The following is a 72,089-nucleotide window of genomic DNA, read 5'->3' as shown; positions in this document are numbered from 1 at the left end:
GGTGTATATGGATTTCAGTAAGGCATTTGATAAGGTTCCCCATGGTAGGCTCATTCAGAAGGTCAGGAGGAATGGGATACAGGGGAACTTAGCTGCTTGGATACAGAATTGACTGGCCAACAGAAGACAGCGAGTGGTAGTAGAAGGAAAATATTCTGCCTGGAAGTCAGTGGTGAGTGGGGTTCCACAGGGCTCTGTCCTTGGGCCTCTACTGTTTGTAATTTTTATTAATGACTTGGATGAGGGGATTGAAGGATGGGTCAGCAAGTTTGCAGACGACACAAAGGTCGGAAGTGTCGTTGACAGTATAGAGGGCTGTTGTAGGCTGCAGCGGGACATTGACAGGATGCAGAGATGGGCTGAGAGGTGGCAGATGGAGTTCAACCTGGATAAATGCAAGGTGATGCATTTTGGAAGGTCGAATTTGAAAGCTGAGTACAGGATTAAGGATAGCATTCTTGGCAGTGTGGAGGAACAGAGGGATCTTGGTGTGCAGATACATAGACCCCTTAAAATGGCCACCCAAGTGGACAGGGTTGTTAAGAAAGCATATGGTGTTTTGGCTTTCATTAACAGGGGGATTGAGATTAAGAGTCGTGAGATCTTGTTGCAGCTCTATAAAACTTTGGTTAGACCGCACTTGGAATACTGCGTCCAGTTCTGGTCGCCCTATTATAGGAAAGATGTGGGTGCTTTGGAGAGGGTTCAGAGGAGGTTTACCAGGATGCTGCCTGGACTGGAGGGCTTATCTTATGAAGAGAGGTTGACTGAGCTCGGTCTCTTTTCATTGGAGAAAAGGAGGAGGAGAGGGGACCTAATTGAGGTATACAAAATAATGAGAGGCATAGATAGAGTTGATAGCCAGAGACTATTTCCCAGGGCAGAAATGGCTAGCACGAGGGGTCATAGTTTTAAGCTGGTTGGTGGAAAGTATAGAGGGGATGTCAGAGGTGTGTTCTTTACACAGAGAGTTGTGAGAGCATGGAATGCGTTGCCAGCAGCAGTTGTGGAAGCAAGGTCATTGGGGTCATTTAAGAGACTGCTGGACATGCATATGGTCACAGAAATTTGAGGGTGCATACATGAGGATCAATGGTCGGCACAACATTGTGGGCTGAAGGGTCTGTTCTGTGCTGTACTGTTCTATGTTCTATGTTCTATGTTCTAATTCACTCATGCCCTTTGGGGAAAGAAATCTGCCGCCCTTATCTGGTCTGGCCTACATATGCCTCCAGACTCACAGCAATATGGTTGACTCTTCACTGTCCCCTTGCCAATGAAAGATGGGCACTCAATGCTGGGCTATGCGATTCTTGCTTCCCAAAAACTTCCCGAACACTTAATGGTTCTTTCTAGATGTCAGATGTGTTGAGGCCACATCCATTTGAGATTTGAGCAGCTTGTTTTGATGCCCCAATGACGAAAGAAGATGAAATGACCAAGGGGAGACAGTGGCCTCGTGGTATTATCACTGGACTGCTAATCCAGAGACCCAGATAACATTCTGGAGACTCGGGTTCAAATCCCACCATGACATATGGTGGAGTTTGAATTCAGCAAAACATCTGGAATTAAGAATCTAATGATGACCATGAATCCATTGTCGATTGTCAGGAAAAACCCATCTGGTTCACTAATATCCTTTACGGAAGGAAATCTGCCATCCTTACTGACATGTGACTCCAGACCCGACAGTAATGTGGTTAACTCTGAACTGCCCTCTGGGCAATCAGGGATGGACAATAAATGCTGCCTGGTCAGTGATGCTCTCACCCTGTGAATGAATTAAAAGAAAATCTCTTGCAAGCAACCAACTCTGGCATCACAGATCCTGCAACCATTCTATTGATGACTACAGCCAAGCCATTGCACCTAGATATGGAGGCTAAAGCAATGCACAGGGATTGTGGTAATCCCTTCACACTTACACTCACCTTGTGAGTGAAAGGATGTAATTGGTGACAATTCACAAATCCTTACAGGTAACGTTTCATTCTATTATCAGCTTTTCATTGAAGTCCATGCAAGACTGGGAAATGTGCAATGGCAGGGCCACAAGGCCATTCAGAGGGCATAAGCCTGCTGAGAGAAGCTGGACAAAAGCATTGCCTTTCCCAGGTTATACATTGTCCTACAGGATGCTCAAACAATTCAGGGTAATTTAATAGTCCACATGCACTTTGAAATGTAGAAGGGTCACGTTTGATGGAAATCTTAAAAGGAGGTGCCTTAGAAGTATCATGAGCAACCACACTGCGCAACACTAAAATAAATTATACTTCTAAAGCCTTAAAAGCCAACTAACCTCAGCACCCTACAATGTTAATGCCCTGTTTCAGTGACTGCTGCTTTCTTCTTAATGAAGATGACCTGTAAACTGCAGATACTTTAAGCTGGGGTCAACTGCAGATACCGTGTGTATAATTGTATGGATAAGCAGAAAAAAATTATACATCAACAGAAGAATTCACAGAGCAGAGCTAACTAGATCACACATACACATTGGATTGATTAGGGCCTGCTTGCCATGTAGTTAATAGAAAGTAGCATGATGGGCGAAAATCTAAACCCAGATCACTCATGTTGGAAAAGAGTTTTATCTGGATTCTGTGTAGTTTCTTGTGCTCATTGGTGTATAGCTCTGTCGTGGAGTCTTGAATTTCCCTCTCAGTCAATATCCCGATCCTCATTCTCTGAGGATTCTTCTTGACTGCCTCTGTATCTAGACATATGCCTTTTAACAACTCCAGCTGTGAAGGGCATAATGTGCCACAGCAATCTAGCACATCCTTTCTTGGTTGCACTGCAAGGCCCCATTGGGTGAGTTCAGGCATCAAAAACTCATCATAAGGGAGGCCTATATTCTATTCAGTCATGTTTGGAAAGTGCGCCCTTTGTCTCCAAAGGTCTATATGACCCTGTGACTTCTCTAGAATGTATACATTATGACAGCTCCCAAGATGTCTGGTGCATATTTCTAGAAGCTGGCATCAATTTTATATGTAAGCTGGACATGGGTCAAGTGAAGACTTTTCAGTTGACGATCTTTAGATCATGTAATTTCTCATTCTGATACAGTCACCAGATTTCCATAAAGGCCACAAGGAATACTCTGACCACGGGTTCCAACTCAATTGAGTGAGCCGATAACTGTGGGGCATGTTGGAATTAAACAGCATATGGTAATTGTCCTGTGCAGCATGTTGGTTGATTCTTAACCGTCCTCTGAGTGATTAGGAATGAGCAACAACTGCTGGCCAAGCCACTGACGCCCCCATTTCAGATGAATTAAAAACAATGAAATCATCAAACAGTGAATGGGTCTCCCTACATGAAGCAGTTCTGTTTCTTGATGCTTGACAGTCTCTTTACCGTTATTTTTGTAAGTATGCAGCGAACACCTAGGGTTGATATCGAGATGGATGAAGGGAAAGCATCCGACTTCCAAAGCCTTGCTTCCTGGCCATTCATTTGTCAGTATTGCTTGAAATAACTTACCGGTCACCATGAATAAAGCTAACAGTTTTGTAAGTATCCTTTCTTGGAAGGGCAAGTTACTATTTACTTCACAGTTGGGAGCATTTCAGTGGTGTTGACATGTCATAAAAGACTAGTTTGCTTCCTTTTGTAGATCATAGAATCCCTACAGTGTGGAAACAGGTCCTTTGGCCCAACAAATCCACACTGACCCTCAGAGCAACCCACCCCGACCCATCCCCCTATAAACCTGCCTAATTGACACATTCCTGAACACTACGAACAATTTAGCACGGCCAATCCACATAGCCTGCACTTCTTTGGACTGTGGGAGGAAACCGGAGAATCTGGAGGAAACCCACACAGATGCCAGGAGAATGTGTCAACTCCATACCGACCGTCGCCTGAGGATGGAATTGAACCCGGGCCCCTGGCACTGTGAGGCAGCAGTGCTAAATACTAAACCCAGCTAATCACTCGATTAACCAGGGATGACCACTATTAGAATCACAAATAAATTTATTGTACACAATTGGCAAAGTACCATATATCTACTGCTTTTTTCTCATTGCTCTCACTCCCAAAGATTATTTTGTAAACTAACAATTAATTGCCATTTGATTAATTTTGTTGAACATTCTCTTCTCTCAACATTATAGCGCCTTATCACATCATTCACGATTGCTCCAAAACATCTTGCAATAATTCATTCACTGGACAGTCAGTGTCATGTAGGGAAGTTAGATTATTGAGTTTGAATATAGGACAATGCATGTTTATATTACTGGTTGGTAGCAACGAACTATAGTAAAGGAAGTTGGGCATTTTTCAACAGACGCATGAAGTGCTTTTAAACATAACTCTAGCTCACTACAAAAAAAGGTCCATGATTTTCAGCAAAAGCTTAGCAAATTCCTGTCAATTAACACCAGAGTACGAGGCCTTGAAATACAAGTTTTTTTCTGCAGTTGAATAATTTCTAGTTAGCACAGGGAGTATTTTGAGTTAGCACAAATAATTTTCCAGCACGAAATAATCAAGGTAATGGCAATTTCTCTATAATTAATTTCCATTCAAAGCTGTAATTTTATATCTCCATTCAAAGGGTGATAGAAAACCAGGAATGCTTTTTTGTGCTGCCAATTTCTTTATTTGTACTTTACTGTATGCAGTTTCCCAGATTTTTGCTACAATTCAAGAAGCCAATGGGGAATTCATTAATTAAGATTAAATAGACAGGTCAAGCATTATCATGATTCATCAACTGCATTTCTGTTGAATCCATCTAATCAGATTTTAAACATAATTTGAGACTCATGGGAGCCTACAGCTAGACCAACTTTGTATACACTTAAATACAATCACTTTCTCGGCCATTTCAGAGGCCAGTTAAGAGTCAACCATATTACTGTGGATCTGAAGTCATATGTAGGCCAGATCAGACAAGGATGGCTGGATTCTTTCCTAAAGGGTATTAAATGAACCAGCTGGGACTATTGAATATGTACTTCCAGATTCAAATCTCACTATCTGCCATGATGGGAATTGGATCCATACTCCTGGGTCTCTGGGTTACTAGTCCAGGGATGTTGCCACAACAACACCACAATCTTCATGCAATTTAAATTCAATTTGACAGTTGTACAAAAGGAGGATAAAATGTTTATTTCTATAGCAGGATATCTCATTGCTCTTTACAGCACTTCTTTGACATTTGATTGTGATGCAATGTAAGGAAATACAGCAACAAATTTGTGCATAGCTAGCCCACACCAACAACAATGAGAAAAATGATAATCTGCAGTAATGATGAAGTCTGTGGGATAAATTTTTGCGAAGAACAATTCTACTATTTTATTTGGAGTAGTGCAAAATCTTTTCTGATCAACTCAGGAAGGGAGCAAGACATCATTTTGCTTATCTTTCTAAAGGTGACAACATGATACAAACTCCCTCACCAACGCAGTGGGACTGTCGGCCAGGATAGTGTACTCAAATCTTCAGAATGGGGTTCCAACCTTTTGACTCAGTAGCAAGACTTCTGCCAGAGGGCTAGTCTTGACAATAACTTAAATACATAAAAAAGTAAAAGGATTTTTTTCAGTTCTGAGAATGTTCAGAAAGACAGTTGACATCTACTCATTATTCAGCTGGGGGCTAATGTTCATCCTTGAGGATAATTTCTGTGAGAAATGGAGATTAACATTGCTTGGGAAAGTGCAGACAAGTCATTATCTGGATCATTCTGTGTTACAACAAATCTGGAAATGCTTGATGCTAACAGTCTGCATGAAAAATGAAGTGGTACACCATTATGCAACCATTATCCATTCTGTTTTAAAACATACCCATCTCAGAAAATGAGGTTAGATCTTATTTACAATCATTAAACAAGATAAAATTATTAGGATTTACCAGCTTTGATTAGGCAGTGCTGCAAATTTAATTATCTGTGTACCGTTTTACTGGATTCTTTATTATCCATGGGAATTTACTTTGATGCAATGTTGTGGCTAGTCTCAATAACAATGGTTATGAAGCTATTATAGATTGTCAAAAAAACCCAACTGGTTCACTAATATCTTTTTAAGGAAGAAAATCTGCCGTCCTTAACTGCTCAGGAGTCAGCTCAAGGGCAATTAGGGATGAGCAACAAATGCTGGTTTTGCTGATGGTAGCTATGTCCGGGAAAAGAATAGAAAGATTATTTATCAGAGTCATGTTTGCAAGAGGTCAGTGAAGACGTATCACCTTGACTCAGCTTTTCAGGTCATGATTCTCATTGTAGCCATGTATATGAGCTTACACAACATACACCATAAAGGTGCAACACTTACTGAGACCTTGAAGCTTATTCATAAGACTCAGTTTGTGTTGCTGAGGTGATTTCATGCACATAACTGATTTGCTGATTACACTATTCTGACTGACTCCATTGCTCTGTGAGAGTTACTGAAGATGGGGCAGCTATCTTTTTATTCAAATGTCAGATGTTCTCTAAAAGGTACACTGCCTTGCTGGACTGTAATCTGAACTCAATGCAATGACACAAAATTCCCCTTTTGTTTTTGTTTTAAATAATGGAAACCCTTTTCTAATAACAAGTTTGATTTGATTTATTGTAGTTACATGTAGCTCAGCCCAGTGAAAAGTTTTGTTTTGCGTGGAGTACAATGCAGATCATACCATACAAAGTGCATTAGGGTAACAGAACAGAGCAAAGAACAGCTACAGAGAGAAGTGATAATGGGAACTGCAGATGCTGGAGAATCCAAGGTAACAAAGTGTGGAGCTGGATGAACACAGCAGGCTAAGCAGCATCTCAGGAGCACAAAAGCTGACGTTTCGGGCCTGAAATGTCAGCTTTTGTGCTCCTGAGTTGCTGCTTGGCCTGCTGTGTTCATCCAGCTCCACACTTTGTTATCTTAGCTACAGAGAGAAGTTGTACCAAGAGTAAGATCAAGGCTTAAATTTAAAATTTGAGAGGTCTATTCAGAAGCCTGATAACAGTGGGGAAGAAGCTCTTCTTGAAACTGTTGGTCAGTGTGTGTAAGTTTTTGTACCTTCTGCCCAATGGGACAGGGTGGAAGAAATTATAACCAGGGTGGGAGGCATCGTTGATTTTGTTGGCTGTCTTCCTGAGGCCGTGAAAACTATAGATAGAGTCAATGGATGGGAGGTTGGCTTGTGTGATGGGCTGGGCTGTGTTCACAACTCTCTGCAGTTTCTTACAGTCCTGGGCAGAGCAGTTGCCATATGGAGCCATGGAAAAACGCCAACTGGCACCTAAGATTACAAATAACATCCCGCAGATGTTGGTGATCTAAAATCAAAACAGAAAATGCTGGAGAAACTCAGCTGGACTGGCAGCATCTGTGAAGGGAGAAACAGAGTTAAGATTTCAAGACTGATGTGACTCCTCTTCAGAACTGATTTGATTGCCATAGCTTTGATTCTCACGCCAGCTATTGAGGGATCATTCCACAAGGCATTAGTGGGCTGTGTGGGACCCCTGCCCAGAATGAAGGGGAATACCCTTCTATCCTTACTATCACGGACATGGCTACCCATTCCCAGAGGCTGTTCCCCTGAGAACCGTGTCTTCCAGAACAGTGGTGAGGCAGTTCACCAAATTCCTCACCTTCTCTTGATAGATGAGCCAGCCATATCTCCTCCCAGGTTGGATGTTTTGCTTAGCCTGTTGATGGCTGATATGGGCAAGCGTTCGTAGATATTGAAAGAAATTGTTTCAAACTCGCCTCCTTCCTCTCAAAGTGTGTCCAGTGCACACTCTGTGTCACTCAGAATCCATCCAGCAAAGGGATTGAATGTCCTGAGATGGTGACTGTTTCAGGGTGTGCAATGCATGGCCCTGAGAGCCACCCTCTCACAGACTGTCCTGCGTTATGGCCTCAGACTCCGCAACATCTCCAAATGTACAAACATACTTTACTTACTTGAACCTTATGCCATTTGTCTGGGAACTTCCTATCCTTTAATTCTGGCCTTGAAGACATTCTGCTTTTGTCTCCAATGGCATGTACATTTGTCTCTCCCACCTTGTTCATCTCCATTCTGATCTTTTCCTTCTCATTTTAGATTAAGTAAGTACCAAGGCCCGCCACACTCAATCGTGTATTTTTCTCAGCAATCATATGCCACTTCACCCTATTCCATGCGAATTGATATTCCAATCCTTAGGTTTTCAATCTGTGCGCGGTTATCTTATTTTGCTCAGTTCTGATGAAAGGTCACAGGGCTTGAAACATTTTGTTTGCCACATAGAAGAATGCCAATAGCTTTGGTTCAATTCCTGCGCTGACTGAGGTAACCACGAAGGGCTCTCCTTCTCTACCTTGCCTGAGGAGAGGTGGCCCTCAGGTTAAGCCACCATCCGTTAACCCTCTCTTAAGAGAGAGCAGCCCTTTACTCCTGTAGGACTATGGTGACTTTACCTTTTCCTTTATTGTGACGTTGCATTGGAATAGTTTTGATGACCGGCAAAGATTGCAAACTACTAAATCGGCTAATTATTTTTTATGCGAACTGCCTTCTTTCACTTAGACTCCCAGATAGCATGAGCAGAAGTCTAGTATGGATATTTGGGAGGCATGCAGCAAAACACTGTGATACCTTGGGGTCACTTCTTATTCCTGCCTCGAAGCAGACAATGACTGATAGCTGATCAGCTTGTGTGTTCAAAAATGAAGACAATGCAAAACTTGTGTTGTCAAAAGCACTAAAAGTACTTTACAGAACCATCAGATTGAAATCAGTCAGGTCCCAGTGACAGCTTGAAAAATTCTCCTGCAAGGATGTATTTTTAGTTCCAAAAGATTAAAGATAAATGTCTTGCAACAAAGGTGTTGAAGTGAAGCTTCTATTAAAATATAACCAGTGACAAGCTCATTGTGTGCCTACCGTGAAGTTTAATGTTCTAATCATGTGATCAATCAGTTTCAGTATTTCGTAGAAGAAGAGAATTCTCAGAAGCATCTCATCCTGTGTATTGTGAGGGTGATTGTTGTCGAGATGAGAGCGATTGCGAGAAAGAGACCACTTTCCTTATATCACGATCCTTTAGCATCTGAAATAAATGCATGACATCTTCCACAGTAGGTGTAGGTCGTCAACACAGTGGCTATCAAAATGAAAGTAAAGGCAAATTGTTACATTAATTTACCATCAATATGGTCCCTCAATGTATGGCAACGAGGCTAAATTTTCTGCCTAGTGGGTTGCATTCCTCTGATTTTGAACACTACATTGTTGTTTTCATTAAATATGTTACTTGTTCAGTTGAATAAAACAGTATTGGCAGAATGAAAACCAGCTCTCATTGTAAGCCAGTCCATATTGTTGCTATTTAATAATGCATCAAACTCTGAGGAAGGGTCACCAGACTCGAAACGTTAGCTCTGATTTCTCTTCACAGATGCTGCCAGACCCTGCTAACCTTTTCCAGCAACTTCTATTTTTGTTCCTGTGCTGCTGTTGCCTGATTATACAAGTGTCAACAAACAATAACTTCAAGCTATGACTGAATCAAAGATCATTCAAACTTTTGTAATATGTTCAGAGGTGATAGTACAAATCACTGGAGTAGGTGGGACTTGAAAGTTCAAGTTTTTATTTGTATTTAAATTGGCTCTCTTGTCCTTTCAATCTGGGAGTCATTGGTTAAAGCCCAAAGGTTCTAATCAGTGTTATTTGAATGCTGTTACCCTGTTAAAAAAGTAGAATATCACTGGTTATAAAAGAAAGCAAATCAGAACATCCAGGCGAATGTGTTTAAGAAACTTGGCTTGCTCGGTACTTTAAGAACCTTATATGCTAGTTCTCTCAAAAGTTTTCTCTGAAACCGTGTTTGTTCTCCAAGTCTTTCTTCATAACCTAAAGTCTCAAATTGTGAAATCATCCAAAAATTACTGACTTTGAATGTATTTCAGTGCCTCTCACTGTTCTTTGAATCCACTCCAATATATCAGCACCATTTGATGTTGTCAGAATAATGCACAGTATTCTCAGTTTCTCCTTTGCAATGGGCTGGCTGCAATAAAATGCGTTCAGTTTCCACATACTTGCCCAGCTTTATTAGTAACAGTTTCACATTGATGGCATGAATTATTTTTTGCCGTGTTCGCTTTTTCAACAGCCATTCACAGTTGAGAGTGAATGCAAAAGAAAACCATTCAAAATCCATGGTAGATACTCAAGATAAAATTCAAGAAGGCCATGGACTGGTGGTGGAATGGGATGTGTGGTACATTATCAAACAGCTTGGTCAAAAAGCCAGCGTAATAAATGAAGGAAGGGAGATGATGGAGATGTGCATGGAACACATTTCGCAACACTGGACTTAAGGAGAGGAATAGGCCATTCAACATCTTAAATCTGCTCCACCATTCAATAAGATCATAGTTGAATTCAACTCAACTTTCATGTCCATTCCCTATAACCCTTGACTCCTTCTCTAACAAAATTTATACAGCTCAGCCTTGAATGCATTCAATAAACCAGCATCCACTACGTTCTGGAGAAGAGAACACCATTAACAATTTGTTGAGAGAAAGATAAAGCTCCTCATCTTCATCTGAAGAAGGGAGACAACTTGCTGCTAACTTGTGAATGCCAGACGATGAGACTGAGGAAATGGAGTAGGGCCACCAATAAAGAGTTGAAGAGCAGAAGCAGTCTTCACCAGGCTGGATTTCATCCAAGTGGCAAAAGTCCCACTGATGGAGTTAAAGTGGGAGGTGAATCTACTCTGGTTAGTGACAGACCTCCGGGAAGCATAATCCTACTGGTGACATGTGTCACTGTTCCAGTTAAGAACTCTGATCCTCTCATATAAGGTAATGATTCCTGAAGTGTTAATGCTGGAGTTATATTAGTTCCACCTAATATAATGGTGTTACACAGTCTTTTGGTGGATACAGTTCTGTTCCACACTAGTCTTCATAGGGAGACGTGTATTCTGTACAGCTGTAAGTTGTACTTATTGCTACTATGCAACAAACTGCCTGGTTAAGTTAGAAAAGTGACTCTTCTATAAAGGCCTCCAGCAGTGTATCTGCTACTGCTGATCATTAAAGAGGCTGTACATATAGTGTAAACAAAGGAGGATCAGTGATAACAAACTGACTCAAAAAGCCCTTACCCTGTACCAGACACAGACAGAGGTAGCAGATTCCATGTGGTGTCAGCAACGGACATCAAGGCAAATAGCCTTGGGCTGGACCCAAGGGCTGGTGGCTCATACAGAAAGCCTGTAGGTCAGCAGTTTCTGCAGTGCTACTGCTAGCCATGGTCACTGAGACTGAGAAGGTGAGGATGCCTATTGAAATGGGTCTGAGGATACCATGGCCATGGAAGTAGTCACTAGCAGTTCAAAGGGGAATTTCATGATGCAAATGTTGAGGTGGGGAGGGTGGCAGCCATTGCTGTTGGTGTGTCCAACCACAGACTATGAATTGCTCGAAAAGAGCCACTCACCTCTACCTCTCTCAACCTGACAGTGAGGTCCCCTGGGCATGGCAGAATGCCCACTCAGCTAACCCAATTTGGCTCCTGGTGGGGGACTGATCTGGTAACCTTCCAGATGCTGGCAGAATGACAGAGCACCAGTAGGGCACTGGCCACACCACACAGTGTTTCCCCATGGTATTTTGCCAGTCTTCCCACCTCTCAATCTCTCCCCAGATGCTGGGTAAAATTCCAATGACTGTCTCAGGGGGAAGTGACCTCTTTAGCTGCAAACTCCTGAAAGAGAGGTAACATAAATGACATTATTCTAATTCCATTTATATGTATTCTCTTGAAAAACCAGACTTATTGCTATCCTATTCAGATTTCAATTGTAAAGGCAACTTTCTATCAACTTATATAATTCTTTTCTGATTCTAAGCGCAGGTAGAAGCTATTCAAGTGCCTTATGAAAATCTTGGTAAATTGTTTTCAATTGCTGACCCTTGCCCATGAGCACAGCTCCTTTGTCAAACAATTTCTGTTCAAATGTGAAGCATGATTCATTCCTTCTAGAGCAATGTTGACTATTCCTTGCAGAGTTATCTAAATGAATATGTAGCTCATATAAACAAGTTGCTGCACTTCGAAAGTAATGTGAAATATTTCGTGATATGATAACAAATTTGATAAGATGTTTTACAAAGCCATGTTTCCTTGGCCAACTGAGGTCTAATTCTTAGCTTTCAACTCTTCTCCATGAATAAAATGATAATCTGACTTATTCTGCAGCTCTGAGCCACAGTTGCGATATTTGTGGATCCCCTTAAATATTTCAAATGGTCTTGACGAAGGGTGTGTTCTGAATGTTCTTTGGCTGACCTGAGAAACTTGTGTAATTATGTATGAACTGTAAGTTCGCACCAGTCAGCTTCTATATGTTGTTCTTGGAATAGGGAAAAAATGGAATTTCTATTTTTTTAATTTATCCTGTCATTGTCAAATAGTTTTCAACGGTGACATTGTTCTGAGTGTAATCTATTGCTACTTCAAATATCATATAGCTCAATGAGATCCTCACTCCCCTGAAGGTTGGCTTGCACCTGCCTGAATGAAATGTGAAATAGCATGTGAACATTCACTCCATGAATAGATTTTATTCTTGGCTAGCCATGTCTTCTCTGTTTAATTTTAACCATGTTGGCGCATTTACTCTAATTGAACCAGAAAACATATTCAGCCAGGTGACATTTTATTCTGGAAGGAAGTTACAGGCCTGTAGAGCATTGACTGAGTATGAAGTGATTTTATTACTCAATTTTCAATTCACTGTAAAATGGAAATTAATATGTCAATGATGATGGATATGATGTAATTGTGGCAGATATAGTCACATGCCATCGAGGCTCGGAAGACAGAAACAGGGAGAACTGGATGAAAGAACTGTAATAAATATAATGTCTATTAGAATGGAAATAAAGAGTTTACTGGAGTTCCTAACAGAAACAATAAAACAGAAATTGCTGGATAAAACTCAGTACGCCTGACAGCATCTTCAGGGAGAAAGCTGAATTAATATTTCTGGTGCTGTGGTTGGTTGGCTCGCCGAGCTGTTTCATTAGTTCGCAGACCCTGCTGGGTGACATCATCAGTCCAGCCTCCGATGAAGCGCTGTTGTGTTTCCCCACCTGGTGTTTAAACTCTGGTGTTCTTTGGAGTTGATTACCTCACTTCTGGTTTTTCTTCGCAGTGGTGTATATATAGTGTCTAATTCAGTGTTTTTGTTGATGGCCTTCTTTGTGGAGAACCGGGCCTCTAGGAATTCCTGTGCTTCTCTCTGTTTGTCTTGTCCCAAGATCCTGGTGTTGTCCCAATCGAACAGGTGGTCCTCCTCATCCATGTGAATGGAGGCGAGTGAGTATTGGTTGTGTGTTTTTGTTGCTCGTTGGCGTTCATGTACACTTGTGGCCAATTTTCTTCTTGTCTGTCCAATGAAATGTTTGTCACAGTCCTTGCTTGGAATTTTGTATATTACTTTGGCTCTGTCCATCATGGGTAAGGGGCCTTTGGTTCGAGTGAGCAGTTGGCGTTGGGTTGACGTGTGCTACTCTGATGCCCAATGGTTGAAATAGTCAGTTTGGATATTTTCTGGATGTATGGCAATGTGTTGAGTGTGTCAGGGCATACGGCATCTTTCTGTTGTTGTTCATGTGATAGACATCACCGAATCCAATTGTCTGGGTATCCGTCATCCTTAAATAGTTGGTGGAGGTACTCTTCTTCTTTTTGGCGTAGTTCCAGGCGTTGTTACAGTGTGTTGTCACTCATTTAAATAGTGTTTTTAATATTTAATCAAATCCAGTGGACCCAGAGTTTAAATACCAGGCAGGAAATTACAACTGCTCTTCAGTGGAGGTTACACTGATGACGTTACCCAGCAGGGTAATGAAATGTCTGCGAACTAATGAGCCAGCTCGGTGAGCCAACCAACCACAGCACGAGCTACAAATCTACTCGAAAGGACCCGAATATTTCTGGTCTAGTGACCCTTCTTCAGACCTATTCTGAAGAAAGGTCAACGGACCCAAAGCATTAACTTTGTTTTCTCTCCACAGATGCTGCTGGACCTGTTGAGATTTATCAGCAATTTCTGTTTTTGTATCTGCTTTTCAGCATCCACATTTCTTTTGGCTTTTTCATTCAGAAACGTGGAAACTAGGAGTGGGCATAAGCTGTTTGGCTCTTTTGTGGCTGCTCCACCATTCAGTATACTCATAGCTGATCCTTTGGCTAAACTCCACATTTCCGCTTTCTCTCCACACACCTTGTTGCCTTTAACACCTAAACCTTCTCTTTATTGAATACACTCAGTAACCCAGTCTCCACAGCCTTCTGCGGTAGAGAATTTCACAGATGTGCCACTCTCGGTTTGAAGAAATGTTTCCTCATCTTATTCCTAAATACTTCCACTGAGTATCCTGAGACCATGTTTCCTGGTTCTAGACTCTCCAACCAGGGAAAACATTCTCCCTGTAAGCAATCTGTCCCTGCAACCAGTCTGTCCAACCCTGTTAGAACTATGTACGTTTCAATCAGATCCTCTCTCATCCTTCTAAACACTAGTAAATATAATCCCAATTGAACTAATCTTGACAGGCAGACAATGGTCACTCTTAGATCAGGAATATACAGAGATGCACCAGACTCAGTGCAGAGATATTTATCTAAATGGGTCATTCTCAAGAGCACAGTGCAGAAACCCAGCTCCCAGAGCTCACGGTACGCAGTATATGTGAGGGCAGAATATACAGACTGAACCCACAGATGCAGCGCGGTCCACAGAGATAGATACCGTGAAACCAAACCATGTATTGACAGACTATTACCAGTGTGGATGAAGTCCATTTTCAGCTCTGAATGTGCGTCCTGAGCCCACCTCAGTGGGTAATGGGATCAGGGAGGCTATCTCACCGACAGGTGTCAAATAATTGGCAGTCACATGAACAAATGATGATGATGATGATGCCCCCCACCTCTGTGACCTGCCAGTCCTATCCAGCACCTATTTGCCACCATTTGTTCACTTTCAGCTACATTAACTGCAGCCAGCTTTTCTGAATGTACGTGAGTGCTGAAGCTTCATTTGTACTACAGATAGGGAGGGAGATGAGATTCCACAAGCAATAGCAGTGGCATATCAACAGATTTCCTAACTGTAAGTACCGGCAGAAGGTACAAATATTGAGATCTGGTTGGAAGGAGGCAAGGCTCCTAGCACACGTTTACAGGTGAGGATATGCTCCCCAGGTATTTTTGCCCCCGGACTCTCAGGCTGTTGTAGGATGACACTGCTCGTGGAGCGTCATCTCCTCCCCAGTGGACACGCAGTGCCAGGGACTGATAAAGTCTGTCCCTCATCAGGGTCTGAACTCTCCTTTTCTCTAAGGAGAGAGAGAGAGAGAAGAGATCTGTGACTGTTTGTACTCGTTGGTGTGAAGTGGAGAGAGAGGCACCGTCTGTGGAGGGTGCTCCTCAGGGATGAGTGCGAGACAGTGATGGGAAGGTGTGTGTTGGCTGCTTAAGGAGGGATGTGAGTTGCCTGCAGAGAGAGAGAATGAGAGGAGCTGCTGGATGTTTTCACCTGGCCAGTGCAGTGCAGGAGAATGCTGTTAAGGTCAGACTGTGAGGTATCTAATAGTATCATGCAAAATGCATTCCCACTCTCCCGTGTTCCTGGAACTACCTATTGAATTGCTTCCAGGTTGGAGGCACCAAACTTCTACAGTGTTGGTCATTTCGATCCATTCCTGCTTATTTGGAGGGGTGGTCCTCTTCTTCATCACTTTGAGAGAGCTCACCTCACTGCAGCCTTTCAGATCTCTCAGCAGGGTGATCAGGTAAGAGTCAGACACCTGGGGAATAGCCTTTCCAATTCTTCTGTTTGTTTCTATGCTTGCTGCAGTCTCAGAAATCCAAGTTCGGGGGATCCTGTCTAATGCATTTTGTGGTTGATTTGAGTAAATGCTGATGTAGCAGTCTGTATATGGTTATTGCTGTATCCCATGGGTTATGTGTCTTCCATAGATTTGAGTGCGCATCATTGTCCCTTCTTAGATTCTGTCGGCCATAGTTACATAGAAGCACATAAAATAGGAGCAGGAGGAGGCCATTCAGCCCTACGAGCCTGCTCCACCATTCTTCACAATCATGGCTGATCGTCCAACTCAACAGCCTAATCCTGCTTCCTCCCCATAACCTTTGATCCCATTTGGCCCAAGTGCTATATCCTAGTCACCTCTGGAGTACGTGCAATGTTTTGACATCAACTACTTCCTGTGGTAATGAATTCCACAGACTCACCTCTCTTTTGGTGAAGAAATGTCTCCTCATCTCCGTCCTAAATGGTCTACCCTGAATTGTCATACTGTGACCCCTGGTTCTGGACATACCCACCATCAGGAACATCCTCCCTGCATCTATCCTGTACAGTCCTATTAGAATTTTATAAGTCTCTCTGAGAACACCCCCCCCCAATCTCATTCTTCTGAATTTTAGCGAAAATAACCCCTACCTAGCTAATCTCTCCTCATACGGCAGTCCTGCCATCCTTGGAATCAAACTGGTAAACCTTCATTGCGCTCCCTCGAGAATTTGAGAATTTTCCCCACTACTGATGTTAGGCTCACCGGACTGTAATTCATTGTTTTCTTTCTACCTCCCTTTTTGAATATTGCTGTGACATTAGCCATCCTCCAATTTGCAGGGACTGCTCCAGGCTCTGTAGAATCCTGGACGATGAGCACCAATGCATCCACTATTTGTAGAGCTACTTCTTTAAGTATTCTGGCATATAGATTATCAGGGCCTGCTATTTATTGGCATTCAATTTCAACAATTTTCACAGCACCATTTCTGTACCAGTATTGACCTCCCTCAGCTCTTCCCTCTCAATAAATCTTGCATCCTCCAACAATTCTAGTATCTGATTTATGTCCTTTTTTGTGAAGACAGAACCAATGTATGTGTTCAGCTGCTCAGCCATTTCTTTGTCTCCAATTATACATTTACCCCATTTCTGTTTGTAGGGAACCTACATTTGTCTTTACCAGACAAATTTGTCTCTTCAAGTACCTATAGAAACTCTTAGCATCAGTCTTTATGTTCCCTGCAAGCTTACTTTTGTACTCTATTTTCCCCTTCTTAATCAATCCCTTGATCCTTCCTTGCTGAATTCTAAACTGCCCCCAATCCTCAGATTTTTCTTGGCCAATCTGTATGCTTCTTCCTTGGATCAGATACTATCTCATACTTCTTTTGTAAGGCATGAATTGGCCCTCTTACCCATTTTGTTTCTGCGACTGACAGGAATAAACAGTTGTTGCAGTTTCCCCCATGCGTTCCTTGAATGTTCACCATAGCCAATCCACTGTCATCCCTTCAAGGAACTCTCCCCAATCTATCAAGGCCAGCTTACGCTTCACATCCTTGTAGTTTCCTTTAATAACGTTCAGCACCCGAGGCTTCGAATCAACAACCTCACTCTCCATCTTGATAAAAAAGTTCTATCGTGGTTTCCCTAGGTGTTAGGTGTCTGTACTGTTAACTTGAGTGAGCTCTATCAGGCTATTACTGTTCCTGCTCTGAGTCTGCTGCATCTCTATCTTATCCTTTTCTGAATTCTAATATATATAATATCAATTACAGATCTCAAGTACCGCATTCCTGTTCTTCTCCTCTTTGCATTCTCTTAACATGCGTATGTAATGACAAAGTAGCATTATCATGTACAACATCATTAATATGTTCATTTCCCACTATACTGCAGCAGTCCCTTTGGTTTGAACTCTGACCTTGAACAGAATCAATGCCATCATCTTTTGCACCTAAGCCATGTGGGACACTCTGAAGTGGGAAGCTAATGTTGTGGTTCAGGGAAAAAAATGCCTAGGGAATTCTTCACCATTATTTCCTGATCTGCAAATGTTCATGTCATCTAAGCCTACAAAACTCTGCTACATGGAAAGCTCTTCTATTTGTTTGAAGGCAAATAACACCATAAAATAAAGGTCTAATTTGTGCTCATTAGCCCTACATGGAAAATCGATTTAACAGGAGTGATAAAATGCATACCTCTCTTCCCCTTCTATTGAATTTAATTAGCTTTATTATTGAATGTACTCAAATGAGTACAGTCAAAAGTTTTGTTGACATATTCTCCAGTTGCCTTGCCACATTTTATTGTTTCTGAGTGATCATAGATCTATCTACTTACAGAAATATGTTTTATTTCCAGCATTCATAATTCAGCCACTGCCATTCATAATTTACAGTTGAGAAATTCTCTTGTATGGCAACGTAACGCAAGCCACTCAAATTTAAAAGGAGACAATTGCACAATATTTAGTAACTTTACGAGTTCCAAGATGGGCTCTGCTGATGGAGCAGCCAGTGTCACCCCTGATAACGTGCTGTTGACAAGTATTAGTTGAACCTTGGGTAATGATATAAAGACGCTGAACTACATGCTTGTTGAAGCTTGACTTTCATTGAGAAATAAGAATAGATTTCCATCTTTCTAATTTAACACTGATATTGCTTGCATTCATGTATTTTATTTCCCTATTTTTGGTATTGGCTTCGAGTTATTTTAAAATTTAATTTGCACTGTAATGTGTTGTTGGCAAGGTCAGTGTGTAATACCCATCTCTGACAATCCTTGAAAAGTTAGTGGGAAGCCGGCTTGAAACACTGCAGCCAAGATAATGAATCATTTCTTGTTAAGTAGGCACTTCTAGGAGATTGACCCAGCAACAATGACCTGGCAATATATGTCCATTGCAGTATGGTGGGTTATCTGTGCTGCAAAGTCTGACAAAAGCATTGTGGTCTACAGTTTTCCCCAAAACTGCATGCAGACATACTTGGGACACTGGGTAGAAGTCAATACTGTGGCTGATAGATTTGAGGAATTCTGGGTGTATGTGAGGTAATTGCAATGCGCTCAAGTTTCAGAGCTCTTGTGGTGCAGTGGTAATGTCCCTACCTCTGAGCCAGAAGGCCTAGGTTCAGTTGTCACTTGCTGTGGTTCAGAGGATGCCACCTTCCACCAGGCTGCTCTGACATGACCTTCTTTTTCCTCAAATGAGGATTCCCCCCGTTGTGGTTTCCAAGATCGTTCCTGATCCATCCGCCTCACTTCAGCCCTTCACTCTTCCCCAGAACAGTGATAGGGTTACCCTGTCCTAATTTTCTGCTTCACTAGTTTCTGCATTCAAAGGATCATCCTCTGTCATTTCCACCACCTCCATCAGGATGCCACCACCAAACACATCCTCCTCTCTCCTCCACAGTTAATATTCTGCAAGGAACATTCCCACCGTGGCACCCTGCTCTACTCCTCGATCACATTCAACACTTCATCACACCCTCATAGCAATCTTCTTGTGCAATCTCAGAAAGTGTGTTATTTGCCTGTTGACCACCTCCCATCCTCAACGCCCAAGCCCCCACATACACCTTCCAGGTGAAGCTGTGTTTCATGTGTACTTCTTTCGATCTAGTTGATTGCATTGGCTGCTCACAATGTGATTTCCATTACATTGGTGAGACCAAGCATGGACTGGATGATGACATTACAAAACACTTCCACCTTGTCCATAGAAGTAACCCTGACATCCCATTTGTTTGCCATTACAATAAGCTACTTTGTTGTCATGCTAACATATGTGCCTTGGACCTGCTGCAATGTTCCAGAGAAGCACAATGCAAAGTCAAGGACCAACACCTCATTTTCTACTTACACACTTTACAGCGCTGAGGTCTCATTGTTGAATCCCAAACTTATCCAATGATGCTTGTTCTCCATTTTTCTTATATTCTCTCCCCTATCCTCCCAGCCCACAATGTGACATGTTTACTTCCCGTTTATTTTGCACTTCGTAGAAAGGAACCTATTCACTTCCATTTACACTTTAATTTACACCCTTTCTATATATCTTTTTGTTTTAATCCACTGTTTGTCATTTACACCAGGCTTCAACATCATCTGCTCCTGCTCCCGCTTTGGCTCCTTCAAGAATATAAACAAAAAAAATTCCAATACCTTTAAGTTAACATAGAACAATACAGTGCAGAACAGGCCCTTCGGCCTCAATGTTGCGCCGACTTTTGAACAAATCCATGCCCCTCCCCCTACACTATACCATCATCATCTATATGCTTATCCAAGGACTGATTTAAATGCCCCTAATGTGGCTGAGTTAATTACATTGGCAGGCAGGGCGTTGATTCTGAGTGTTGTTGGAGCTGCGTGGATCTAGGAAAGTGAAAAATATTCCCTCTCACTCTGGACAGGGACACTTGCAGACCATTGACAGAGTTCAGGGAGCCATAAGAGGTATTTGGCAGAATTCCCAGCCTCAATATTTATATGGCTGACACAATTAAGTTTCTGGCCAATAGTTACCCAAGGATGTTGATGGCAGGGGATTCAGTGGTGATAATTTGATTGAATGTTAAAGGAAGACTCTCTTGCTGAAATGTTCACTGTCTGATACTTGCATGGCTTGAATATTACTTACCACTCAGTGCATGAAATGGGAATACTGTGATGTCTAGCAACTGCAGACATGTACTGTTTCAATATCTAGGAAAACGTGTACATCTCCTCAAAACAGAAATAAATTTGGCTGCAATCTAAGTTCTGAAGAAAAGTCACACTTGAAACATTGACTTTGTTTCACTCTCCTCATATGCTACCAGACCTGCTGAGTTTCTCCATCTTTCTCTGTGTTTCTTTTGCATTTCTCCTTAATACTGTAGATCCTGCTTTAGAGTATAGTTCATAGCTGTCCTATCATTTTTGCCAGTGTTTTCCTCGAGTTTACCACCTATTGTTAAAAAGTTTTCAATCGTTATGATCTTTGTACAATATGTACATTGTCATCCTACCTTAGACTATGACAAATGGATCAACTAACCACTATGTAACCAGTTTAAAATATCTCTTTCCCTGTCACCATGCAGGCAAAAACCCTCTGGACCCTCAATCCTGACTATCAAATGCCTTAAGGTTATAAGATGTCTATTCTATCACTCCCATTCAAACTACCTCCTGCTTCATGGTGCCTCAGTTAGCAACCTAACTATCCTACTGGCCACCTTGCTCCTTATCCCCAGGTGGGAAGTACCTTTCCCTGTTACATAGTCTCAGCTTCTTCATTCCCTCCACTCTAGCTTGTCCCATGCTGGCTCACTGTCGATCACACCCTGCTGTTCTTGCACAACTACCTTCTCTGTGGTGTCATTAATTTGAAGTAAATTTTACCGATATACTTTTCTTATCTCATGTTTTTTGTAAGATTGTCCCTAATTTGCCTAACTGCTCAACAACCTTTTTGAGTGCGAGCAGCAGCGGAGGCAAGACGGACCCGGAAGACTGCAGCTAAGGTAAAGCAGTTTATTTTTAAAATTACTTACCGGTAGCGGGCAGCGGTGTTTTTTTTTTCCACTTTCAGAGAAGGAGCGGGAGCATCAGAGGAAGTGACGAGGACCAGAGGGGCAGCCGGGAAGGAAAGCAGTGAGTATAAATACTCACCCTTCGACACCAACGGCCTTTTTGAGTGCGAGCAGCAGCGGAGGCAAGACGGACCCGGAAGACTGCAGCTAAGGTAAAGCAGTTTATTTTTAAAATTACTTACCGGTAGCGGGCAGCGGTGTTTTTTTTTCCTCTTTGAGAGAAGGAGCGGGAGCATCAGAGGAAGTGACGAGGACCAGAGGGGCAGCCGGGAAGGAAAGCAGTGAGTATAAATACTCACCCTTCGACACCAACGGCCTTTTTGAGTGCGAGCAGCAGCGGAGGCAAGACGGACCCGGAAGACTGCAGCTAAGGTAAAGCAGTTTATTTTTAAAATTACTTACCGGTAGCGGGCAGCGGTGTTTTTTTTTCCTCTTTGAGAGAAGGAGCGGGAGCATCAGAGGAAGTGACGAGGACCAGAGGGGCAGCCGGGAAGGAAAGCAGTGAGTATAAATACTCACCCTTCGACACCAACGGCCTTTTTGAGTGCGAGCAGCAGCGGAGGCAAGACGGACCCGGAAGACTGCAGCTAAGGTAAAGCAGTTTATTTTTAAAATTACTTACCGGTAGCGGGCAGCGGTGTTTTTTTTTTTTTTCCTCTTTCAGAGAAGGAGCGGGAGCATCAGAGGAAGTGACGAGGACCAGAGGGGCAGCCGGGAAGGAAAGCAGTGACCATATATATCAGCAAGGCGGCTAAACCCGAGACTCTACAACTGTAGTGTCTCCCACCCGCCCTCCTCCTCTAACCTAGTTAATAAGGTAAGGTTCATTTTAAACTTTCTCTATTGAACATAAGTTTGTTATTATTACTTGAAGTAAGCTTTCTGCTTTAGTATTGAGTGGGTGTTCAGATAAGTCGGGTATGGATGCTAGGGCAGTTGCTTGCTCCTCCTGCAAAATGTGGCAGTTGGGAGATGTGGCACACGTCTCCGCTGGCTACATCTGCGGGAAGTGCACCCAGCTACAGCTCCTTGAAAACCGTGTTAGGGAAATGGAGCTGGAGCTGGATGAACTACGGATCATTCGGGAGGCAGAGGGGGTAATTGAGAGGAGTTATCGGGAGTTGGTCACTCCTAAGGCTCAGGACGAGGATAGATGGGTTACAGTTAGGGGGAGGAAAGGGGACAGACAGACAGTGCAGAGATCCCCTGTGGGCATTCCCCTCAGCAATAAGTATACCGTTTTGGATACTGCTGGGGGGGTTGACCTACCAGAGGAAAGCCATAGTAGTCAGTTCTCTGGCACTGAGCCTGACACTGTGGCAAAGAAGGGAAGGGGGCAGAATAGAAAAGTACTCGTGGTAGGGGACTCGATAGTTAGGGGAATCGACAGGAGATTTTGTGGGCAAGATCGGGATTCCCGGAAGGTATGTTGCCTCCCTGGTGCCAGGGTCCGGGACGTCTCCGATCGGGTGTATAAAGTTCTGAAAGGGGAGGGTGAACAGCCAGAAATCGTGTTACATATTGGCACAAATGATATAGCCAGAAATAGGTTTGAGGATATAAAAAGTGATTTCAGGGAGTTAGGATGGAAGCTGCAGAGCAGGACGAACAGAGTAGTGTTCTCTGGTTTACTACCGGTGCCACGAGATAGCGAGGTGAGGAACAGGGAGCGGGCGCAGCTGAACACGTGGCTACGCAGCTGGTGTAGGGGGGAGGGTTTCAGATATGTTGATAATTGGGATGCCTTCTGGGGAAGGTGGGACCTGTACAAGAAGGACGGGTTGCATCTGAACTGGAAGGGGACCAATGTCCTGGGTGGAAGGTTTGCTCGAGTAGTTCGAGAGGGTTTAAACTAGTATGGCAGGGGGGTGGGAACCTGAGCTGTATACCAGAGGTGAGCGTTGATGCAGGTGAGGCAGTAGCAAGAGGTAGACCAGCTAGTGGGAAGGATTTTCCTGGGAAGGAACCAAGGGATCGGTTAAAGTGTGTTTGCTTTAATGCAAGGAGTATCAGGAATAAAAGTGATGAACTTAGAGCATGGATCAGTACCTGGTGCTATGATGTTGTGGCCATAACAGAGACATGGGTTTCTCATGGGCTGGAATGGTTGCTGGATATTCCAGGGTTTAGAACATTTAAAAAGAATAGGGAGGGGGGAAAAAGAGGAGGGGGTGTAGCACTACTAATCAGAGAGGGTATCACAGCTACAGAAGCTTCCATTGTCGAGGAAGATCTGCCTACTGAGTCAGTATGGGTGGAAATTAGGAGCAGCAAGGGAGTAGTCACCTCGTTAGGGGTTTACTACAGGCCCCCCAATAGCAGCAGGGAGATTGTAGAAAGCATAGGTGGACAGATTTTGGAAAAGTGTGGACGCAGTAGGGTTGTTGTAATGGGTGACTTTAACTTTCCTAATATTGATTGGAACCTCCTTCGAGCAGAAGATTTGAATGGAGCTGTTTTTGTAAGGTGTGTTCAGGAGGGTTTCCTAACGCAGTACGTTGACAGGCCGACGAGGGGAGAGGCCATTCTAGACTTGGTGCTCGGAAACGAGCCGGGGCAGGTATCAGATCTTGTGGTGGGAGAGCATTTTGGTGATAGTGACCATAACACTCTCTCATTCTACATAGCTATGGAGAAGGAGAGGATTAGGCAGAATGGGAGGATATTTAATTGGGGAAGAGGAAACTATGATGCGATTAGACACGAGTTAGGAAGCATGGACTGGGAGCAGTTGTTCCATGGTAAGGGAAGTATAGACATGTGGAGATTGTTTAAGGAACAGTTGTTGGGAGTGATGAGTAAATATGTCCCTCTGAGACAGGCAAGACGGGGTAAGATAAAGGAACCTTGGATGACGAGAGCGGTGGAGCTTCTAGTGAAAAGGAAGAAGGTAGCTTACATAAGGTGGAGGAAGCTAGGGTCAAGTTCAGCTAGAGAGGATTACATGCAGGCAAGGAAGGAGCTCAAAAATGGTCTGAGGAGAGCCAGGAGGGGGCACGAGAAAGGCTTGGCAGAAGGAATCCGGGAAAACACAAAGGCATTTTACACTTACGTGAGGAATAAGAGAATGGTCAAAGAAAGAGTAGGGCCGATCAGGGATAGCATAGGGAACTTGTGTGTGGAGCCTGAGGAGGTAGGGGAAGCCCTAAATGAGTTTTTTGCTTCTGTCTTTACGAAAGAAACGACCTGTGTAGTGAATGAAACCTTTGAAGAGCAGGTGTGCATGCTGGAATGGATAGAGATAGAGGAAGCTGATGTACTGAAAATTTTGTCAAACATTAAGATTGACAAGTCGCCAGGCCCGGATCAGATTTGTCCTCGGCTGCTTTGGGAAGCGAGAAATGCAATTGCTTCGCCACTTGCGAAGATCTTTGCATCCTCGCTCTCCACTGGAGTCGTACCTGAGGACTGGAGAGAGGCAAATGTAATTCCTCTCTTCAAGAAAGGAAATAGGGAAATCCCCGGCAATTATAGACCGGTAAGTCTCACGTCTGTCGTCTGCAAGGTGTTAGAAAGGATTCTGAGGGATAAGATTTATGACCATCTGGAAGAGCATGGCTTGATCAAATACAGTCAACACGGCTTTGTGAGGGGTAGGTCATGCCTTACAAACCTTATCGAGTTTTTTGAGGATGTGACTAGTAAGGTTGATGAGGGTCAAGCTGTGGATGTGGTGTATATGGACTTCAGTAAGGCATTTGATAAGGTTCCCCATGGAAGGCTCATTCAGAAGGTCAGGAGGAATGGGATACAGGGGAACTTAGCTGCTTGGATACAGAATTGGCTGGCCAACAGAAGACAGCGAGTGGTAGTAGAAGGAAAATATTCTGCCTGGAAGTCAGTGGTGAGTGGGGTTCCACAGGGCTCTGTCCTTGGGCCTCTACTGTTTGTAATTTTTATTAATGACTTGGACGAGGGAATTGAAGGATGGGTCAGCAAGTTTGCAGACGACACAAAGGTCGGAGGTGTCGTTGACAGTGTAGAGGGCTGTTGTAGGCTGCAGCGGGACATTGACAGGATGCAGAGATGGGCTGAGAGGTGGCAGATGGAGTTCAACCTGGATAAATGCGAGGTGATGCATTTTGGAAGGTCGAATTTGAAAGCTGAGTACAGGATTAAGGATAGGATTCTTGGCAGCGTGGAGGAACAGAGGGATCTTGGTGTGCAGATACATAGATCCCTTAAAATGGCCACCCAAGTGGACAGGGTTGTTAAGAAAGCGTATGGTGTTTCGGCTTTCATTAACAGGGGGATTGAGTTTAAGAGTCGTGAGATCTTGTTGCAGCTCTATAAAACTTTGGTTAGACCGCACTTGGAATACTGCGTCCAGTTCTGGGCGCCCTATTATAGGAAAGATGTGGATGCTTTGGAGAGGGTTCAGAGGAGGTTTACCAGGATGCTGCCTGGACTGGAGGGCTTATCTTATGAAGAGAGGTTGACTGAGCTCGGTCTCTTTTCATTGGAGAAAAGGAGGAGGAGAGGGGACCTAATTGAGGTATACAAGATAATGAGAGGCATGGATAGAGTCGATAGCCAGAGACTATTTCCCAGGGCAGAAATGGCTAGCACGAGGGGTCATAGTTTTAAGCTGGTTGGTGGAAAGTATAGAGGGGATGTCAGAGGCAGGTTCTTTACGCAGAGAGTTGTGAGAGCATGGAATGCGTTGCCAGCAGCAGTTGTGGAAGCAAGGTCATTGGGGTCATTTAAGAGACTGCTGGACATGCATATGGTCACAGAAATTTGAGGGTGCATCCATGAGGATCAATGGTCGGCACAACATTGTGGGCTGAAGGGCCTGTTCTGTGCTGTACTGTTCTATGTTCTATGTTCTAACCTGAAAGAGGAATAACTGAAACTGTAGATATTTCCCACAGATGTATTAATCTGGGGCAGTCTCCATTGTAATAAATTTCCATATTCCATAGTCACAACACACTACTGCTAATATTTAAGTTTCATAATTTATTAACCATGCAATGGTTATTTATTTCTTCCTGGTACTGACTGATTTGCCTTAGATGCTAAATGATGATTAACAGATGGATTTGATTTGATTTCTATTTGTTGCAGTGATTCATATAGTATCTTTCACACATATTTCAAGTTGCTAAATTGCTACTTAATCAGCCTAAATGATGAATATTTTGCTCATCTAGCTTTGGATCTTTTATTGGCAGGAAGAACACTTTCCTCTGAGTGATTATAGCATTCTTAATAGAAACAAAAATGGTGATGGGGTGAGGGCAACCAAATTCCTCGTGAGTTTAGCTTGGAAATCTCTGAATTAGCTGGATGAGACATTCATTTAATATTTTTTCAGGACTAACTTGCCACTTAAACAGTGTAAAGAATGTTATAATGTAAACAATCAGGAGGCTGGAAGGACACAGCAAGTCAAGGCAGCATCTGGAGAAAAGGAGAAGTCAACATTTCAGGCATTATCCTTCTTCAAGACTGGAATGGAATGAAGAGAATGGATATTGTTGCTCTTTCTGCTGCAAATAGTACTTACTATTTCTCAATTGGCACAAAGTAAACATTTGAAGAGCCTGTTTTGCTGTTCAGAGGTGGAGGAGCCAGTTCACAACAGATTCTGAATACGGTGAGCTTTTTGAGCTGAGGTGAAAGGGTGTGGAGGTGATTTTGCTGTAGTATAATGAAGTATACATCAGACACATGCATGATAATCTCTAGGTAAGTTAAAGATTTTAAAACAAATGCACAAAAGTTCCCAATTTACCTGATTTCAGACTCAAGTTGATAGAAAGCGCGAACCAGTTTTCTATATATTTAAAAGAAATGAACAGTAGTTAGAATTTGGCTATAGTTAAACAGGTAAACCATCAGCATATGTGCAGCATGCATGAATGTACAAACACACGTGTATATGTGTGTGTGTATATATATATATATATATATATATATATATATATACACACACATGTGCAGAAGACATGGGTAGTGGAAAAATCTTCATTTACAAGATGTTGAACTGGTTCTCGCTGATCAGGAGGTTTCTTCTCAGCCCTTTCTGAAGGCTACCACTGGTTTGTAGGAAGCACACTGAGGCTAGTTCACTTCTAAAATTGACTTATCAATTAAAAAGTCACTACCCATAGCAATTGCTGGCAGGAAGATAAATGGGTTTTCCTCCGGTTTCAAAAGGGTTTTCAGTTACTTGAGAACCAGTCACGTGGTTGTTGGCAGGCAAAAGGCATCATTCATCAATAACTGCTCGCTAGACCATAGACCGGCCAATTCTTGTTGGCAACAACTTCTCCACTCCATTTCATCCACAGTGACTGCTGTAGCCAACAACTGTACAAAAAATGTTGAAAATCACATGATTTGCTTTCAAATTGTGTGGCAATCCTTGGTTTTTCAAACAGTTCCTTCTCATTTCAATCCACAATTTTAAGGGACATCAACATAAAAAGACATGGTTTTTACATGTGGCCAGGTGCAGAGATGTAGAAGGAGGCAGAAGCCCTAAACCCATGTGAAGGTCTCATGTATATAATTGGCTGTAAGTAAAGAGTTCTTGCATAAAAAGACCATGGACTGAGGGAACATAGATTTGGGAGATTCAACAGTCCCAAATAATACTGCGAAACCCGATCACAAAACAAAACACTTACCAGCAACAAAAGAAATATAATATAGCACTATATACTCTCTTGGGAGAGATAGAAACCAACAAATGGCAGAAGGAAGTCTGAAAGATGTTCTGCAACAACAAAATCCTTGACGATATCTGTCTCAATATAACATGCTCATTGATTCACAGGGCACAGCCTTTGGTAAATTATAGAGTATATTTTATCCAATTGGCTACTATTATCTTTTGTTACTGCTATTTGTTATTTCTCTTTGTATCTTCTTCCACCACCACTTGTCTCTACTTCTTCCTTGACTTTCAGACTCTCTCTCTCTTATGATTAGGGAAATACCATGGGAGGATTGGGCCACAATTTCAGGCTTCATATGAAATCTTCTTTACAGGGCACAGGTGACAGTAGGGTGATCCCATGATCAGAAGCAAAGCCACTTAATTTTGATAGCAGACTCAATTTTTCATTGAGGCATCCAGTCAAAGTGACAACGCCAGAGTATGAATACTTTTTGAGTGTCAGCCCTTTCAGCACTTTTAGTGTCAAGGGATGCAAGATTATAGAAGAAAGGGAACTGGGCAAAGGTGGCACAGGTAGTCCTTGGTGAGGTTTATGCAGCTAAATTTGGTGAAAGTATCTTCTAATACTACATTGGGAGGTGTTGGGTTGGCGTTCCATGTTTGGGGCTGATGTTGTGCGTTTGAATCACTTTCCAAAATCTGTTGGCCAGAAGAGATCAATTTATAATGTGGCCGGATGGGTTGTTTGTAAGCTTGTAAGTGTGCCTGATGTCTGGTAATACATGTGCAAGAATTTCCTGGTCAGCCATCCTGTAAAAAGGCAAAGACAAACCGTCACAGTGTCCACAAAGTCAATAGAGTTTAATATGTGGAAAAGAGAGCCAGATGACTGACAGAACCTAGTGTTGGAGAGTGCAACAACCACTAATCAAGAGTTTCTTTTGAAAAGGTCTTAAAATAAATTGTAAGCTAGTTATATTCCATATTCATCCATCTCATGCACTTGTAGGCTATTTGGAGGACGTCATTGCTTTGGGAGGATCATGGGGAAGGGATACAAAGGCAAAAAAAAAAAACAGTCACAGAAGCATAATGACCCAGGAGAAGGCTATTTGGCCCATTGTCCCTGGACCAGCTTGTTGAATGAGCATTGTTAGCCGGTGCCAATCTCCTGCCTGTTTCACATAGCCTTGAACACTATTTTCATCCAAGTAATCACCCAATGCCTTCTTGAATGCCTCAGTTGGACCTGTCTTTTCCAAACTTCCAGGCAGTTAACTCATTTCAGGTAAGGCCTGTACTAAATTAGGCCGTAGAGTAATACAGCATTGAAACGTGCCCTTCTGCACATCATGCCCATGCCAGTCAGCAAACGCCAAACTACACGAATGTCATTTACCCGCAGTTGGTTAACAGTCCACTATGCCTTCACGTGCTTCTTGAACGCTGTTAAGAGTACTTACCTCCACCACACTCTCGGGTAGCATGATCCACATGTCTGCCACAGTCTGGGTCAGCAGCATTTTTTCTTCGGTCTCCTCTAAACCCCTTACTCCTCACATTAAACATATGTCCTCTGGTCTCAGACCTACCTGCTATGAGGAAGATATTCTCACAGACTAATTTGTCTAAGCCTCTCATAATTTTGTATAACATAATCAGAAACACCCCGTTAGCCTTCTCTGCTGCAAGAAAAAACAACGCAGCCTATCCAGTCTCTCCTCGTAACTGAGACTTTCCACCCCAGATTTTGAGTCTCCTCTCTAGCCCTCCCAGTGCAATCGTGCCCTTCTGATAGCGTGGCGTCAAGACTGCACTCATTACTCAAACTGTGGCATAAGTAATGTTTTATAAACTTGTAACAAGAATTTCCTACAGGAGTAACAAATAGTCTATGCTCCAGCTAATGAAAACAACATCCCATTATATGCCCCCTTCAACACCCTGTCTACCTGTGCTCACACCTTAAAAGATCTATGAACTTGTACAACAAGATCCCTGTGTTCCTCAGAACTCCCTAGGGGCCTACCATTCATTGTATATATCTATTCCTCATTAGACCTTCAAAAATTCTTTACTTTGAACTTAGTGGGATTAAATTCCATCTGTGATTGCTCTGCCCAATTTACCATCTGATTAATATCAGACTATACCCTGAGAACATCCTCCTGTTGTCAACAATATCAATTTTCATGTCATGTACTAACTTAAGAACTATCCCTTCTGTATTTATATACAAATCGTTAATATACACAGTAAACAGGAATAGTCCCAGATAAAAAAAGAAACTGTGTGGTACAATGCTGTTCACAGGCATCTAATTACAGAAACAACCCTCCACCACCACCCTTTGCCTCCTACTGATAAGCCAAGCCTGGATCCAGTTGGATCTTTTGGACCAGCAAGGCATGTGGGTTCTTGTCAAAGAACTTACACACATCCATGTAAACCACACCAACTGCAATATCCTCATCACTAATAATTAGTCACCTTTTCACATTTAAATCAGTCAGACAGGATCTGCCCCTAACAAATCTGTGCCGACTGTCCCTGATCAATAATTGCCTTTCTATGTATCAGTTAATCCTGTCCTTCAGATTGTTTTCAAACGGTCACTATACTCAAAGTGCTGACCCACCTTACCAGCTTCACTCTCCAGGATGAGGTCTAGCACTGCCCTATCTCTAGTAGGAGTATCTACAATACTGGCACAGAAAGTTCTCCTGTACTTTAAAAATTCTGCCCTATCTAATCCTTTCATACCAAAGTGCTCCAGTTTATGCTATCAAATTTGAAGTGTTCTACATGTCCAACCCAGTTTCTCCCTTGGTCTTCTGTGACTTGGCCACATATCTAGCTATTGACAGTGAGCTCTCGATTGTTTTTCAATTACTTAGGACTTGTACTTTAGCTGGATTGCCCATGAAAATAACTTGGCTTGAATTATTTCAAAGGTAACTGAAAGCTCCTAAGAAGGCTACCATGTTCACTCACACACAGTTTTCCAGTTATGTCACTGAGCATTGAATGCTGCATATGACCGTGCGCTGCTCTCTGATGAAAAACAGAGAGAGACACATGACTGTGGCTGAGTTTAACCTGAAGGTCGCTGTGCCTCAAGTAAGGAGGAAGTTTCTTTGAGAACCTTAGCCAGCATGGGAGTTGAGCCCTGAACTTTTGGTATCACACTGTAGTACAAGAAGACTTTCCGCATCAAGCAGATTTTCACCTGCACATCCGCCAAAGTGGTACACTGCAAATGATGTACACGGTGTGGCCTCCTCTACATTGGGGAAACCAAGCGGAGGCTTGGGAACGGCTTTGCAGAACACCTACACTCGGTTCGCAATAAACAACTGCACCTTTCAGTCGCAATCCATTTCAACTCTCCTCCCATTCCTCAGACGACATGTCCATCCTGGGGCTCCTGCAGTACCACAACGTGCCACCCAAAGGCTGCAGGAGCAGCAACTCATATTCCACTTGGGAACCCTGCAGCCCAATGGTATCAATGTGGATTTCACAATCTTCAAAATGTCCCCTCCCCCTGCTGCATCCCAAAACCAGCTCGTCCCTGCCTCCCTAGCCTGTCCTTCCTCGCACCTATCCCATCCTCCCACCTCAAGCCCCACCCCCATTTCCTTCCTACTAACCTCATCCCGCCCCCTTGACCTGTCCATCCTCCCTGGACTGACCTATATCCTCCCTACCTCCCCACCTATACTCACCTTTATTGGCTCCATCCCAGCCTCTTTAACTTGTCTGTATCCTCTCCAACTATCTTCTCATCTATCCATCTTCGATCCGCCTCCCCCTCTCTCCCTATATATTTCAGAATCCTCTCCCCCCTTGCTCTTCTGATGAAGGGTCTAGGCTCAAAACGTCGGCTTTTGTGTTCTAAAGATGTACTTGGCCTGCTGTGTTCATCCAGCTCCACACTTTGTTAACTCGGATTCCCCAGCGTCTGCAGTTCTCATTATCTCTGATACGCTAAGGTGGCTGACACACACCCCTGATAGAAATCAAATGCTTGGAGGCTTAATTCACGTTAACTCATATCCACGGTGCCCGATTTTCCTTGATATTATTATCTGCTCATGCACTCCCCCCATTACTTTCACACAATGGCAGCAGCATGCAAGGTGCACTGAGCAACCCACCAAGTTCCGTTTAACAGGATCTTCTAAATTATGAGCCATACCATCTAGAAGAACAAAGGGAAATACTCCTGCCCGCTAGTTCCTCTCCAAATCACACACAAACTTGTTTGAAAACAGTGCGCCATTATTACATTGTCACAGTGTCAAGGTCCAAAACTTCCAAACAGCACTGCCCATACATATCACATACTCAACAGCTTCTCTCTGCCTTCTCAAGGGCAACTAGGGATAAACCACAGATTTTGGCCTCATGAGAAGTGACGATACCAGGTGAGCGAATAAATAACAGCCTTCTGCCATTCTTTGAAAGGTTTGCCTACACATTTTCCAGGATATGAGTGACCAGACAATACTCAACACAATGACAAGGATTGTCTATTTACAATGAGTTCATTGACAAAGGCTGTGTTTTGCACTCCATAGCTGAATAAATCTCTACTAGTGATGAGAAAGCCTCTCATCTACATCTCAGTAGTTAAGGTATTTCGACCTTACTGGAATGGTATCTAATTGGCTATGTTAGAAGATGTAAACAAGTTGATATTTTAACAGACAAATCTCCCTAAGAAGTTTTGAGTTCCTGCCAAAGAATTTGGCACAATTTGATCGCAAAGCTTTGTATTCAATTACACATCTACCCAGAATCTTGTTAATCCAAGTTTCATTAAAAATCCCCTTAAATGCCACACAGACCCAATGGTATTAAAAATAAAGCAGTTACATAAATCATACCTGTCTTCATGTGAAAACATTTTGTGCATCTGCCATTTGAGATAAATGTCAAACCTTCAGAAACTACATGTGGTACATTTATTATTTTCTCTTCGCTTGATATGTTACAAGATACATCTTAAAAAGTCAATCTCCATAGTGCAGAATTAAAGCCCCAGTTGTATTTTGTCCTTTACTGCTGGAGGGATACATGGAATAGGTTTTATTAGAAAGATAATGACAATTTCAAAAATGTTGCTATGTTCCCATTTTAAATAAACTGTTGCTCAGAATAAAAGATGGTGTTTTTAACTCTTCATCCACCGCTCCACGAGTTAATTATTACAATTTTGTATGCCTCATTATAACTTAAACTGAATCAAATTTTCCATTATTTGTTGTGGAATGTGAATAGTGACGTATAAAATGGTGCTATTAATTCTGATTATTCAACTATGGATGGAGCACTTTGAAGTGATGATAAACTGCAGAGAGTCAGTGCTTTACCAAAGAATTGGTGGGAAGAAAAGTGATTCCAGTCACTTTAGCTGCAAGATGGGTGATTTATTCTGACTTTCTGTCACTTTTGCAACATGCACTTCATTTGTTTTGTGTTGAACCTTCATTTCAACAACATTTGATGTTCATATTCTCTACAGTATGCACTTCTTTAATTGGTATTTTGCATTTCCAATTGTGAACGACTGAAGCTCAATGTGTGGGAGAGCTTGGTCAAAGACCTAGGTTTTGTGAAGCCCATTAAGGTAGGAAATGAAGACCTGAATGGTTAATACCGGAAATTCTAGAGCTTGCAGGTGAAGGCATGACCAAGGGAATGTGCAAAAGCCAAGGATTAGAAGATCCCAAAAATTTTGTTGAGTAATAGGATTATAAGAGATTGTAAAAAATGAGGATGATAAGACCATGGAAGGATTTGAAAACAGAGGCATTTTCAAGCTGAGATGCTGTTTCAATTGGGATCCAGTGTAGAAAAATATCAGGAAGTAAAATAACTCCATATGACTTTGGCTTGAGTGTGTTATCCAAATTCAAATTTACTGCTCAAACACCAATGATACAATAAAATAAAAATAAAAATAGAAAGTGCTGGAGAAACTCAGCAGATCTGGCAGCATCTGTGGGGAAACAGAGTTAACATTTTGCATCCAATGTAATTCTTTTTTGTAACTGAAAGAGGTTAGAAAAATGGAATTTGATATTCTATTGTGAAAGGTGCTTAGAAGCAAATGGAACAGATCGTTGAGGCTCCCAGTGTAAAAACAAAGGGATTACTAATGACAGTTAAGAAGAATACAGGTGAAAAATAGGTGTTAATTGTAGTATTAAATGTTGAAAATAGGTCAGCTGTACTGAGAGAAAGCTCACGCAAAGAAGACGCTGCAGTGGGAATAGTGTGGTTTGACTTATCGATATGGAGAACAGAGTTTATGGTTTGAAGTTGTTTAATTCATTGTTATATCTGAAGACAGTCAAACGTCCAAATAGAAAGTGAGAGATAATAGGAACTGCAGATGCTGGAGTTATCAAGGTGTGGAGCTGGATGAACACAGCAGGCCAAGCAGCATCTGAGGAGCAGAAAAACTGATGTTTCAGGTGCTTTTTCTCCAGCTTATGTTGGATTTCATTGGAACACTGCAACAATCTGAGGACAGAACTGTGAACATGGGAGCAAGATGGTGTAATTAAATGGCAAAGACTTGAAAAGTCATCACTCAAACAAACCAAATTAGAGGTGTTCTGTAAAATGGTCTCCCAGTCTGTGCTTGGTCCTGCCTATTCAGAAAAGCAGTAAGAGAGACAACTGGGTTTCCAGCCCCTCGACATTTGGGACCATTGAGGAGCAATGAACCTGGTCGACTATATATGTCATTGGCCGACCATTGGTCAAATAACTATTATACTTACATGATAGATTAATATATCTGAAAGACACCATGTTATTAAATGCAGTGGAGCACTGCATTGACAGTGAACTTTAAGCCCATTACCACTTTATTTGGAGACAAACACACTACCCAGTCGATAGTTATCTGTTAGGTCAATAACTTTAACTAGTTGGAGTATCTTCTGCTTGTACTAAAAGCTGCTGCTCCCCAAGTGAATGCAGACAGTTTGATGAGATGAATGGGTGATTCAGCTGATGTCAGTCCATGCAATGAGTGACTTAAAGCTGGAAAAATAATTCTTCTGTTTCTAGCAATGGTTTGTCCAATCAAGAAATTATTCGCACTCAAGGCTAAGTTTATCAATTTGTGAGGCAAAACAGCCTGAAAAATGTGAGATGAAAAAATAACAAATAATGCAGCATTGCCAAAATAACGTTCTCACTAAAAATCTCTGATAATATAAATGCATCTAAGTTTGTAACTTCTGAAGACAAGACTTGGGCCCAACAAAATTATCATAGAATCATAAAGTACAGCAGAGGCTTTTTGGCCCATTGAGTCTATGCATTTGGCTATGCTCCTAAATGAATCCTGTTCTGAGATTGAACTGCATAATTCGTCTAATGGTTGGCTACAAGGTGACTGCATTAGAATTGCTGATTAACCAAAAGAGGGGATCGATAAATAAATACAGCTTGTGCAGTTACTGGAGCTGGCATCTGAGGTGCAAAAGCATTTGGTGACCTGTAGCAACCTGCTGAATTTGCAAGGTTAGCAGCAGCTGATGATACTGGGATTTCTGGCAGAGTTACAGAGCCATTATTCCTTTAAAATGGAGGGGATTCCCTATCAATTCCACCGTGGTGGAATACTTGTAGCCATGGAATTGTCACATTGCAGGTATGATTATCAACAACATAGAAACTGGCATTTAAATAGTTCGCCGGTGAATTATAGTCAACACACATTTTCCTCACAAAGCAAGCATGCTGACAAAGATGTGTTGATCAAGTTATGACTGCAGTTAAAATGAAGCCTTGCATTTATATAGTGCATTTCACTACTTTAGGGGATCTTAAATTGCTTATGACCAACAAAGTGCTTTAGAAATGTAATCATTGTTGTAATTTAGTGCATCTCATGAAGACTTTACTCATTTGAAGAAAGACACACTGCAGTTTCTTAATGAGTAAGACATAAAGTGACTGCGTTTTTGTTTGTCATAGTGAATGATGAAAAACTATGATGAAATGTGTGACTGTGATTATGCTGGAACAGGATAAGCTGCCAGTAAATTTACCTTGCTTTGTAAAAACTTCTAACCTCTGTGTCAAATTCCGTCACCATATGATTCACCTAATATTAGCATGGAGCATTTTCATGTGAATAATAATCAAATAGGAATTCAAACTATAAATTCAGATTAAAAACTAAAAGAAATGCAGATGCTGTGAATTAGGAAGAAAAACAAAGTAGCTAGAAAAGCTTAGCAGGTCTGGCAGCTTCTGTGAGGAGAAAAACAGAGTTAACGTTTTGGGTCCAGTGACCCTTCCTCAGACATGCTGAGCTTTTCCAGCAACTTTGCTTTTTTTATAAAAGCAGATTGTTGACTAATGATAATTTTATTTTATTAGTCGTTTTAAGTCTCCTATTCAGTAGCATGTTTTACATTGTATGTTTCTATATGTTAGCTATTAGTATAACTTGTATAATTAGAACAAAATTTGTACAAGTAGTTTGATTGTGTTTGTAGCTGGGCCAAGTAATATCAAAGTTCATTTAATTCACTGCCACCACAATGGTAAATAAAGCCTACAAAATTATAACTCCCATCATGAGGTTGTTACACTTGAGATCTATCACAGATTAAATCAGTTTTAATAACAAGCTAATTACTGACCGAAAATGGTTGCTGTAAACATCTGACCCCAGACTGTGGCAAATTAAGCAGAGGCACGGTGGCTCAGTGGTTAGCACTGCAGCCTCACAGCACCAGGGACCCAGGTTCGATTCCAGCCTTGGGTAACTGTCTGTGCAGAGTTTGCACACTCTCCCTGTGTCTGTGTGGGTTTTGTCTGGGTGCTCCGGTTTCCTCCCACAGTCCAAAGATGTGCAGGCTAAGTGGATCGGCCGTGCTAAATTGCCTGTAGTGTTCAGGGGTGTGTGGGTTATAGGGGGATGGGTCTGGGTGGGATGCTGCAAGAGGCAGTGTGGACTTGTTGGGCTGAAGGGCCTGTTTCCACACTGTAGGGAATCTAATCTAAAAAACTGTCTGCCAGGGAATCACCATTTTATCTAAAGATATTGAAACCAAGCAACTGAGTCAGCTCTTCAGAACGGCTCTAAGAAAGCCCACTGGACTCAAAACATTCATTTTGTTTTATCTCTCCACCAATGCTGCCGGACCTGTTGCATTTCTCCAGTAACTTCTGTTTGTATACACATTAGATCTCCAGCATCTGCAATTGCTTGTTCTATTTTAATGTTTGAAAGACATGGGTTCCAATCCCGCCATCAGATCTGGACAAATTTGCTTCCATAAAAATATGGAATGAAAAGCTAGCCTAATGGTGTCTTTGGGCAGAAGCTTATGGGGCCTGAATGATGTGTGCTCTGGCAAGATTTGTGGAAGAATTTTGAGAAGTCCAATAAAGCCTATGTCAAGGGTAACTCATTGCATCTTTTATTCATCCACTGGTCATTGAGCTGAGTTTCTTGTTACACTGTGGCATGTTGTCAATTAAGGGGAATTATTTCTTGTTCACTTCACATCCCACCTCATTAATGTGCAATTTCCTACCTTACCAAACTCACTGAATAAACTAGATGTTGAGAATTCTCAACGTGGGCGTCAGAGTGGGTGCCTGCAGACTTCAGCTTGTCTCTGGATGTGAGGAGCCTTGGTGTTGCTCAGCACTGAAAATCATCTCCAGAAAAATCAGCTGCATATGCCTTATTTCTATGGACATTGGCATGTCTGATTTGCCAATCCCTCATGATCCTCTTGGCACTGCCTAATCGGGTTGCAGTACACTCAGTTACACAGTACAATGTAGGTCGTATCAGCAACCAGCATTGAAAAACTGCTCTTTGCGCACGTGAGCAGGAACCCAGCTCATGGATTGAACCAGGTCACATCTCAGGGCTGCTTGCTCGCCGTCTTTGCACTCACTCACTTAGCGCCTACCTGCATGCACACAGCATCCACGCCCTATCTTCCCTTACCTGTCTGCCCATTGGCACTTCAGCCATTGTGCATTGTGATTTTGTGGTTTTCTTTCAGTGCTAGTGTGCAATGAAATCCTTCCTTTTTTGCTACTCAAAAAAGCCTTGTAATTTTCTTCTTTATTTTGATTGAATGAACTACATCTTAAATTGATGTGCCATATACCTATGTGCTGAAAGAAATAAAAAAAAATTGTTGTGTCTGATTAAAAAGAGGGGAGCTGACTCCCCCCTCTCACCTGGCTGTCACACTATGATAATGAAGAATGGTACGGTCTGAACGAATCTGGCCCTGAATGCTAATAATGGCAATTCATCTTTTTGCATAGCTATCTCAAGTATGGATAATTTATTTGGGGGAATAAGACCCTTTGATTCCTAAACTGAGTACATGTTAATCACTGCTCATTATATATGTGGAGGTCAGAACAGTCTGGATGTCTAGATACTGAAAGTTTCTGCAGTGTGTGGTAGGAATAGTAAGATAGAAGCCTAGATGCTAGAGCAGTTTCTCTGTACCCATAAACCTTACACTCTGTACCAAAAGTTAATTGCATCTTTTGAGTATTGGTCTCTTTTTGTGCTTTTTTAAATAGTGCAAAGGACATCCATCTGAACAACTGATATTGGTTGAGAAAAGTAATTTCAGTGTCAACATTCAGAAAATCATTGGTTGAACGTGACTTGTAATTATTATTTCACTTATTAATATTCAAAGGCATTTTAGATGGGTGAACCTTGAACTTAAGTGAAATCTCATCAAACCGAATTGTACATTTTCCTTGCCAGACAACTGAACATTTCCAAGGCTGTGACAAGGGGACGGTGAAATGAACAAAGGGAAAGAAAGGACCATACACTTCTATTCAAGATTGGTTGCTGACAAATTCAGGTAGGTTTCAAACGTGCTAGTCTTTCAGTGGATTTCTGAATGGGTGTGGTAGATAAGATTGAGTCAGGGCAATAGCTATATTTGGCTGGATTAGTCAGATGGCAGGGGCTTAGCTGGGTCATTGAACTGGGGGTGGGGGCTGGGTGTGTTTGTTGTACTGCTCAGTTCTCTAACACTGGTTAATCACGGAGTTCAATCTGGTATCAACCGGGATACTTTTTCTAAGGTAGTTAACACTGATGAGTTCCAAAGTTAGAGGAGCTGTGCCATGTCATTATGCTCACATACCTTTAAGAGGCACACTCGTAATATTATCATTGTATCATTGTATGTGACCTGAGGGGATAAGCTCCCACACTCCATCTTACTCTGAGATCACTTGAAGCATGACATGCTACTGGAAACATGCTGCTCTTTGTAACAGTGATAATGGGAACTGCAGATGCTGGAGAATCCAAGATAATGAAATGTGAGGCTGGATGAACACAGCAGGCCCAGCAGCATCTCAGGAGCACAAAAGCTCCTTGAGATGCTGCTGGGCCTGCTGTGTTCATCCAGCCTCACATTTCATTATCATGCTCTTTGTAACATCACAGTTTAGCTTTAGCCTAGAGCCCTATGGATCTATGGATATAATGTTTATACATAATTGTTAGCTGTAATAAGGAACTTTTGAATCATTCAATGCCCTGATATGTCCATGCAGTTTCCTCTGTTTTAGAAGGTTAATAAGCGTTTCTAAAGCAGGTATAATACACTGCTGGATATGAACCCAAATCATGGTGGCAGCAGAGGTAGTAGGAACTGCAGATAAAAGAGAATCTGAGATAACAAGGTGTAGAGCTGGATGAACACAGCAGGCCAAGAAGCATCAGAGGAGCAGGAAAGCTGACGTTTCGGGCCTAGACCCTTCTTCAGAAAAAGTTTTCTAAAATAGGATCTAGGCCTGAAACGTTAGCTTTGCTGCTCCTCTGATGCTTCTTGGCCTGCTGTGTTCATCCAGCTCTACACCTTGTTATCTCATGGGGGTAGCAGGAGGAGGGAGGAATTTTATTTAGGATTGTGGTGTTGCAGCATGCAAGTTTTGAACAACTGAAGAGTTCCCAATTAATCAAGAATGTCATTAGATGCTCTATCAGGTTCAGATACCAACAATGTTTACAGGACTCAATGTCTCTTAGCTCAATCAGAGTTTGCAAACTCATGGATGCAAAGTACATTTTTACCTGTTCACGATCTCATGATCTGTCACATACGTTTTAAACAATCAACAATGAAGGCAAATGCAATGGGAAATCTGCCCTATCAGTGCATACCAACCACCCCAAGCACTGCATATTCTGGCATCCTGGTTGGATGCCACTGCCTGCAGGGGTAAGAATGGCAAGTGCTGGAGTTAAAGGGGCATTGCTGGCAGCACCATTTTGCCAAGGACACACTAACAAGATTCTGCTTCATCTTCTTTGAAGCCAAGCTAATTGGTGTATGTGGGAAGGAGGTGAGGGGGTGTGAATGTTTACAGTCCCTGGGCAAAGCACATGGCTACCTTATATATGTTGTATTGCTCATAGGGAGCAGTACTTTGAAATCACACAGGATGAAGCTTCCCCAGGAACACATGATAGTTGGGGAAAGTGCCAGGTGGGAAACATTGCGAGGTAACAGACTTTCCTAGGCCAGCTCGCAGCACAAATGTCCAAGAGAAGTATGACTGTCTGCAGAAGGCCATTGACTCCACAGATCAGGTGAAAGCAATATGACGATGATATGGGATCAATCGTGCTATTCTTCTGGTCATCTTTCATCTCCGAAGAAACTGCAGTTGTCTACTGCTCCAATAACAAGTGCAAGAGCAGCAAGAGCATGAATTCGCATTAGCTGAAGACCCGCTTGTACAAACACAACAGCCTGCATAAGAGGGCCATGGAGACAATGCATATCAGCCTGAAGAAAAAGTTTGATGCCACTATCTGGATATGACAAGTAGTTCATGTCAATGATATTTCAGGATGTTGTGGGAATTGTTGCTGGATTCAGTAGGAGTAAAGCCATCAGGGTAGTCAGCTTTGCTATGATTGCATAATTCCACAAATGCAAACGTTTTTAGCCAGCAGGAAGCACTGTTAGCACCGAGCTAACATGAATAGGAAACATTCACTGCATGAATGTGCAGATGATCTGTAGCCACGGCAGCCAGATAATGCACGTCTGTGCACATTCTCCAGGGAGCTACCACGGTGTCTACATCCTGGAACACTCACTGGTGCTGCATCTCAGCACATACAAGGGTGGACAGTCACTGACCAATGCTACCCCCTCAATCTGGTTCCTGACTTCTGTCAGGAGTGCATACACTGACACTAAGTGCAACACTGCACTTGCTTCATCAAGACCCATTGTAGAGCAGTCCTTGGGTCTCCTGAGGTGGGTAGAACTAATTAATGCTCTGCTGAGAGAATTTGTGGAGTCGAGATCCAATCAAAAGATGGACCTCAAAAGTATTAATTGCTGGCCCAACGTCAATCCATGGACATGGACACATAGACAGGGGCAACTGGATTCTTCCTCTTCTCCCTCACCAACATTATTAATAGCTGTGACAAGATAAATTGAACCCTGGCACCAGGCAGGGAACAGAACCTTCAGAAGCCCCGGGTCATGGCTGCAGAGAGCAAGATCTATTTCGCTGACCATACTGTCCCCTACCACTGTCAGAATCCTTTCCAATTCCCCCTTTTGAATATTTACTGCACCATTGTGCCTTTGTCAGCCCCATCTATCTTGCAATTCTTATTGTCGATTACATGGAAAACATGTAATGTACTTGTTGCTATATGTCGAGGGACCAGACTATATGCAGTATAAACTTGCCTGATTCACAGTCATACCCATTCTGTGACCCAACCACCGTTCAAATCTAAAATTCAATTTAACCTCAGGGGTGTGTCTTTTCCTGGAACAAATTGTGCAGGGAACTTATCCACCCTGAGATGCCTTGCTGTGTTTGCCGAACAATGCTTGAAGTTGCTCAAGCAAGTTGTTTGAAGCTTGGAAAAAGAAATGACAATAAAATATTCAAAACAATGATACAAGAGAGAAAATCAGTGTTCATTGTTGACTGTGCACAGTCTTTGAATGCTAAGGAAGCAAGTTTGAAATAAAGGGTTGGATAGGTCTAGGTGGAACTGTTGTACAACTGTAAAACTGGCATATCAGTTATGACACAAAAGGGCATTTCATATCAAATGAGCACTCAAGAAAATAGGGCACAAATGGATAAACTAATATAGTTTTGATATATAAATATGAATGATACAATATAATATAAAGAAGTTAACACTAACTCAGCAAAGAGTGTAGAAATATACCAGATGTTTCTAGGTTTCAGACTGAGATTTTAATAATGTACTCACTGGCAAAACGTAATAAAAATGATTCCTTGATTATTACATTTGTTCAAAGGCAACATAAAATAGAATGAAATATATCATTGTAAACAAGAATCTTTATTATGATGTCAAATAAAAGCTCTGAACGTTACATTTCAGCTTCTTGCCATGATAACAGCATTTATTGAAGCATACAAGGACGATGGTAGGAAACCCTTTTTCTCACAAAATGCAGTAAAATAACGTCAAAGGTTATTTATACTTAAGTAAAACAACAAATTACAATCAATTTCTTTAAAGGGAAGGTGAAAGGTTTCGATGTTTTCCATAACTGTTTGTGATAAATGGCGCAATATATTTGACCTGAGGAATCATGAGAGGAGGGTTAAAACAGTGATGCGCCATTCCTGATGGGGGAACCGGAATGGGACAACACTTCTGCTTTTGTGATGGGAACCGGTGTCTGCACAATCCACATAGAAATTTGAAGGAGCATCAGGCAGGTGCTTAAAAATGCATATACTTGTGGCAGAAGCGGGTTTCCATTGTAGGGACACACTGTCAGCAGGTCTAGGCCGGCTATAACGCTACAAACAGTTGTCCCATTTGTTGACATGAGTGTAAAATTTGCTGGTTTAGCTGAAATGAAGTAAAATGAAATTAACTGAAATCAAGAAAAAGGAACATATGAAACCTGACTGTACCTGGAATACATAGTAGCATCTCTTAGTCAGAAGTACTGTTGGCTCAAGTGTCACGTGTTGCGTTTTGGAAAGGCAAATCAGGGCAGGCCATGTACTATTAATAGTAAGGCCCTGGAGACTGTTGTTGGACAAAGAGGCCTTGGGATGCAGGTTCATAATTCCTTGAAAGTGGAGTCATAGGGTAGTGAAAAGGTTGTTTGGTATGCTTCCCTTAATTGATTAGTGAATTGAGTAGAGGAGTTGGGAGGTCATGCTGCAGCTATACAGGATATTAGTTAGGGAACTTTCAGAATATTGAATTCCATTCTGGTCTCCCTGCCATAGGAAAGGTGTTATTAAACTTGAAATTGTTCAGAGAAGATTTATAAAGATGTGACCGGAGTGGGAGGGTTCGAACTTTAGGGAAGGCTGAATAGGCTGGGGCTATTTTCCCCAGAGCGTTGGAGGTTGACAGGTGACCTTGCAGAGGGTTATCAAATCATGAGGGAAATTGATACATCTTTCTTCCAGGGTGGAGAGTCCAAAACTAGTGGGCATAGGTTTAAGGTGAGATAGGTAAGATTTAAAAGGGACCTAAGGGGCGAGGTTTTCACAGAGAGTGCATGTATGGAATGAGATGCCAAAGGAAGTGGTGGAGGATGGTACAATTACAACATTTAAAAAGCATCTGAGAGCTACATGAATAGGGTTTAGAGGGATATGGGCCAAATACTGGCAAATGGCATAATTCTCGTTGAGGACATCAGTTCACATGAATGAGTTGGATTGAAGGGTCTGTTCCCATGCTGCATGACTCTATGACTGTAAGTCCTATTTTCAGTGGCATGAACACATGAACTCAGTTTGGCACTTCAGTGCTGTACTGAGGGAATGCTGCATTGGTGAAGGCGCCATCTTTTAGATGAGATAGTAGCCTGTGATTCTGTCTGCCCCCTCACTAAGCAGTAAATATCCCAAGGACTTTGTGAAGAAAAGAAGGGAATTCTGGACAATATGTCTTGTATTTTTCTTCTTTTGCACTTTTAGTACATCTCTAAAACTATAAAATTACTTCAAACAGCTGACTATCTATATTTGGTAACTGTGATCATCAACCCCCTTTCCCCTAACTTCAGCATCTTTGACACCCAGCATTAAATTGCTGCATCCTCATTCAGGAGATCTATTTGGAATCAAACCGCGAAACATCAATTGCAATCAAGGTGCAGTGTGAGAAAATCTCATTTAGTTCCAGGGCCGAGTAAAATCACTAGACTGTTCATCACTGAAACCTTCCAGTGATATGATTGCACATCACCATCCAACTCGGTCCAAGCATAAAGCTAGCTAATACTTTCACCCCATTAGGAAAAGTACTGGAGCCTTGGGAATGATTTTCTGTGAATCGATATTGTGTGAAAAACTGCTGAGATCATTGTTATAAATATTCCACCAAAGTTAGACACCAGAGAATGTTTGAGCTGGACAATGAAAATCATCAGTAAGATCAATAAAAATAGCCAGATTTTAATTCACCTGATGGCTCTCCATTTCTGGTGTGTTTTATGTCAGTGTCGACACAGCCTTCGTTAAATCTACTCATGTCTATTTCCATTACTGACATTCGCTTCACTTGGGGAGTTTCAGTACATTTGAATTTGTTTTATTCACCACCATCTGCCAATGATCTTGAAATTCTTCCATATTCAGAGACTGCAGTTAAAAGCCTACTGTCTTGCAATACACAACACATTCTCATCTGCCCAGGAGAACAAACTGTCTTTGCACCCACATTAATGTATGCATTTTTATCCACCTGTTTATCCCACCTTCTGCATAAAGAATAAAGGTGATGCTCCAAAAAGAATTTTGAGGTCATACTTAGCCATGGAGAAGAGGTCCATATGGGACACCCCAGGGTATTCTGGACCAGAGGCGCCAATAAATAATGCAGGGTTAAGCTTGGATGGGGTATTGAGATAGCAGACCAGATTTTCCTCCCTATTCAGAGGCAATATTCAGGTGGGCAAGCAAGGGCAATACAGTGGGGAAGCCATCTGCTCAAACTCTGCCCCTTGAAATGGCTAGTACTAAACGTCCTTCTCAACCTGATCCTGTTTGCTCACCACATCTCACGTAACTAATACTGGCTGAGAAAGCCTTAATGCTTTCTGCCCGTACTCCTGTTCCCTGCCTTTTCTTATTCACGGAGGCAATGTTTAAACAGAGAGGGCAGGCTGATGAAAATGCTGAGAGGGTCACAGTGCTGCCTTTGCTCGATTCAGTTGCTACTTGTCCCTCCCCATGTTATGATTCTTCATTGTAAGACATCCGAGGAGCTTGACGTATCACTTTAGTGCCCCTGCGCGAACAATAGCTATTTGGAAGCTGCTAGCCAATCTTTAAGCCAGTGCAGGAATTAGAATCAGCAGGAGCAGTGCAGTTTTCCCTCCTCCACAGTGAAGCAGAAACACTGCTGATAGCCCACTTTGCCCATTGTTACTGGAGGCCATCGTGAAGTCATCTGGTGGGCTGGAGGATAGCCCTGGTGCCACTTTGGAGGCGAATCCTGACATTGAGCAAAATCTTACATGTTAGCTGTTGACAGGCCTTAGCGAAGACAGGAAGGAAACTGTGACAGCCACCAGAATTGTGGGGTCATTTATACATGCCAGCTATCGTTTCGGATCCTACCCCTGCACATCCAGCTTTAGACGTGCCCCAGTGAGATTTTCAAAACTTCAACCAATTAAAACCCAGGGAGTGGGTTGTCATCCAATCAGGCAAGATGGACAGGCAACATTGCACTGATGAGCCAATGGGAGGCAGCACACTGGCTCTGGTTAGGACTGCTGCGTCACAGCAGCAGGGAGCCAGGTTCGATTCCAGCCTTGGACGATTGACTGCGTAGAGTTTACACATCCTGCTCCCCCCCCCCCACCCCCGCCAATTTCATGTGGGTTTCCTCCCACAGTCCAATGATGTGTACATTAGGTGGATTAGCATGGGAAGTTGTCCATAGTGTCCAAGGATGTCCAGGCTAGGTGGATTAACCATAGAAAATGCATGGTTACTGGGATACAGTAATGGGTTGGCTCTAGATGGGGTGTTCTTCGGAGGGTTGTTGTGGATCCGATGGGCCTAACGGCCTGCTACCACGCTGTAGGGATTCTATGGTTCTATGAACCAACTGTCCTCAGAATGACATGTGATCCTCACCAGTCTGAAAATGGTGGTTGTGATGGAGAAGGCAGGATGTAACCTCACTTCTTAAGAATGACAGAGCAGCCCAGAGGGACTCATGTAATTCAAATCCACTGTACATGCTCCCGCATTGCAACAAGACCCCACATCCACCTCCCACTCATGTTCTGCCCTGAGCCTTCAAGTTGTTCAGGATGTGGTCCAGGCTGAAGTGGCCTGCCCACATTGTCAGTTAAAAATACCGGTTTGCACAGGAACAGGACCTACGTAGGCTCTATAGTTAGTAATAACTCCCCAAAGTAGCTATCCACTGGGAAGAAATGTGCAGCCAATTCAAATCCTATCATCTGCCCTGAATTGAAAATGCCTCAGACTGGGTGCAGTGACCCAGGCGAGATGGACAGCTTAAACTATCCAACTCCAGTTTGGACCCCACCAATTTTAAAATTCTGGCCATATCATTTAATAGCATAAATTGAGACCATATGGTCCATTGTCCTCTGTCACATAGCTTTCCAGTGGCTCCATTTGTCCAAATCGCTGTAAACATATCCTTTCTAAGTATGCATCCAATTTCCTTTTGAATATCATAATTGAATCTGCTTTATCAATCTCACAGACAGTGCACTCCACAACAACACGTCAATGTCAAAACAAAAATGTTCAGCTGATTGTGAAAATTTGAAAGCAATGAAAGGGAAGTTAGTGCTCATTTAAGCTGCATAGGCACAGTGATGATATCGCTGCAGTGTTAGAGGAACGAGCAATAGGTGCTCAGGTGCTGTGCAATGTGATGAAAATTGCAGAATACAGAGTAGAATCATCAACAAGAGGATGAGTAAGATTTGCAGGTTCATTAATGTGAAGAAGAGAAAATGATAAATGGAATGGAGCCCTAGAGAATGCTTGAGTTAATAGGCAAAGAATCAGGGTATAAGCCATCAATTATCGCACAGATGGAGTGCTTTGAAGGGAAAGTAGATAGACATGAACAGAGCTTCACTGGAAGACTATGTAATAAGAGCATGAATGAATGAAACATGATCAACCTAAGGTTTACAAAATGATGCAGGTTAAGTCAGTACAAAGCGAACAGTTCATTTTGCTCAGCTATTTTCAGTCCTCACGGCTCAGAACATTGGCTGTGCCCCCATTGCTAATACAAAGGCCTGCATTTGCCAGGCGCCGTGGAGATGGGTGTGGAGGAGCAGATCAGAGAGTCGGTTATCAAAGTTGGAAGTTACATCAAGATGACTCCCAGGTGTATTCCTGTTGTTGGGACACGTCTACAAAGTCTGGAAACAGAGTCGACAGTCTACTCCAATGTGGTGGGCAGCCAATGAACGTTGTGAAGGCCCTGCTTTGGGACTACTTTACCAGGGCAAGATCAATCTGTAGCCACTCTGGAGTGGCCTCCCATCAAATGAGTAGCGCCCTAACTCCTTGGAGATGACATCTCAACAGGAATCGAGACTGACCTCCAGTTTGTGACCAGCCCAGCAAAAACGTTCAATCCAAAATGTTTCCATCCACGACTCCTTGGAGAAACAGTAAGTTTCTTTTCAATTAATTCTATGTATCTAGGTGTTGTATAAAGTCCATATATATTGCTGATTTTGAGCTGCCCTTAAGATGATGGAGGACCCTTTTTCTTTTTCTGTGCATTTCCCACCCCAAGGGTACCCCACTATGTTCTTTTTAGCGGAGATAGTAGGAACTGCCGATGTTGGAGAATCTGAGAGAACAAAGTGTAGAGCTGGATGAACACAGGCCAAGCAGCATCAGAGGAGCAGGAAATCTGATGTTTTGGGCCTACACCCTTCTACAAAAATGGGGGAGGGGAAGGGCATTCTGAACGAAATAGGGAGAGAGGGGGAGGCAGATAGAAGATGGATAAAGGAGAAGATAGGTGGAGAGGAAACAGACTGGTCAAAGAGGCGGGGATGGACCCAGTAAAGGTGAGTGTAGGTGGTGAGGTAGGGAGGGGATAGGTTGGTCTAGGGAGGATGGACATGTCAAGAAGGTGGGATGAGGCTAGTAGGTAGGAGGTGGGGGTGGGGCTTGAGATGGGAGGAGGGGATAGATGGGTGGACAGGTTAGGGAGGCGGGTATGAGCTGGGCTGATTTTGGGATGCATTCGGGGAGGGGAGATTTTGAAGCTTGTGAAGTCCACGTTGATACCATTGGGCTGCAGGGTTACCAAGCGGAACATGAGTTGCTGTTCCTGCAACCTTCGGGTGGCATCATTGTGGCATTGCAGGAGGCCCAGGATGGACATTTCGTCCAAGGAGTGGGAGGGGAAGTTGAAATAGTTCGTGACTGGGAGGTGCAGTTGTTTGGTGTGAACCAAGCGTAGGCGTTCTGCAAAGTGATCCCCAAGCCTCCTCTTGGTTTCCCCTATGTAGAGGAGGCCACATCTGGAACAGCGGATACAGAATGACACATTAGCAGATGTGCAGGTGAACATCTGTGAGATGTGGAAAGTCTTCTTGTGGCCTGGGATGGGGTTGAGGGGGGAGGTGTAGGGGCAGGTGTAGCACTTCCTGCTTTTGCAGGGAAAAGTGCTGGGTGTGGTGGGGCTGGTGGGGAGCGTGGAGTGGCCAAGGGAGTCATGGGGAGAGTAGTCCCTCCAGAAAGCAGATAAGGGTGGGGAGGGACAAATGCCTTTGGTGGTGGGGTCAGATTGCAATTTTTAGCAATTTGATTTAATGTTGATTGAATGTTTTACCAACTACTTCAGAGGACAGTTAAGAGTCAACACATGAGTGTGAGTCTGGATTCATGAATGGGGAAGAATGGAAACTCTTTGTGTTATGATGTCAAGCAAATAAGTTCATGTCCATCTTTACTATTACAAGGTCAATGATCATTTATTTCTAAGGTATTTTATAGACGTTTGATTTTTGCAGAAATTCTGGGGGTGGGGGTCAACGTGCTGGCTGAATTTCAGAACAATAAGGGGGCAACAGGTCAGTTACAGTGTTACTTGGGTGAGACGGCAGCCTCAACATGAAGGGCAGAGAAATGTGGGCATTGTATCTTATTGCAAGTCAGGGCAGCTGCAGTGTGTATACTTTGGAGGCATGTCGCCAGACTGCCATTTGGGAACTGGCACTCGCAGGGATGTAGAAAAGAGGAAGATGCAGTGAAGTGGGGTGTCGCAGCAGGCTGGGTAAGGGGTTCTAGAGACTGGGTGTCCTCCTCAGTTGTGCAAAAACAAAAACTGTCCTGCACACAGTTGGCGGTATCATTTGGCTAATGTGGGCAGAAAGGGGAGGCACTGGCTTCAAATGTTGGCATTTTAAGTATTGCTGAAGGTTGCACTTTTCCACTGGAACCAATTGTGGGCCATGATTATGGATGAACTCAGCCTATTGGAATTGTTCTCCACCTATAGCCGAAATCAGTGAAAGTCAATGGGGTGTTGAGCTTCGCAGGAAGTTACTGCAGATGCTGGAATCTGCACTGAAAGCAAACAATGCTGGAAAGCACAACGAGTCAGGCAGCATCTGTGGAGAGAGTGCAAGCTAATGTTTCAAACCTAAATGACTCTTCATCAGAATTTGTTCCAACCTTGCTTTCACAGCGTTGAACGTATATGCCTCTGATTTTTCCACTGGCAATATACGTGGGATCTCCTGGATCATTCAGTGAATTTTTTTACCCAGTGTCTTTGCATCCTTAATACACATTTAAAGGAATAGGAGCGCTGTGAAACTTCCTTCAATCATTTGGGAGGCAATGGCCTAGTGGCTTGTTAATCCAGAGATAATGTTCTAGGGATCTGGGTTTGAATTCTGCCATGGCAGGTGGTAGAATTTGAAAACAGTTAAAAAAAAATCAGGAATTAAGAATCTAATGATAACCATGCATGCATTGCCAATTGTCAGAAAAACCCATCAGGTTCTGTAATGCCATTTAGGAAGGAAACTGCCATTCTTACCCAGTCTGGACTACGTGTGACTCCAGGCCCACAGCAATGTGGTTGCCTCTGGGAAATTAGGGATGGGCAATAAATGATAGCCTAGCCAGCGACGTCTTCATCCTGTAAAAGAATGAAACAAAAATAACCTGTAGCCTTCTGTATTGCTTCAAGAAAAGCTTGCTTAGCCCCAAACATTGTAATAGGTTATTTATTTTTCCATAGGACTAGAACACACTATTTAGAGATCTAAAGGTGTGTAATCAGTGTCGTCAATTGACATACATTTGTGTAAGTATCCCTGTCAGGGACTGTGAGAAAGCTCTTCAGTTTTCAATGCGTGAGGAGACATTTTACAAAATGTTAAGAAGTGAGGTTCCATGTTTAGTCGTGCCTGAAGGCAACTATATAGTTTGTTCAGGCTCTGGCTAATACACAATTGTTCATTTTCAACGTCTGAATGAAATTTCCATTTGTCTCCTGTGCACTGAAGAAGAATAATTAATTATAATCATTTCCTCTTCAGCAGCTAAAACAGCTGTGAAACAATGTTCATTGTGAGGAGCTGGAGTTAAGTAGCAGTTTTCAAAGGAAAATTTGAAGACAAAAACAGAGCATTTCCACAGCTACCAGCAGAGGAAATGCTGGGCCAATATACCTTTTCAAAGTAGATATTCAATGCATTAGTGGAATGAGAGGCCCTGCAGGCATAAAGTAATTTAATTAAGTAATAAATTTGGCATTGCTTTACCTCCAGCAATAAATCAGTTTGATGTACTCAGGAGACAATCAAAGTAGTCCTAGAATACCCTGAAGAGTATGAAAGAAAGATCTATGCAGCTCAGGAGTATGCATCCTGTATGGATGTTAATGATGCGATGGTTTGACTTCTGTAGCTGCATGCTGGATTTAAGTGCTGGGAAACATCAGCAATAACTGAATGCCTCGATCAGTTCTCGCAGCTCATTTACGGAGCTGAGGTGGATGAGTACTGCGACTGGCAGTGATCTGAGATGATCTGTCTGAATATGTAAAGTTTGAAGAAAGGAGAGCTCTAGCTGTGATTTAGTTTCCTCTTTTTTACACAGCATGCTGGATTTTGATCAACCACCAACTGTTAGATACAGACAGAGCCATCAGATTTTGTGCAATGAAAGTGTGCTTCTAGCTGTTCCCTTAAATCACTGATTGAATGTACTCTTCTGGCTATTAATATTGTAAATTTTAACAGATACGTTGATTAAAGTGGATCATGACTTAGAAAATCATCTAAATTTAAGTAATTATAGACAAATTTGGTAAAAGAAGGGAGTTTGCTGATGTTTAAAAAGTTGAATTAGTGAATTGCTAAGGCGTGTAAATGAATTAGTGTGCTCTCTGAGCCATACCAAGAGAACAATTTGGTACCACCGTTTTCCTTGGTGTACAAGTGATAACAAGCGTAAGGTTTCAGGCTGAGTTCTACTCACTTTTAACACTTAAAACTTTTCTGAATCCTTTATATTTCAGATGCTATATTATCGATGGCATAATCTGCTAGCAATGAAAAACAGTTTTCAAGTGAAAGTTATAACAGGAAGCCAGCCATTTCCAGTTGGCCGTCAACCCACAAAGGAACATTGCTCGATGTGACCTTAAGTCATTGTCTATTTCATCTGAGAGGAACATGCACCTAACTGATTTAGTTTGTATCTTTACAGGACATGAATGGAATAGCCTGAAAGTAACAGATCAATCCACCTAATTTAGATAAATGTGAAGTGTTGCACTTTGGTAAGGCAATCCAGGACAGGAAGTGGGGAGTATTGCTCAACAAAGAGACCTAGGGGTGCAGGTGCATAGTTCCTTGAAATTGGAGTCGCAGGAAGATAGAGTAGTGAAGAAGCTGTTTGGTATGCTTGCCTTCATTGACCAGAACATGGAGTGTAACAGTTACATTGCAGCTGTACATGACATTGGTGAGGCCACTTTTTTTTAGAATACTGCTTTCAATTTTGGTCTCCCGGCTATGGGAAAGATGTTGTTGTGAAACTTGAAAAGGTTCAGAAGGGATTTACAAGGACGTTGCTGGGATTGGAGATGCTCATTTTCGGGAGGGGCCGAATGGGCTGGGGCTTTTTTCTCAGGGAGTGGCAGACGCTGAGGGGTGACCTTATAGAGGTCGATAAAATCGTGAGAGGCATACAGGGTGAATAGCCATGGTCTGTTTCCCATTGTAGGCGAGTCCAAAACTTAAAGGGTGTAGGTTTAAGGTGAGAGGGGAAAGATTTAAAAGAGACCTGAGGGCAACTTTTTCAAGCAGAGGGTGATGCCTGTATTGAATGAGATGCCAGAATAAGTGGTGGATGTGGATACAGTTACAAAATTTAAAAGGCACCTGGATGAGTACATGACTAGGAAGGGTGTAAAGGGATATGGACCAAATACTGGCAAATGGGACTAGGATGGAGGTTGGGATGTCGGTCAGAATGGACAAGTTGGACGAATGGGTCCATTTCTGTGCCATACAGATCATCCCTGGAATGGTAGGTTTAACGTATGATGAACGTCTAAGGATCCTGGGATTGTACTCATTAGAGTTTAGAAGGCTGAGGGGAGATCTAATAGAAACTGACAAGATAATGTATGGACTAGAAGGGGTGGATGCTGGGAAGTTGTTTCCGTTAGGCAGGGAGACTAGGACCCGTGGGCACAGCCTTAAAATTAGAGGGGGTACATTTAAGGTGGAAATGAGGCGACATTTCTTCAGCCAGAGAGTGGTGGGCTTGTGGAATTCGTTGCCACAGAATGCAGTGGAGGCCGGGACATTAGATGCCTTCAAGACTGAGATCGACAAATTCTTGATCTCACAAGGAATCAAGGGCTACGGGGAGAGTGCAGGGAAGTGGAGTTGAAATACCCATCAGCCATGATTTAAATGGCGGAGTGGGCTTGATGGGCCGAATGGCCTTACTTCCACTCCTGTGTCTTATGGTCTTATGGTCATATAGCTCTCGGACCTCAAAAACAGAATGATGCAATGTGGCTTACATGAGTTAGTATTTCTCATTTTTAACAGCAATATATCCTCCAGCTTGCTTTGGACAATGGCACAAGGAAATAGTATATAGAACATAGAACAGTAGAGCATAGGAACATGCCCTTCAGCCTACCACATCCGTGTCGACCATGAGGCCACTCTGAGTTAATCTTACCTGCCAGAACATCGTCCCTATCTCTCTATTCTCTACCTGTTCATTTGTCTGCCTAGATGTCTCTTATACATTGCTGTCATATCTGATTCTACCAACTCCCCTGACAGTATGTTCCAGACATTTAACCCCTTTTGTGTAAAAAGCATGCCTCATGGATCTACTTTAAATGTTCTCCCTTCTCACCTTAATCCAATGCTCCCTAGTATTTGACATTTCTACACTGTGGAAAAGACTCCAACTATCCACCCTTTCTATGCCTCTCAGGTCTTTTTACATATATCTATCATGTTGCTGCTCAGCCTCTAATGCTGCAGTGAAAACAATTCAAGTTTGTCCAACCTCTCCTTCCAATAATACAATCTGATCCAGACAACATCAATGGTAACCCTCTTTTGCATCCTCTCCAAAGCCTCCATGTTCTTCCTATAGTATGGCATCTAGAATTGCACACAATTCTCTAATTGTGGTCGAACCAAAGTTTAATACAGCTGCAGCATAACTTGCCAACTTTTATACTTAATGCCCTAGCAGACAAATGCATGCATGCCAGATGCCATCTTTACAACCTTATCCACTCTTGGTGCCACTTTCAGGGAGCAATAGGCTTGCAAGGGGAGGGATGGCCTAGTGATATTATTGCTGGACTGTTAATCCAGAGACCCAGATAATGTTCTAGGGACCTGAGTTTGAAGCCCTCGTGGCAAATGGTGGAATTTGAATCGATTGAATTATCTGCAATTAAGGATCTAATGATTCAATTGTCAGGAAAAACTCACCTGGTCCACAAACGTTCTTTAGAAAAGGGAACTGCCACCCTTACCTGGTCTGGCCTACATGTGGCTCCAGACTCACAGCAATGCGGTTGACTCTGAACTGCCCTCTGGGCAAGTAGCGATGGGCAATAAATGCAACAAAAGTCCTCATCCCATTCATGAATAAAGCACCTCAAGATCTCTTTGCATATCAATGCTCTGAAAGATCCTGCCGTTTACTGTGCACTTTCCTCTAGTGTTTGACCTCCCAAAATGCATCGCCTCACAATGGTCTGGATTCAACTCTATCTGCCATTTCTCTGCCCAATTTTCTAACTGATCCATGTCCTGCTCCATCCTTTGACAACCTTCCTCACTATCCACGTTTCAAACAATTTCCACATTATCTGCAAACTTACTAACCAGACCACTTATGTTTTTAACCAAATAATTTATATAAATTACAAACAACAGAGGCCCAGCACTGATCCTTATAGATGCCAATGGTCACAGACCTCTGGTTAGAAAAACACTTGCCCACAACTACCCTCTATTTTCTATGACAAAGCCAATATTGTATCCTACTTATAAATACATGTCCATCCCATGCGACTTAATCTTCTGAGCCAGCCTGCCATGATGGATCTTGTCAATGCTTTAGTAAAGTCCATGGTGACAACAACCACTGCCCTACCCTCAGCAATCACTTTCATCACTTCCTCAAAAAACTCGATCAAACCTGTGAGGCACGGCCACCCTGGCAAAGCCATGCAGACTACCCCTAATAAGTCCATTCTTTTCCAAATGCGAGTGAATCCTCTCCGAAGAATCTTCTCCAATAATTTTCCTATCACTAAGGTGCGACTCAATAGCCTATAATTTTCTGGATTATCCCTGTTGCCCTTTTTAAGTGCATTGGCTATCCTACAGTCTCTGGGAACTCAACTGTCGTTAAAGAGGTTACAGGGACCTCTGTCAAGGTCCCACCAAACTCCTCCCTTGCCTCCCATCAGGCCCTGGGGAATTAATTGCGTTTTAAGATTTTCAAGGTACACAACACCTCATCCTTCTTAATACCCTCATATATCATCCTAGAATATCATTATACCCCTCCCTCAATTTACCATCGCCCATGTGCTCCTGTCTGGTGAATACAGATGCAAAGTACCCATTAAGGACCTCACACACTTCTCTGGCCTCACACATAAATTTCCTCCTTTGTCTTTACTTGCCAAGGAGATTTTATGGCTCCTTTTAGTCTTCCTAATTCCTTATTTAAGTTCTTTCTTGCTTCCTTTATATTCTTCAAGGACCTTGTCTGATTTCAGTTTTCTAAACCTTACATATATTTTCTTTTTGTCTGAACTTTCACTATCTTTTATCATCCAGGGTTCCCAAATCTTGCCAACCTTATCTTTCATCCTGGCAGAGACATGCTGGCCCTGGTCAATTGTCCTTTAAAAGACTCCCATTTGTCAGATGAAAACTTATCCTCAAACAACTGTGCAAAACCTGATTTCTCCAGTTCCTGGCTAATACTGTTGTAATTAGTCTTCCCCAGTTTAGAACTTTCATTCGAGGACCAGTTTTATCCTTAACTGTCTTAAAACTTACAAAATTTTGGTCACTATTCCCAAATGGTCTGCCACTGAAACTCCAATCACACATCCAGGCCCATTCGCCAATGCAAGCTCTTGTATCTGAAGAAGAGTCTCGAACCAAAACGTCAGCTTTCCTGCTCCTCTGATGCTGCTTGGCCTGCTGTGTTCATTTAGCTTCACACCGTGTTATCACAAGCTCCAGTATGACCCCTTCCCTAGTTGGAATATCTATATGTTGTTTCAAGATACTCTCCTGGATGCACCTAACAGTACCTGCCCCATCTAAGCCCTGGCAGTAAGGGAGCCTGAATCAGTATTGAGAATGTTAAAATTATTCACTACAGTAACACTGTTATTTTTACATCTTTCTGTGATCTGCTTACATATCTTCTCCTCAATCTCCTGCTGGCTTTTGGGAGGCCCACAGTGTAATCCAAGATGTCTGCTCTTCGTGTTGCTGTGACATTCTCCTTAGTCAGCAATGTAATTCCCTCTCAAACATGCCTGGACTGTTGAGCTGCCAGTCCTGCCCTTCTCTCAACCAAGTTTATCTAATGGTTACAACATCATAGTTCATTGTACTAATCTTGGCTTGAAGCTTATCTGCCTTATCTGTTATACTCCTTGCATTAAAATAAATATAGTTCGGACCACCAGTCTCGTGGTTTTGATTAACCTGGCCCTGCCTGTTCTTCCTATTGGAGTTACTTGACTTAACTTCTACTTTTGCCTCAATCACTCCACGTGTTGGCCTACTGGCTGAGTTTACACCACTCTGCTACACTAATTTGAACCCTCCCAAGTGGCATGAGCAAATCTCCCTACTAGGATATTGGTGTCCCTCCAGTTTGGGTGAAATTTGTCCTTCTTGTACAGGTCCCTACTGCCCTGCAAGAGATCCCAATTGTCCATCTATCTGAAGCTCTCCCACCTACATCAACTCTTTAGCTGCAACTGTATTATCTTTATCTTTCTGGACTCACTATCATATAACACGAGGAGTAATCCTGAGATTACAATCCTAGGAGGTGCATCTCTCTATCTCAGTAGGCACAGGGAATTCCCTAAATTGCCTTTGTGGGACTCCTCCTCTTTATATTGTTAGCACCAACATGTACCACAACCTCTGTCTGCTCATCCTCCCCGCTCAGAATGTCCTGCGCCCCTCAGTGACATCCTTGACCCTGCCATTAGGGAGGCAACATATCATCCTGGCGTCTCACTCATGTCCACAGCGACACCTATCTGTGATCCTGACTATTGATCGCCTACACTGTGACCCTCCTTGCTATACAACAGAGCCAATCATGATGCCATTAATTTGGCTACTGCTGTTGCTTTTTCCTGAGAGGTCAATTCCTCAACAGTATCCGAAATGGTGTACTTACTTGAGAGGAGAATAAACACAGGGAACTCCTGCACTGTCTACCAGCCCCTGCTGGTGGCCACATAGCTATCTGACTCGATCTTTGGTGTGACCACATTCCTGAAACTCCTATCTATAGAACATTCTGCTTTCTGTAAGATTTTCATTGAGTCCAGCTGCTGTTCCAACTGGTCCATGGGGACCTTAGGGTGGGCTCACTACCTGCAGATGCAGATATTGGAGACATTTGATTTCTCCTCGGTCTTCCATATCTCAGAGGAGGAGCATATCACCCTACTGAATGCCATTGCTACCCCTCTAAGAACTTAACTTTGGATAAAAGAAAGGGGAAGACCTTACTCTGCCGTACCTTAATGTTGCCTGCCCTCCTCAGTGAAGCCTGACACTCACCAAAGAACGCACATTGACCTCAACAGCTCCTCTCCATGAAGACATCTGACAATACTAAATGGGTATGCACCATAGTAGAATGGTCATGATTTTGGATCAGTCACTTTAAAATCTCTGCTATGAGAGTTCAACTTCCATCATAACAGGTCAGGAATCTGAATTCTGTTGATCTTAGAAGTTAAAACATGGCTGTAGATTTGAAAATCTATTGAAAGCATCTGGCTAACTGCTTTCCTTTTAAGGGAATAAACATGCTGTCCTTAGCCAGTCTAGCTTATAGTTGAGTCCAGTCTAGGAGCAACATAGTTGATTCTTAATTAGTTTTTTGAAATGATGGAGCAAACAACAAGAAATTGATAGCCTGAATGTAAGAACTACATCGGGTATGAGACAGGAAGGCAGTATGGAAAGATTTTGCCAAATGTCTGTGACATAATGAGCTGGGCCAGCACTCCAGCTCATTGGTTTTGTGACAATGAAGATGTCTGTTTTTCACTCTAGCCTTGGGGGAGGTAAGACACTTGGAGGTAACACCTCAGACTGCTGCCCGAGTCTATTTAAGGATTGCTTTTAGGATGCCCAGAGGATATACATTGACAGATGACTTCAAACAGGACTGTGTAGGAATTGGAAACCAATTAAATGGGGTCAAAACCTACCCTCACCTTATGTGGCAGAGTCTCAGAAAGGAGAATAAAGAAAAGACTTCAGAAACAACTCTTGCCTACAGTTGGATAGATGTCCAGTCAGCTGCTCTAAAATCATGTAGATCCGCTGATGACCACCTCTGACAAACCCTAGTTCTGGGACTTCCAAGCAACCAGTGCTGTTGTTAGGTGAGCAGTGTAGTAACGATGTATCACATTAGATGGAACTGTATCCACATTGTTGCACACCTTGATATCTGGACCAGAATGTTTAAACCCAAACATGGAGCTTTACAAACTTCAGAGAGTGATATTACCACTACCTTTTCAAAACTGGTTCTTGCTGCTGGCATAACCTCTTGATAATGAATAACAAGATATATTTATAATTACTCCATTTAAGATTATGAAGTGATTTAGGATTTACTCTATGTTTCAAGAGTTTGTTTAAATTGCTAAGACAACATTAAAGCGTCTGTGATAAAACACCTGTCGAAACATTTGCGATTAGGTAACAGGGTCTTTATGCCAAAAAAAGAAAAAAGATAAATGAAAGGGGTTTAAAAAAGTAATTTATGGAAACATTGTTTACACTAAAACACAGCAAACTGTAAAGAAGTAGGTATCAGAGATTATACCACTTCATTTTGTATCTGCCTTCTGCTTTTCTTATAACTTTTGTGTTTACAATGGAAAGGAAACACAAAACTGAATATTTTATAATACCCTTGGGTTAGACACTCCAAAGGTACAGAAGTTACCTGGCTTGTATTCATTATTGGAGTTGTCTCCACCAGAGACTTATTGCCCAAATGGACATTGAAGTGCAACCAGAATGAAAAATAGAAGAGATTATTAAGGCTTCATTTCACGGAAGCTATGATACGGATACTGCAAGCCTTCTGCAAATTAATCATCTTTGGCTTCAATGTAACCCAGCAGCTTGCTAGGAGCATTTCGGTCAGCAGGTGTCTCTGCTCAATTAGACAAAAAATGAGACTCCACACTGCACACTCCCCTGCAGAAATAATTATCTGGCACCATAGATCCAGTGAATCATCTTTCTAAAGTGAAACATTGCCCAGTTGTTTAGACAGCCGCTGACGCCCAAGGCTGCAAACTAGTTAGGTGCCAGGCTTTAGTCCCAAGTATGCACTTAGCTCTCAGTGCTCTTAATTGGGTCACCCGTAACAGAGCAACAATTAGGTTCAGGAATGGAATGGGGCGGGGGGTGGTGGGCCGGCGGAGTAGAAGGGAGTTTGTGAGGAGATTACTTTTCAACAACTATCATGGCAGAGTGTGCATGTGATTAGGTGGCTGCTTTCTTCAGCATTTTTACTGCAATAATTGCGGCCATGAAATCCCTGTGCTTTTGGCTTCAATTCCCAGTCCCATGCTCAGTCTGAACTCTACAATCTTCCACTGAAGTTGAAGGAGCAACACCATAGGCCTAGAAATTGTGATGGATGATAGTACATTGGGACTGTTCAGAAATCCCAGCAACCTTTGTTCCTGCCCTGTGTTTAGAATTGTATCCCCTGTTTTGTATTGTCTTTCAATGTCCTTCTTAACAAAATGCATCACCTAACACTTTACTGCATTGGACCTCATCTGCTCTCTGACTGCCCGCTCCACCAACTTGTCACTGTCCTTTTGGACTTGCACACGTTCTTCCTCATAGTTCACAGTCCTTCCAAATTAGATATTTCCATCTTTAAACTTGTGCCCTGCATACCAACAGATAATTCATATTTCTCTGGAAGGGCAAGGGCCCTAGTATCAACCCCTAGAAAACTCCATTACAAGCATTCTTACAGACTGAAAAATATCCATTGACTACTACTCTGTTTCCTATCACTCAGTCAATTTTGTGTCTACATTGCTACTGTGTCTTTTATACCATGATCCATAACTTTTCTCTCAAGTCTGTTGTGTGGTCACATCAAGACCTCCTGAAATTTCATGACTACTACATCAACAGCATCACCCTCATCAACCCTTTCTGTTATTGTCTTCAAATGACTCCAGAAAGTTAGTTAAACATAATTTAATCCTTTCAAAATCCATGCTAACTCTACCTAATCCATTTGGTTTTTCTATGTGACTACTAGTTCGATCCTAAATGATTGCTCCTTGAAATTTCCCCACCACTGAAATTAAGCTGACTGGTCTACAGTTGCTGGATTATCCTAAGACCCATGCTTGAATAAATCTTTGCCATCTCTAGTATTCTGACTCCTCCCTTGAGGCCAGGAGAAAGTAAATGATTATTGCCAAGTCCCGTGCAATTTATGCCTTCACTTCCTTCATATTTTTGGACGCATTTCATCTGGTCCTGATGCCTTGGCAACTTTAAATACTAACAATCCACCCAAGAGTTTTTCCTTATTAATTTTGAGCCATTCAAATGCTAATGTTTACTTCCAGTCACCATGCCCTGGACAGAAGCCTCCCTTTTTGTAGTGATAGATGCAAAGTATGCCATGCCTCCTGCCTCCTTTTTTCTTAAATTCTCTGATAAATCCCCCTTCTTAAAATCTCTGATCAGCCCTTGCTATTCTTGTTGCCACTTTCTTATAGTCATAGAGTCATACAGCTCAGTAATAGTCCCCTTGGTCCTAATTGTCCATGCCGACCAATTTTCCCAAAATAAAGCAGTCCCACTTGCCTGTGTTTGGCCCATGTCACTCTAAACTTTTCTTATACATGGACCTCTCCAAATGTTTTTTAAATATCGTAACTGAACTTGCGTCTACCTCTTCCTCCGACAGTTCATTCAACAAATGAACCACTCTCTGTATGAAAAAGTCACCTTTTAAATCCTTCTCTTCTCTCCTTAAAAATACACCCCCTTCATGTGAACTTCACCACCCAAGGGAAGAGACCTTTGCTGCTCACCTTATCTATGTCCCTCATGATTTTATAAACTTCTGTATGTTATCCCTCAACGTCCTATGCTCCAGTGAAGAAAGTCCCAGCCTCTCCAGCCTTTCCTTACAACTCAAACCCACCATTCCCAGCGTCATCCTGGTAAATCTTTTCTGATCCCTTTCCAATATAATAATATTCTTCCTATAACAGGGTGACCAGAACTGTATACCTTATCAACAGAGGCCTTACCAATATCCTGTACAACCTCAAAATGATGCCCTAGCTCCTATACTGAATGGTCTGATCAATGAAGGCAAGTGTGCTAAATGCCTTCTTAACTAACCATTTTATCTATGTACCTGAACACATCCGCCTCTCTGTTTGACAGCGACACCCAGGGCCCTAACTTTAACTCTATATATCCTGCCCCATTTATCCAAATTGAACTCTGATTGCTGCTCCTCAGCTCATTGGCCCAATTGACCAAAATACATTTGTAATCGTAGATAACCTTCGTCACTCTTGACTATACCACCAATTTTGATGTTATCCGCAAACTTACTAACCATGCTTCCCAAATTGTCGTCCAATTCGTTTACATAAATGACACAGAAAAAGTGGACACAACACCAATCCCTGTGGAACACCACAGGCCAGTTTCCAGTTTGGAAAATAACCCTCCATCACCACTGTCTCCTACTATTGATTCAATTCTGTATCCAATTGGCAAGCTCTCCATGAATCCCGTGTGATGTAATTTTATTAATTAGTTTATTCTGTGGAGCCTTGTCAAAGGCTTTACTAAAGTCCATGTAGACAATATCTACCTCTCTGCCCTCATCAATCTTTTTGGTTATGTCCTCAAAAAACTCAATTGAGTTTGTGAGACATGATTTCCCATGCATGAAACCATGTTGACTATCCCTAATCAGTCCTTGCCTCTCCAAATGCATGTAAATCCTATCTCTCAGAAAGCCCCCAACAACTTATCCACCACTGATGTCAGGCTTACAGGATCTGTAGTTCCCAGTTTTCTCCTTACAGACTTCGTTAAATAAAAGAACAACATTAGCCACCTTCCAGTCCTCTGGTACCTCACATGAAGCTGTAGATTATGCAGATATTTCTGCTGGGGACTCCACAATTTCCTCTCTAACTTCCCACAATGTCCAGGGAAACACTTCATCAGGTACCATTGATTTATTTGCCTTTATGTTTTTTAAGACCTCAAGCAAGTTCTCTCCTCTAATCTGCACTGTTTTTAAGACATCGTTATTTATTTCCCTGGATTCCCTAACATTCATTACTTTCTACAGTAAAAACTGGCACAAAATATTCATTTGGCATCTAACCCATCTCCTGTGGTTCAACACATAGACAACCTTGTTGATCTTTCAGAAGCCCTACTCTCTCTAGTTGCTCTTTTGTTCTTAGTGTACTTACTGTACTCAGTCTCTTTGGATTATCCTTAACCTTGTCTGCCAATGCTATCTCATGTCTCCTTTTTGTCCTCCTGATCTTCCCCCATGCTGCTTATACTCTTCAAGAGATTCATTTGATCCCAGTTGTCCTCATCTAATATATGATTCCTTATTCTTGAACAGAGCCTCAATATCTTTATTCATCTATTGTCCCCCACTCTCACCAGCTTTATCCTTCACTCTAACAGAAACATAATGCAGCTAAATTCTTGTTACCTTACTTTCGAAAACCTTCCACTTGCCATTTGTTCCTTTACCTACAACAGTCTATTCCATTCAGCCTTGGAAGTTTCTGTCTCAGATCATCAAAATTTGCCTTACTTCAATTATGAATGTAAACTTTTAAACAAGGACTATCTTTTCCATAAATATGTTAAAACAAATAGAGTTATGATCGCTGGTCCCAAAGTGCTCTCCTGTTAATACTTCAGTCATTTGCCCAACCTTATTTCCCAAGATCATGTTTTGCTCCTGCTCTAATAGATACATTTGCATATTGGTACAAAAATATGTTCTTGAACATACTTTACAAATTCCTCACTATTCAAACTCCTAACACCATGGCAGTCCCAGTTTACATTTTGGAAAGTTAGAATCCCCTACTATTACAACCCTAATATTCTTACATATATCTCAGATCTCTCTACACATTGGCTTCTCAATTTCCCTCTGACTGTTGGGGGGCCTGTAGTACAATCCCATCAAGGTGATCACCAATTTTATTTTTCTAAATTCTACGTTTATAGCTTCACTGGATGATCACACAGACACATCCTCTCTAAGTGCAGTAGTAATGTTTTCCTTAATCAAAAATAAATGTTTTCCTTAATCAAATACATCACTCTCCCTCCACTCTTGCCTCCCTTTCTATCCTTCCTATAGTGCCTAAACCCTGAAATATTAAGCTGCCAGTCCTGTCACTCCCTCAGCCAAGTTGCTGTAACAGCTGTGAAATCCCAATCCTATTTTCCTATCCATTCCCTGAGTTCATCTGCCTTACCTGTAAGGCTTTTTGCATTGAAATTAATACTGTTTAATTCTTCAGAGTTACCTCAGATTCTGACTTGCTCTTGCCTGCCTTTTCTAATTCACTTAAATTTAGAAATATCCTCATGTGCCTTTCTATTCTCACTACTACTTCGAATTCAGAAGAAACCCTAATGATCCAAAAATCTGAATCCTTGCCTATTTCACCATCTCCTCAGCCATTGATTCATCTGCCTTATTTTCTTATTCCCTTTTGAAGATGTTGGAAATTCCCTTAGCTGCTAGTCCTTTCTCAAGAATTTTGCAAGAATTCCAGGAACTGATTTGCTCCCTGGCCGCCAATGAGTAAAGCTATTTTAAACAGCAGCTTTAAGGTGTCGCTGTAACACACAAACAGGTCATTGGTCAAACAGGTCCACATGGGTTTATGTTCCATGTGAACATTCACCTTTATATCATCAAATCCCATAAAAATATTCTTCTGTTCTTTTCTCCATTGTGTTTCTAACATCCCCCAGAGCTTACTGCAGTATCTTGAAATTAGCTGACATGAGATGCTACTGACATGTTCAACTCATGACATTATATTTGTTGAGGCCATCCTACAGAAATCATGTAAGACATTGTGTGCATGTGTTGCTGTGTCTCCACTGCAACCATATTTGGAGGTGCCAATTAAAGTTCTCTCTTTTGTTAATTTAGAGACTTTTTCTCCATTAGAGACTGATCAAGGAAAATCTCTGTTAAATTTAAGCCAGTGACCTATAACTACACTTCTATGGATTGTTAGTTTCAATCCTTTATTAAATACTGAGAGAGGTCTCGATGTTAACAAATAACGGCCTTCAAACAGAATTGTATACAACATGAATTTCTAAGCAGAAAGGTCAGTCTCATAGGCTCAGAGACCCAAACATTTACAAAATGGAAAGTGGCTATTTGGCTGTTTCATCCGTGCCAGTCAACAAAGACCTGACTCCACTGATCCCATTTTCTTGGTTTTCATCCATGGCCAAGGAGGGTATAGCAGCGCAAGCAAATATCTAAATTCTGCTCAAATGTTATGAGAGTTTCTGACTCAATCACTCAGTCAAGCAGTTAGCTCCAGACTCCTAGCTTCCACACCGAGAAAAATACCCCTCGACTCTCATCATTCTATATCTTATGTTAAATCTATGTTCTATTGTTATTGACCCCTCCACTAATGAAAAAGCTTCTTCTTCATCCAAACCTGCCTGTGCCCCTCCATTATGTTATACACCTCTATCAGGCCTTCTCTTCACTACTCCAAGACAAACAACCCCAGTCTATCCAATCTTTCCTGTTAACTCAGATGTTCTAACCAGTCAGCATCCTGGTAAATCTCCTCTGCACTCCCTCTTGTGTAATCATAATCTTTCCTTTCTACAATGTGCTAACTGAAACTACACATTGGACACTGCGATGTTTTACATTGTTTCAACATAATCTCCTTGCTCTTGTATCCTATGCCTTGTTTAATACAGGTAAGGATCCCATATGTCTTGTTATCTCCCTGCCCTGCTACCTTCAGGGATACAAGTATATGCCCTCAAATTCTCTCTGATCTTCAGCACTTTCTAGGCTCCTATCATTCATAGTGAGTGAGTATTCAGTAAGGAACAAATTGGAATTTGTTCACAACAGCACCAATTTCCAACCTCATGACTTAGCTCTGAAAGTTGTAGTTTGAGTAAATTGATACAGTTGAAATTTAAAGCCCTGAAAAAAATGTCTCTTGGATTGAACTTATGTTGAATATCGCAATTTCAACTTCTCTGTCATTTCACTATGACTGTTGTGCATCCAGAATGCATATACTATTGTTCATTTACAAGCAGCTAACCTCTGGCCTCAGAAAATACTGCCACAGAAACAAAAAAATGGTGTAAACATGTTGCGATTTGAAAATTGGGTAATCTTAAAGTACTAATAATATCTGGGGCCTTAAGTCGAGGATAGCTGCTCCTTTTTTTAATGAGTTGTGAATGTGTGTAATGAAAGCCAGTTGAGAAAACCAGAAGTCTGTGTCATAACAGTTTGGGAATTTGTACCACTGCTGGGCTGATTACTTTACCCCATGGTTCGATTTTTCTGTGGTTGATATGTGGGTCAATTGTCACCAATGATACACACTGCGCTTTATGTTTGACTGTGGATTTAAAGAAAGCAAACAAACTGTGGACAAAGTTGGAAACCAGGTTGAAGCATGGAGTGGATGTTTAATAATTATGAATAACTATTGAAGTGTAGTGATTATATTGTAAATATAAGCTATTACAGATGTAAAAATAAAAGGTAGTGTTAGCATAGCACTGAGATATGTAGTATATTACATTTAGGATATTTTGCTGATTCAAGAGGTTGCCCTGAATGAGATCCCTTCCTTTTTTAAAATTCATTAGCAAGGCCAGAATCTGTTATCTGTTAGGAAAGCCCATGACTGAGCAGCACAAAATGGTTGATGGCTGCCCATGGCTAATTGCAGTGGAATGTGGCTGACAGTAGTTGGAGATCTTGGGAAAAATATTTGCTTAAGGTAGAGTTCACAAATAGAACACTGGTAGCTCTGTAGACTCAAGGTTGCTGAACTGACATGATATACAGCTGCAGAGATAATGGGAACTGCAGATGCTGGAGAATTCCAAGATAATACAATGTGAGGCTGGATGAACACAGCAGGCCAAGCAGCATCTCAGGAGCACAAAAGCTGACGTTTCGGGCCTAGACCCTTCATCAGAGAGGGGGATGGGGAGAGGGAACTGGAATAAATAGGGAGAGAGGGGGAGGCGGACCGAAGATGGAGAGTAAAGAAGATAGGTGGAGAGAGTGTAGGTGGGGAGGTAGGGAGGGGATAGGTCAGTCCAGGGAAGACGGACAGGTCAAGGAGGTGGGATGAGGTTAGTAGGTAGCTGGGGGTGTGGCTTGGGGTGGGAGTAAGGGATGGGTGAGAGGAAGACCCGGTTAGGGAGGCAGAGACAGGTTGTCTCCTGTACAGGAGATGAAGGGTCTAGGCCCGAAGCGTCAGCTTTTGTGCTCCTGAGATGCTGCTTGGCCTGCTGTGTTCATCCAGCCTCACATTGTATTATCTTGATATACAGCTGCAGTTATGTACACATAAAACATGGCTAAGAACATTTCACGCTAATTAGTGAATCTCCCTTGAATTACTTAATCAGTCTGTTCTATTATTTAATCAATCTGTTATGATACTAAGAGTAGGTTTTAGTTCATATTTTTCAGATAATCATAGATATAGATGCTGAAGTAGTTTTGGGTTCACTCTAAAAACATTAGAGGAAAAGATTCAAATAAAAATTATGAGAGCAAACAGACAGTGAATTCTGCACCCATATCATTACATGGAAAAATGAACAGAGATTGAAGTGTGGGTTGAATGAACACATTATAAGACACCTAAAAATAAAAATAGGATCATCTCATTAGTACGGCAAATCACAACTTGTTAGCTAAAGAATTCTAACAGGTGTAACCACATAACTTTGTTGTAACTGATATTATAACAGTTCATAAAAATCAATATTTGTTTGTATTTCCTGTAATGAGGTTAATAAGGAATTTAAAAGGTCTTGAACTGACAGGCAAATGTCCAATTAACTGGTGCTTGACATGATGTAGCTGGCAAATGTTATTTGAATACAGAACCCATTGAGAAAAGCCTCAAGAAGGAAGCTGGGAGAATCTAGGAAACATCATGAAAAACATTGAAATTGCTGATCGCAGCTGTACTCCCTTTGGGTTAAGGACTATCGACAATTAAACTGTGTCAAATAAATTGCAGAAGGAAGATTGAACTGTACAAGGTGCTGTACCACAGATCCAATTACGAAGGGAAAACTCAGTGCTTCTGATCAATAGTAAATGGGAGAAATCAAGCTGTACTGAAAACAAAGCTGCAATAAAGGTTATCTGAAACCACCTTGCAACTCAGACTGTCATTGTAAGCTAGGAGATTTAACACTACTCATTTCTGATAACAAGGTGTAGAGCTGGACGTACACAGAAGGCAGGCAGCATCAGAGGAGCAGGAAGGCTGACATTTCGGGTCCGACCCTTCTTCAGAAATGTAGGCCGGAGTGAGAGTGCCGGTTTAGGGGCTATGTTTCTGACAAAGTGGGTTGAGTTTCTGGTTTACTGTCCACATTTACAAGTGCTTGAGTGATTTACAGGAATGGTTCAAGGGCTGAGATGTTCCAATAATGAGGTCTGATTACAGAAGTTGGAAGAAAAACAGAAATTGCTGGAAAAGAAGGGTCTAGACCTGAAACGTCAGCCTTCCTGCTCTACACCTTGTTATCTCAGATTCTCCAGCATCTGCAGTTCCTACTATCTCTGCTGACCTCTGAACCACTTGAGATGGTGTGGTGAACTACCTTTTTGAACTGCTGCAGCCCTGATGTAGGAACATTGCTGTACTGTGCGAGAGGGAATTCCAGGATTTTGGGAGTTCCAGGATTTTGATCCTTCAGAGAATGATGGTGATATATTTATAAGGTAGGATCCTGTGTTGTGTAAGGGAAATTTGCAAGTGGTGGTGCTCCCTTATGTCTGCTGCCCTTGTGCTCTCAAAGTGGGAGAGTTTGTAGATTTGGAAGATGTTGTGAAGGAGCGTTTGTGAGTTGCTGAAGTTTTTCGTGTAAATAGTTTTCACTGCTGCCATCGTGTGCCAATGGGGAAGTGAGTGAATGTTTTTGGTTGTGAATAAGGTGCCAATCAAGCTGATTTGTTTTCCCCCTGAAAGTTGTTGAACTTTTGGAACTTTTCATCCAGGCCAGTAAAGCATATTCCATAGAAGTCCTGACCTTGTGTCTTACAGAGCTTAATGAGTTTAGAGGTGAGTTACTTGCCACGGTATTCCCAGCCCCTGACTTGTTTCAGTCACCATAATACTCATATTGTTTGACCAGGATGATAATCGTGAGGGATTCAGCAGTGACGTAGTTTGAATGTCATGGGCAAATCATTAATTCCTTTCCTATTGGAGATAGATTTTTCTTGGCACTTCTGTAGCACAAAAGTTACTTGAAATTTATCAGGCCAAGCATGAATGTTGACCATTCAAAGATCATTGGTGAAGTACCTAAGGTTGGTTTGGTCTAGGATACAAGCATGAAGGATTTCTGCAGTAATTAGCTGAGGCAATTGGCTTCATCAACCATCTGCCTTTGTGCTCAGTAAAACTCCAGTCAGTAGAGAGGTTCCCCTGATTGTTATTGACTTAAGTTTTGTGGGGCCTTTGTGCTGACAGAGTGAAATGTCGTCTTGACAAGGGAATTCCCACTCACTTTCAAATCCAGAATTCATTTCTTTTTGTCCATGTTTGGGCCAAAGCTGTAATAAGTTTTGGACCTGTAGGGTGCTGATGAAAATGGAGTGAATATTGTCAAGCAGGTTAATACTGTCTAAGTGCCAACTGATAGCACTGTCATTGACACCTTCTGTCTCGATCATTGAGAATGCCATAAGGGATTGAAATTGGCGAGATTGGATTTGTCTTGCCTGTTTGACATCACTGGCTAATTTTCAGATTATAAATAGGTTCCCATGTTCCCATATATCGACTGCCCTTGTTCTCCTAAATTGAAGTGGCTAGGGATTTGGACAGTTCTGTTAAAGATCTTTTGGTGAATTTCTGCATTGAAACTTGTAGATAGAACACACTGCTTCCACTGCAAGTTGGTGGTGGAGGGAGAAGATTCTTGTGGATGTAATGCCAATCAAGTGGGCTGCTTTGCTCTGGATGTTTTCTAGCTTCTTGAGTGTTGTTGGAGTTGCACCCATCCAGGTAAGTGGGGTGTATTCCATGACACTCCTGACTTGTAGAAATTGGACAGGCTTCAGGGAGTCAGGAAGTGAGTTACTCGCTAAATTATTCCTAACCTCTGACCTGCTATTGTCTCCTTTGTGTTTCTCTGGTGTGTCTAATTGAGTTTCTTGTTGACGATAGCCCACAAAATGTTGATAGTGTGTGATCCGGTGATGATATCACCATTGACAGTCATGGGGTGATGTTAGATTGTCTCTTAATGGAGGTGGTAATTACTTGGCATTCGTGCGGTGCAGTGCAATTTGTCACTTGTCAGCCCAAGCCTAATATTGTCCACACTTTGTTGCATTTGAACAGGGACTACTTCAGTATCTAAGGAGTTGTGAATGATGCCGAAATTTGAGCAAAACTCAGCAAACATTCCCATTTCCGAAGTTATAATAGAAGGAAGATCGTTGATGAAGCAGCTGAAGCTGGTTGGGCCTAGGTGAGTACCCTGAGGAGCTCCTTCAGAGATGTCCTGGAGCTGAGATGTATGACACCAACCAATGAAACATTTTCTTCGTGATTCCCACTGATTCCAGTTTTTCTGGGGCTCCTTGAAGCCATATGCCATCAAATGTATCCTTGATGTCAAGTTCTGTCATTCTCACCTCACCTCTGGAATTCAGCTCCTTTCTCCCTGGTGAACAGTTCTGAAGAAGGGTCCCGAAACATCACCTTTCCTGCTCCTCTGATACTACCTGACCTGCTGTGTTCCACCAACTCCGCACTGTGTTGATTGCTGAGTAAGTGCTGCTTGATGGCACTGTCTTAACTTCCACTGAACACTGTACCCACTGACCTACTATGGCTTCGAGTCATACAATGTGTTAATTTTAATATTTTCATCCTTGCTTTCATGTTTCTCTGTGATATCGTTTATACCTATATCTTCTACTGCCATAATTCTCAGATATCAATGCAAACTCTGTAACTCTATCTGCAATCAACCAATTCTGGTCTCTTGAGTATTGCCAATTATAATACTCTTCCATTTAATGATGATCCTTTGGTTGATTTGGTCACCAAACTTTGGAATTCCCTGCATATACCTCTCCACACCTACCTCACTTTCTTCCTTTAAGATACGTCTTAATACTCCCTCGCCTTTGGCCCATCAACATAACAGCTTGTTCTACGACTTGGTGTCATTTTCGTTTATGCACTTCATATGAAATTTCTCCACGTGCTCTGTTATCCTGAAGATGCAAAAACTGTCCTTGACTGAAACAAAGTTTCCATTGCTTAATATCTCAGGTCAATTTGATTTAGGCAAAAAGTTAACAATTTTGTTTTCTTTGACTAGCAACTAATAACCTTCCTTTCGATCACTGCCTCAAACTGTGGAGAAGCCATCAACATCTAACAATACCTCTAGTTCTTTGAGTAACAAGAAACAGTTTCATCAATATAACTTTGTTATCCAGTGTCTAATATCCTTTGCAATTCTTCCACTGACGGATTTTTGAAATTTGACAGCCTGATCTACGTCGATTATGATTAGTTACAGTTAACATAGCTTTCTTCACTGATCTTCCTGGCAGATCTCCACATTATACCTGGAAGCAGCTGAATCTGAGAATGTTTAGTGTGGGGTGCTTGGACATAGACGGCAGCAGAATATTTCCATAAGGAAAAATTTAAGGGGAAAGCAATCAGCATCTTTAACATTGATACAGAACTCTACATCAAATCGATTATATTCCTCACTGGGTCTATTGACGCCAAGTTACAACTATTTTGTAGGAAGAACATTTACCTGAACAGCCATCACTCGAAGGGCTACACACCCTGCGCAGGAAAACTGGGTTTGTCTGGGCAGCACTGAAGCAATGGGCCACACGGTCTCCTCCTGTGTCATGGATTTTCCTTGATTTCTATGAAGTGACCAGTCTGATTTACAGTTTCCAAATATTTTACTTGTTTTTTTTCACTAAGTTGTTATTTTGTTTACCTTGCTACCTGATGAAACACTTGTGCTTAACAACCTGGGTAAAGGTCATTCAGTCCAATGTAAACTGGCTTTTCTTAAAGGTAATGTCAAACTCCTGCTCTTTCGCACTGGAAGCTATGGCAGTGAATTTGAGTCAAATGTATTCGATCGCATTATCTTGACGACAATGAATATTCTACATGACACTTTTGTTTTTGCCTTTCAGGCTCAGGTCCTGTAGCAGTTCTGGCAGTAATTAAGCCAGGATAGAAATACTGTGCCTGTGTTGACAAAATACATATAGGACTAATTAAGCTGCACACAAATACAACCAATTGACATAGAATGATTCCATTCATATTTAATGCAGAGACCTGAGCTCATCTTGAAAAGCTATTTTATTTTAAGCTATCATACAATACTATCTTGTTTCTTATTTTTATCAGTATGCATTCCCATTAGCCTTGTGACACACCCTGTTAGCTAGTTTGGATGCACACTCTGTGGAATTGACTGCTGTCACTGCACTCTCTTTGTTGGATATACAGGGAGGAGATATTACACATTAACCTGTCTGCATAGGGCAATTCCTAAACTGGTGGCTGCATTGCCCCACTCTGTGTAACATCCCTTATTCTTACAAATGAGAAGTATATGCCATTACCACATGCTATTAGGTCATAGAACAAAGCACATTTAAGGGAAATTTTTAAAAAAATCACTTTGTCACTAAAGTGAAGAGGCTACTAAAAAGACAAAGTCAGGTAGGGAAAAATATCTTCCTTTCACACTCCTACTGTTTTTTTTCTGTATTC

The sequence above is a fragment of the Stegostoma tigrinum genome, chromosome 11 (assembly GCF_030684315.1).
Source record: "Stegostoma tigrinum isolate sSteTig4 chromosome 11, sSteTig4.hap1, whole genome shotgun sequence".
Taxonomy (NCBI): domain Eukaryota; kingdom Metazoa; phylum Chordata; class Chondrichthyes; order Orectolobiformes; family Stegostomatidae; genus Stegostoma; species Stegostoma tigrinum.
Note: the sequence above shows the minus strand (reverse complement) of the source record.